This window comes from Salvia miltiorrhiza, chromosome 7 (genome assembly GCF_028751815.1).
Source record: "Salvia miltiorrhiza cultivar Shanhuang (shh) chromosome 7, IMPLAD_Smil_shh, whole genome shotgun sequence".
Lineage (NCBI taxonomy): Eukaryota > Viridiplantae > Streptophyta > Magnoliopsida > Lamiales > Lamiaceae > Salvia > Salvia miltiorrhiza.
The window spans coordinates 25441242-25507062 of NC_080393.1; the positions used below are offsets into that span (position 1 = coordinate 25441242).

General features: G+C 36.5%; 3 protein-coding genes and 1 long non-coding RNA gene across 4 annotated transcripts; 2 read left to right on the plus strand and 2 right to left on the minus strand.

The window, feature by feature from the left end:
• The first annotated feature begins 4921 nt into the window (after positions 1-4921).
• LOC130994012 (probable carboxylesterase 15) lies at positions 4922-5332 on the plus strand. Its single transcript, XM_057919047.1, has one exon. It carries the CDS (start codon positions 4922-4924, stop codon positions 5330-5332), a length of 411 nt encoding a protein of 136 aa, XP_057775030.1.
• Positions 5333-19694: 14362 nt separating this feature from the next.
• LOC130993701 (uncharacterized) lies at positions 19695-20809 on the minus strand. The gene is made up of 2 exons (XR_009091747.1): positions 20180-20809; positions 19695-20098 (listed from the first exon to the last, which is right to left on the minus strand). It is a non-coding gene; the product is annotated as an uncharacterized LOC130993701 (long non-coding RNA).
• Positions 20810-34584: 13775 nt separating this feature from the next.
• On the plus strand, positions 34585-35351 carry LOC130993702 (uncharacterized). Its single transcript, XM_057918727.1, has 2 exons — positions 34585-34790; positions 34869-35351. Exons 1-2 carry the CDS (start codon positions 34671-34673, stop codon positions 35277-35279), a joined length of 531 nt encoding a protein of 176 aa, XP_057774710.1. The 5' UTR covers positions 34585-34670; the 3' UTR covers positions 35280-35351.
• Positions 35352-40751: 5400 nt separating this feature from the next.
• LOC130993703 (protein JINGUBANG) lies at positions 40752-42326 on the minus strand. Its single transcript, XM_057918728.1, has one exon. The coding sequence runs from the start codon at positions 42169-42171 to the stop codon at positions 40975-40977; it is 1197 nt and encodes a 398-aa protein (XP_057774711.1). The 5' UTR covers positions 42172-42326; the 3' UTR covers positions 40752-40974.
• Between the last annotated feature and the right edge of the window lie 23495 nt (positions 42327-65821).

The following is a 65821-nucleotide window of genomic DNA, read 5'->3' on the forward strand; positions in this document are numbered from 1 at the left end:
ATAATTATTCTGTTTTTCTCCACCTTTATGTTCGAAAGTAAAAGTTTGGACTTGGAATTGTTTGTCCATCAGTCATCACCACATTCTCTTCTATTTTTTTCAACCTTAACACGTTAATCATAGTCAGCGCTCATCAGTCATAACAACTCGATTAATTTACAACAATCCTAATATCCTATTCAAATACTGCCAAAGTTTCAACGCATTAAGTTGGATTTTGTGTGGGGCGCGGCCCCAAATGCTTTGTTCCAATTTATTTGTTTGATTTATGTTTCCAGAATCTTGTGGCCAACCTATCTTTTCACACTTTTGTAATTAATTTGTTTTACATCTCCGTAATTTTCACATTATTCACCTCTGTATACTCTCTCTATCTCTCTCTCTCAAAATCAAAATAATTTTATCTATAAAGATATATGCAATATACATCTTAAATTTAATATCATATACAAAATAATTTAATATAATTTGTCAATTATGTATTTAAAATGAACAAATTTTTATCATTTAAAAAATTCAGGCATAAATTATACTACGTAATAAGGTTAGGCTAGTAAATTTAAATAAATATATGTTTAGAGAAAGATTCAATTAAGAATACACAAATATAATGAGAAATAAGAATAACGCTTATTTTTTAGATCTTATGATTGATTTTTGTTCTGTTATTTTTATTTTTTTATTTTTTTTTGCTTATTCATTTAATAATAAGGTTAGGCTAGTAAATTTAAATAAATAACTTAAACGTAAATCCTATGATTTAAGGGATTTATTCTTTATTTATGATAGGGTTAATTGCATATAAATTACTAAACTTTAAACAAATTCTCATTTTGCATATGAACTTTGAAATCTTTATTAAAATTACTCAATTATTGAATTTTTCTCATTTTGCATATTTGCCCATTTTTCATTGTGATGACATGACATAAATATACTCGATTGCATGAATATGCTTGCGTAGCATAAATATATATGACCGTTTGGAAAAACATAATTGACTTTGTAATGTATAATTGGATGAAAACGACGTCATTTCAGGCTCAAAGTTGTGCGAAAAATGCACAAATATTCAAAATGAGAAGAAATTAATAGTTGAGTAATTTTAATAAAGACTTTAAAGTTCATGTGCAAAATGAAAGTTTGTTAAAAATTCACTAATTTATATGCAATTAACCCTTTATGATAACATGTTATCTCAATTTAGTTTACGCAATAGTGACTTTAATGATGAATCTGTTTCTTTATCATTTACGCAACAAAAATGTTATCCATTGTTGTTCATATAATTTGACGGTTGATATTTAATCTTTGAGAAATCATATGTAAATATCTTAACTCTATGTCGAATACGTCTAAATTCATCATATAAATGTCTGAATTTTGAAAATTGAAAATTTTGTTTCTTATGTGATTCGAACCAAATACCATGAATTCATCAATAAAGTAATAAATCAATCGTAAACTTTGATGATCTAAGGTTGAAAAAAGTTCTCATTTTATATTTTAAAATGTGTTTATATTTTAATGCATCCACACACACACATATATATATAAGAAGTGGGATTAGTTGCCTTTACCAGTTTGATACTAAGACCGAAGAGTGAGTCTTTTGTCCCCTCTTCTTGACAAGGGCCTTGTCACGAGCTGGGCTCGAACCAGTGCTTTCCGGTCCGGATTTCAACTTTTCTGATTGGGACTTTGAAAAGAAAGAAGAGAAAGAACTGGGAGTTTGCGACGAGCAAGAAAGACTCTTGAGAAGGAAATGTTTTAATTGTAGCTATATATATATATATCATCTTTTCTTAGGTAGTACTCCCTCCGTCCATAAAAAATTATCAAATTGTGGACGACATAGATTTTAACAAAATGTGAGTGGAGTTGTATGAATCCTACAATTATAAATGGAAATAACAATTTTTTTATGGACGGACTGAGAAGGAAATTGTGACAAATTTTTCGTGGACGAAAGAAGTATATAGATTCAAGAAGCACATATTATGTGTATGTGGACACATAGAAATGCAACACGTGACAGAGACCTTCCAAGATTTAAAAAAAAAAAAAAAAAACACATACGGAGGGTATTATTGAACCCTTGAAATATGACAATTAAGGTTTTTCGCATTTTTCAGGAAAAAAACGGGTAGGTGTATCATTAAAAACGTCTTCCACGCTCAATGCATGCAATCGAGTCTCCCTAGCATTCCCGGGAAGCCGTGCTTCGCCTCGTGCAGTGCTAGAAGCCTTGGGCAGTCGGCGAAAGTTGGCCTCCTCAAGTATTCCGCGTCGAAGAGTTGGTTGATGACTCGACAGAATCTGCGCAAGCACTCCAACGAGGTGGACTCGGTAATCTGTAGATACTCGTCATACTGGTCAGCTGCCCCACCATTTGCTAGCATACGAATAGCAGCCGTGCATTTCTGCAATGGTGTGAATTCGGATCTGTCAAGTGCATCCGTGCGTTGTTGAAAGTATGGATCGAACTGCACGGCGTCTACGATGTCAAAAATAATGCACGATGCATACGAAATCGGCGGCGTAAAATAGAGTCGGGTAGACCGAATTTTCTACAAAATAAGCCCGTTCCCGATGAATATACGCCTTCTTTGCCACCCTTCTTCGAGGACGACGGGTTTCCATCTCCAGATCACCAATAGCTTCAATAATTTGATGAAATTGTTGCACGAGATGAGAGAATTGTTGAGCACATTGCTCGTCGCCGCTTGATAAAGAGGATGACATTTTTGTAGAGATTTTTTTGATGTGGAGATGATTTTTTAGAAGTGAATTGAATGGAATAGAAGTGAGGTATATATAGATAATGTAAAAAGTTTTTTTTTTTTTTTTTAATTGAAAATGGAGACTACCATTGAATCCAACGGTCTCATTTAAAAAAAATTAAAAAAAAGTAAAAAAACGGTCGAAAATTTAAAAAAAACACAATTTTCAATTTTTTTTAAAGGGGGTGCGCCCCCCGGACGCGCCATAAATCATTAGCCATCATCCCATGTCGCCCCAAAGACGCGGCCTCGACCCAGCCGAGGTCTCCAGCGCGGACGAGTCTCCGTCGATGCGCCTCGACCCGGTGCGGGGAGGCCGCATTGGAGATGCTCTTAATGGTACATATAGCCATTTTGCACTATTCTTACCTAACACTTTGCGCGACATACATTGGGATGGATGGTACAAATATTCCATTTCGCATCATTTGTGCCAAACTCTTGGCGTGACATACAATGGAATGAATCGTACAAATATTTTATTTCGTACATTCTTGCCAAGGTCTGTCACATCAGCACTTGGGACAAATGATGTGAATATGTCATTTTATACTATTTTTTCCCATAAAAAGTGACACAATAAAATCACAATAGACTTTCAATCCATTCCAACAAATTGAATTATAATTGATGAACAATATTCAAATAAACATTTATTCATTTTTCAAATAATACAATTATAAATCATATGATCAAAATCTAACTAAATCTTCATTTTTCATCATTTTCTTCACTTTCTTGAACTGGAGGAAGGCATTGTGCGGGGGCGCAGTGAAGAATTGGGGAAGACCTGATATTGTTTTCTTTCTCACCTCAATATTTGCACACATGGCACAGATGGAACAAATTTCTTTACTAATTCCACTTGTTACTCGCATATGTTGTATACAGATCTCGGGACGACTAGCACGAACGTTGCTAATGACTCCATTCACATCAATCTTATTAGTCCTTGCCACGACATGAGATCTTGGAATGAGCGACATGGATAGGGCTAATGATTCCTTCGGGTGACACGACAGATCTTGGAATGGATGCTACAAATTCATTCAATTTCTTTTTAGATCTTCTTAGATCTGGATCTGCATCTCATAATTTTAGTAGATATGTAACTTCTATAACTCCTAGCCCCTAGGCCTCATATTTCACCAGATTCTGAAGGAGATGATGTTGATGGAAATGACGAAGAAAATCATAAAGAGAGAGAGAGAGATTTTGAAATTGATCGAAGTATATGCTAGTATATTGGTGGCAGTGCATCAGAGCAAAAGTTTTAGCGGCGTGACAGAGGAACTAGGATTTCGGGGAAAGGAAAGAGGGCGTGGAAGTAAGGAAAAAATAGATAGGCTGTATTTTTTTACATAAAAGAGAGGCAGGGTAATTCCATCCAAAACACACATAAAAATTCATTCAAGTTATTGTATAAATTATTTATGCATACAAGTTCATTTCAATTGAAAAGGCTTCATTTAGTGATATGCATAAATTCATTCATACCTATCTATTTATATTTAAATTTTACAGTAGATAAATATTGTCATTTATACCTTATGTGAGCACTATTCACGTTTAATTTAGATTAGTGTTATCTTTTTTTGTTTTATACATTTATTTTGATTCTAATAATGCACAAATTATTATTGAGATCAGTAATGTTATAAACTACATAAAAATAAACCTTAATTTGGTTATATTCTCTTTAACTTCAAATAATAAATAGAATAAATCGAGCTTTGATTTTTATGTAATTTATAAAAATAAGGGTTAAGTACCAAATACCCCCCCAACGTTGGGGCCCCTATCGCGTATAGGACTTTATAGTCAGGGTAGGCGCTGTTTACTACCTCAACGTGGCTAAACCTAAGCAAATCTCCACCTGCGTTTTAACACTGTTAAGTCACCGTTAATTTTTTTTTTTAAATTTTTAATTAAGATGGTCTCTCTCTCTCTCTCTCTCTCTCTCCCCCCCTCCCCCCATTGAGCATCATTTCCCGGCGAGAGAACATCGCCATTCCGCCGTGGTCTCCACCTTCCTAGACGACGCTAACCCCGTGAAGCCCGCCGCAGCCGGTCAGGCCTCCCCGGAGGCGCCATTTCCCGCACCCACGATATTCAATTCTCCACCAAAGTGGAGGATGATGGCACCGCTGTCTGGAAAGACTGCTTATGACAACCAACGCAACCTCCACCTCCGCCTCTACAAGCCCCGCTCCACCCCCGCCGCCGCCCTCCCCATTCTCTACTTCTGCCACGGGGGTGGTTGCCCCACCACCACACTTGCTGCCTCCGCCTTGCAGGTCATGGTGGTGGCGCCTGACTACCGGCTAGCGCTGGAGCACAGGCTCCCCATCGTCGTAGAGGATGTGCTCAGCTCTCTCAAGTGGTTACAGCAGCAGGCTCTGCTGGCTGACGGCGGCGGTGATGAGTGGCTGCGGAAGGGAATTGATTTCGGGAGAGTGTTCGTGGTGGGTGATTCCTCCGGCGGGAACCTGGCCCACCGGGGAGGCCGGACCGACTGCGGCGGGCTCTACGGGGTTAGCGTCGTCTAGGAAAGTGGAGACCACGGCGGAGGGGCGATGTTCTCTCGCCGGGAAATGATGCACGATGGGGGGAGGGGAGAGAGAGAAAGAGAGAGACCATCTTAATTAAAAATTAAAAAAAAATAATTTTTTTAACGGTGACTTAACGGTGTTAAAACGCAGGGGGGATTTGCTTAGGTTTAGCCACGTTGAGGTAGTAAACAGCACCTACCCTGACTATAGGGTCCTATACGCGATAGGGGCCCCAATGTTGGGGGGTATTTGGTACTTAACCCTAAAAATAATTTCAATGACAATTAATTTATGAGGTATTACAATCAAAATAAATGTATAAAACAAAAAAGATAATTATATTATAAACGTGAGCAATGCTCACATAAGATATGTATCATAACATTTCTCTTTTATTATTATTATTATTATTATTATTATTATTATTATTATTATTATTATTATTATTATTATTATTATTATTATTAAGTTGACAATACAAGTGATATGTACAAAGTTGAACTAAAACGAGTTACATATTTTCTTTTTAAATAAAGTACTAAAATGTTGAAGAAAGTGATAACTATGATAAGTTGATTGATATTATACACTCTATTCATATATGAAAATTTGATAAATACAATTACAAATTATCGTTTTATTAATTGATTATTCAGTCTTGAATTATTAATATATATATTGCTCGAGAGGATTGCTAGCTTGTGTTAGAACCGGGTACACGATCGAGATATTACAAAATAAATATTTTGAGATATTACAACTCAAAATAATTGAAAATATTACAAAGAAAATAATTTGAGAAATTACAACTCAAATAAATGTATACAACTGAAATATACTGTATAAATAAATTATACGTATAAACTAAGTCGAGTCGAGATGAATCTCTTCCCGCAAGAAGATTATCGCTCCGGTAGTGCTCTTCGGTTTGGCGTATCTCCCCCAAAGGTAAAACGACTTCGTCTCGTCGGATGTAGCACCACAATCCGGCGAGCTCCGGCGAACTGAATAGGATCAAGAACTGAGCACAAGTGTTATGCAGAGAGTGTGAGTGTATATGGCAGAATGCAGAATATATGTTAGTATATCTTCTGCAAGCTTTCCAGAGGTCTATTTATAGACATGTGGTAAGTATGAATTCAATACATTGAATTCTACTATGACGACTGGAAGCAGTAAAGGTTGAAGAAATGGCCGGTGGGCGCAGTCATTGAAGAAACTCAGTTGCAAAAAAGAAGACGCCATGCAGAAGTCGAAGCTGGCGTGCTTCTGCTACTGCTCCTTCTGCTGCTGCTGATGTGTTGCTGTGGGTTGGGCCAAGAAACAATTTAGTTGGGCCAAAAAATAAAATCCTGTTGGGCCAAAAATAAAAGCCCAATGGAGTTGGTCCAAAAATAGTTTGGGCCCCAAACACCACCCCAAAGCACCAATTGCCAAGATCCAAGTCCTTGGCCGCGGCCCGTACCCGACCCGCCCGTCCGGCGGCGACGTCGTCGTCCGTCCGTCCGTCCGATCGATCGTCGGCGGCGGCGCGCGTGTGTGTGTGCGCGAGGCTAGTACTTAGATCAAGCCCACTAGCAAGCCCACAAGTCAATTTATCAACTCCATGTGCTTTGCTATTCTTATACATGAAAAACATCTCTATGTTTTCCAATGTGGGATAACATAGCATAAATGTTATTTTCCCTCTTCAACATCCAAACTTTGACATACAATATCTCACTCATCGGAAATCGGTTTTGAGACTTCAAGTATATCACGTTGATCTACTCGAGATGTAGATTAACATCCAATCATTATTTTAATTAAATAATAAATATTTAATTAAATAATAATTTCCAGATATGGCATTAAAACCATATTTCCAACAATCCCCCACATGAGTGAGAAATCAGTATGCGAAAGTATGCAAACACTTAGCTCAGTCCTCTTAAGATACAACATTGCATTTGGAAAGGTAGCTTGTGGCTTTGAACCTGCCATAGTCAATATTATCGAGTATACCGGCGGCCTAGTGGATATGTGTTCCTTGAACTAGTCCTCCTCGGTGTATACTGAGTCAACAATATTGACACAATATTGCTTTCAATCCTTATTCGTTCTCACGTTTGTGTCCATTACAGGCCTTGGAACACCTCTTTGGATTCATAAGTGTTTCAATCGAAGCGGCCCCACTTCACACTTACATAGGTGACTCTTAACTCAAGTATCCTGCTATACTTGTCCTCTTCGAGGAGTTCTAGAGTCATTAAAAGTCAAAGACTTAACCTCACCACGTGCAGGTTTCCGAACACTCACTGTTCTACAAGGAATAGGCTAATTCGAGTGTTCAACACACGGATTTTCATAGCTTAGTTGTCCCATTGAACCAAGTTCTTGGGATCCTCCAGTCATCATGGTTGGGTTGCCACTATGATTATCCTTAATTTGTGGACTTCAAACCCATTCCCCCTAACAGTTTATACATCTGATCTCGATGGATACTTTTTGTCAAAGGATCCGCTATGTTATCAATTGATCTTGTATAATCAATTGTGATAACTCCACTAGTGATCAGATGTCTCACGGTATTATGACGTCGACGAATATGTCTCGACTTACCGTTATACAAATGGTTTTGTGCTCGTCCGATAGCAGCTTGACTATCACAATGAATTATTACTGGACGACACAGGTTTCGACCAACATGGAATATCCTCGAGGAAATTTTTAAGCCACTCGGCTTCTTCACCAGCTTTATCCAAAGCTATGAATTCTGATTCCATGGTCGATCTAGCAATACATGTTTGCTTCTTGGATTTCCAAGACACAGCACCACCCCCCACAGTGAATACATAACCGCTCGTTGAAAACGAGTCTTTGGCATCAGATATCCAATTTGCATCACAGTACCCTTCAAGTACAGAGGGTTCCCTAGTATAATGAATCGCATAGTTTTGAGTATATTTCAAATATCTCAAAACCCTTTCAAGAGCTTTCCAATGTTCATTACTAGGGTTAGCTGTAAAGCTGCCCAACTTGTTGACCGAGCATGCTATATCGGGACGAGTGCAATTTGTTAGATACAACAAGCTCCCAATAATCTTCGCATATTCTATCGCGTCAACAGGTTCTCCCTTGTGTACACTCAAATGCACACTAGGTTCCCATGGTGTCTTAGCTATTGGCTTGTCAAAAGCGTTGAATTTCTTTAACACTTTCTCAACGTAGTGAGATTGTGTTATAGTAATACCATCAGGTCTTCTTAGAATTTTAATTCCAAGGATAACATCAGCTAAGCCCATATCTTTCATGCTAAAATTTTTACTTAGCATGCCTTTGGTTTCTTGAATCACTCGGGAATTACTTCCCATGATGAGCATGTCATCTACATAAAGACAAACAATAACATATCCGTTATTAGAATTCTTAATGTAGACACATTTATCGCACTCATTGATTCTGAATCCATTTGACAACATTACACTGTCAAATTTTAAATGCCATTGAAGCGGTGCTTGCTTCAACCCATATAAAGACCTTTGAAGTTTGCATACTTTGTGCTCTTGCCCAGGTACTACAAACCCTTCAGGTTGCTTCATATATATTTCATCTTCCAACTCGCCATACAAGAACGCAGTTTTCACATCCATTTGGTGAATCTCGAGATTGTGCAAGGCAGCAATAGCGAGAAGCATCCGAATAGATGTTAGTCTGGTCACAGGTGAATAGGTATCGAAGAAATCGTACCCTTCTTTCTGCCTGAAACCTTGAACGACAAGTCGGGCTTTGTACTTATCTATAGTACCATCAGATTTGTACTTCTTCTTTAGGATCCATTTGCATCCTAAAGCTTTACTTCCAGGTGGTAGATCCACTAACACCCAAGTATGATTCTGCATAATGGAATCAATCTCAATATCGATGGCTTCTTTCCAGAGAGCTGCATCTGAGCCAGACATAGCTTCTTTAATCGTCACCGGTTCGCCATCTAGCATCAAGACAACATAATCCGGTCCATAGACATTAGCTTTTCTAACTCGTTCCCCACGTCTCGGTTCTACATCCATAGGTTTAGACCTTGGTCTTTTCCTATTAGGTGGTACATGATTAGAACCCGTGGCATCATCTACTTGAGTAGAATTACTAGCTACTTCCATAGGTTTAGAACCTGTAGCATCACCATCAACTCCATCATTAGAGTTCGATGTACCTTTATCCTTGTTAGGATAGATATTTTCAAAGAATATAGCATTCCTTGATTCTATCGTTGTCCCAACATGTATATCAGGTATCTCCGATCTGTGCACTATAAAACGATAGGCACTGCTATTAAGTGCATGATCAATGAAGATACAATCCACCGTTTTAGGTCCTATTGTAACTTGCTTTGGTAAAGGTACTTCTACCTTGGCTAAACACCCCCACACTTTGAGGTATTTATACGAAGGTTTTCTTCCTTTCCATAGCTCATAGGGAGTTACATCTTTCCCTTTGAGTGGAATCTTGTTCAAGATATAGTTGGCCGTTAAGACAGCTTCCCCCCACATGTTCTGGGATAATCCTGAACTAATCAACAAGGCATTCATCATCTCCTTAAGAGTTCGATTCTTGCGTTCAGCAACGCCGTTAGATTGTGGTGAATAAGGAGCCGTGGTTTGATGGATTATACCACTTTCGTTGCATAATTCAGCAAACGGAGCTACATATTCTCCACCTCTATCACTTCGAACCATCTTAATTCGACATCCAAGTTGATTCTCGGCTTCATTTTTGAAGTTTCTAAAAGCTTCAATAGCCTCATCTTTACTTTTCAATAAGTAAAGGTAACAATACTTTGTGCAATCGTCTATAAAGGTGATAAAGTACTTCTTGCCACCTCTAGTTTGCACGAACTTTAAATCACAAACATCGGTGTGAATAAGTTCCAAAGGTTGAGTGCTCCTTTTTACCGATTTAAACGGTAACTTAGCCATTTTGGCTTCAACACAAACTTCACATTTTTCTTGTGAGTTGTATTCATCAACTTTTAGTAAATTCATTTTTACTAATCTCTTTATAGCATTTAGATTAACATGTCCAAGTCTACAATGCCATAAATCAGAACACTCAATCAAGTAAGCAGAAGAAGTTGATGCATCTTTATTGATTTTAGCCTTGGCAGGCTTACAAGCTCTTACACCAAGTTTGAAAAGTCCTTCGGAGGCATAGCCTTTCCCTAGGAACTTTCCCCACTTGCGTATTACAACATAGTCAGATTTGAAAAACAATTCAAAATCCTTATTCGTAAGCCTAAAGCCCGAAATTAAATTCTTTCGGACAGTTGGAACGTGTAATACGTCTTTTAATGTGATCTCCACGCCCGACGTGAGTTGAAGAATTCACATCTCCCATGCCAAGGACTTGGGATGTCCGCTCGCTAGCCTCCATTATCGTTTTGTTTTCCACTTCCTTGTAGTTGTGGAACAACTCACGATTTATGCATATATGGACGGTAGCGCCGGTATCCACGAACCAAGCGTTCGGGTTGTCCACATGATTCACCTCGGAGATCATGGCAGCAAAGTCATCGTGGTTCCAATCGTCGAAGTCCTTCTCGACGTTGTTCACGTTGCCATTTGCTTTCTTCCGCTTTGGCTTGCGGCAATCCTTAGCCATGTGACCTTTTTTGTCACAATTATAACATACACCATCAAGCTTTGATGGTTGACTACCGCTTTGCTTCCCTTTACCCTTATTATTAGGGTTAGGGCGACCACGTTTATTGGAGGGACCGCCTTTCTCGGTGAGATTGGCCTTTGCCTCCATCGGAGCTTTTCCCTTTTGATCACGACTTCTCACGTGATCCTCCATTTGAAACTTGGATATTAATATCGGCACGGACATCTCCGAGCGCTCATGCTTCAAAAGGTTTTGAAATTTCCTCCAACTAGGAGGTAATTTCTCTATGATGATTGCAACGAGCAATGCATCCGCCAAGGGCATCCCTTCGGCTTGAACCTCATGTGAAAGATTTTGGAATTCTTCCACTTGGTCCATCAATGGCCGGGAGTCGACCATTTTGTATTCCAACCATTTGGCGACAATATACTTGGTAGTATTTGCCTTGTCCACTTGATATTTCAAATCAAGGGCCTCCCACAATTGTTTCGCGGTTTCATGAACCTTGAAAACACGGTAGAGCCGTTCGTCCAGAGACATGAGAACGGTGTTACGGCACAAGTAGTCGCCGCGGCACCAGTTCAAATATCCGGCACGAATTTCTTGGCTCGTCTCCCCTTCACTCGGGGTTGGAGGTTTATCCTCCATCAAGAATCCGGCAAACCCCACGGTTGTGAGGTAGAATAGCATCTTTTCTTGCCAATATTTAAAATTCTTGCCCGAGAACGTTGATGGTTTCTCGGCAAGACCAATAGTTCTGGATGTTTGCAATGGGGCCATGGTTGACGTTGAAGCGCCCATTGATGCAAACGAGGAAAACATTGACGACGTGGTTGAACCGATGGTTGCAGAGGTGGTGGCCGCCGTCCATATTGACGTCGGTGTGAGCCATTTCTCGAACGTGTATCAACGGCAGAGAATAATCTTCTTGCGATTGTTAGAACCGGGTACACGATCGAGATATTACAAAATAAATATTTTGAGATATTACAACTCAAAATAATTGAAAATATTACAAAGAAAATAATTTGAGAAATTACAACTCAAATAATTGTATACAAGTGAAATATACTGTATAAATAAATTATACGTATAGACTAAGTCGAGTCGAGATGAATCTCTTCCCGCAAGAAGATTATCGCCCCGGTAGTGCTCTTCGGTTTAGGCGTATCTTCCCCAAAGGTAAAACGACTTCGTCTCGTCGGATGTAGCACCACAATCCGGCGAGCTCCGGCGAACTGAATAGGATCAAGAACTGAGCACAAGTGTTATGCAGAGAGTATGAGTGTATATGGCAGAATGCAGAATATATGTTAGTATATCTTCTGCAAGCTTTCCAGAGGTCTATTTATAGACATGTGGTAAGTATGAATTCAATACATTGAATTCTACTATGACGACTGGAAGCAGTAAAGGTTGAAGAAATGGCCGGTGGGCGCAGTCATTGAAGAAACTCAGTTGCAAAAAAGAAGACGCCATGCAGAAGTCGAAGCTGGCGTGCTTCTGCTACTGCTCCTTCTGCTGCTGCTGATGTGTTGCTGTGGGTTGGGCCAAGAAACAATTTAGTTGGGCCAAAAAATAAAATCCTGTTGGGCCAAAAATAAAAGCCCAATGGAGTTGGTCCAAAAATAGTTTGGGCCCCAAACACCAATTGCCAAGATCCAAGTCCTTGGCCGCGGTCCGTACCCGACCCGCCCGTCCGGCGGCGGCGCGCGTGTGTGTGTGCGCGAGGCTAGTACTTAGATCAAGCCCACTAGCAAGCCCACAAGTCAATTTATCAACTCCATGTGCTTTGCTATTCTTATACATGAAAAACATCTCTATGTTTTCCAATGTGGGATAACATAGCATAAATGTTATTTTCCCTCTTCAACATCCAAACTTTGACATACAATATCTCACTCATCGGAAATCGGTTTTGAGACTTCAAGTATATCACGTTGATCTACTCGAGATGTAGATTAACATCCAATCATTATTTTAATTAAATAATAAATATTTAATTAAATAATAATTTCCAGATATGGCATTAAAACCATATTTCCAACAGCTTGTACTAGTAAAAAGGCTCAAGTGTCATACAAATTTGGTGGGGGTTTTGAGTTGAGATTTGAGGGAAGAGGGTTGAAGTCCGCTAGTATATATGCAGTAGGACGGGCTAGCCCGTGCGCTTTTACCTAATTTCTCAATATTTAATATTGCATTCAATCAATATAAATATTAAAATTATATGGTGAGAAATAGTAAACGACCAAAATGTGTATACAACACAATATATTTAGAAGTATAATTTATAATTCAAGGTATGTGGAGATTATATTTTTAAAATAATCAAAATTTCATATGTAAGATATTGTTATTTTCGATTATTCTTAATGAGAATTTCCCCTTTTCGCCTAAAAATAAAAATAAAAAAATAATTTTTTTTTCATATATATATATATATGGATATATTTTTGAGTGATATGACATGATCGATAAAATAATTCAACTTAATTAAGTATTTATCATTTCAAATCAGACGCTCCCTTAGTGAGTTATGTCACTAGACATTATTTTAGAGATTTTTTTATGATAATAATATATCATTTGCGATACATAACGGTGGAAGCTCTTTTATCCATAAAAAAGTATATCCGCCTACCTCACATCTTATTATGTGGGATTATTTGGACTCTTATTTTCAAGTCAATTAATTAACACTAAATGCAATTAATAATAATGTTACTTGTGACTTATAATTTGACCAATCCTAATTCGATATGTGAGTACCATATATAGAGCAAGCAAACAAACATTATAGTGAGTTTGCAAGTTATGCGTTACGTAATCATTAATTTTATTCTTTGAAGCATCAATATGCACTGGTATTGAAGACGATTCAGAAAATTGTTGAGTCGCAGTGCATCTTGGTAATTGCTTGTTTTGGATAGAATTAATTAGATGAGGACCCCAATTTTGTTTAATTGGTGAAAATATTAATTGCAGCAACAAATACAAGTTTGTTGTGATGTCAAAATCGTACGTTCTCATTAGTCATTTATAGCTCATCATTATGTTTATTTATCTTGTAATGGAAGCGAGCCCATTTTAATTTCATTGTTCTAAAATTTTTAATGCACTAGAATATACGCTTAATTTTCTACCTTTTTTTCCTGTCTTGTTCTCAGTTTTTCTATTTTCTTGAATCTTTTGTTCAACTTTGATTTTTCTTGAAGGATGATGACTTTCCTTTTCATGATTGGATGCGTGATCTAATATATAATCATAAGTTGCAGCTGTAAATGGCTGAAAAATACATTTTAGGAACTTTTTCAATGAGAATTTTATAAAAATTTGGAAATTATAATTTGTTTTATAAGTATAAATATTTTTTAGAGTTGAGTTCGTATAATAACCCAAGCCTTATATTATATAAATAGAGTACTTAGTTTTACTCATTGATCTTATTTATTTAATGGTTGAATTTTTTTACGATATTTTAATAAGTTTTAAATGGATTTTTAATGATAAGCATATTTTTTTACACTTAATGTTAAACACAATTTTATGCACACTGATGTGGATGGTTTTGGTGGAAAAGCAGGGTTGTTGGATCTAAAAGTCCATAGATATACAGGATTTTATTTACATCATTGAAGCTCCAGAAGCTTGAAAGGAGAATCAGCCTTGATAGAGGAGAATCAATAGTGAACTCATGTTAACAAGATATGATAATAGCCGATGAATCAACGCTGAAGACAACAAAGAAGTTCAAACATGTCTTCTGTCAGCGCTGATCGACAGGAATGAGGTGTTAAACAGATTAACTTAGATCCAAATTGCAGTCCTGATTACAAACAACTCAGTCAGAAGAAGACAAATGTTATTGTTAGCGTGGGATCTTGGCAGCGAATTCGGCTGATGTCATCAATGAGCACACTACACGTGAACCTGTGAAAGGACAAATCTATCCCTGAAAAGTGCATGGACAGATTGAAAAAAAACCGACGATGCACTTAGTTTAGATTTTGTCTATAAATATTTGCTCATTTTTCGTTGTATTCACACATTATTCATTATAACATACTCTCGACATTATATTAAATTAGATTTTATTAAAAAAGAAAAAACCTAAAAACCCCTTGAGAGCACAAAAAGCTGACTAAAGGGCCGGACCTCATTAAAACCTTGCTAAGGAAAACCCAGTGGGAAAAACCAAAAGCAAGGAAAAAGAGTATCCGTCTATATAGAAAAAACAAACAAGGAAAACCACCGGCAGACATTGGGGGGACGCATCTTCAAGAACTCCGGCCTGACCATCGTCCTTAAGAGCGACCGGAACCCAATGCCGCCAAACACAAAACCTGAAAAAAGAACCCGGGTTGCGCAACCCACCATCAATTCTACTATGACAGAACAAAAGATGGCTAAAAAAACCAAGGCCGAAGGCAAGAACCAACGCCAAGCAACCAACGGGGATCAACATACCCGACCCCAGGCCCGAGCTCACCCGGGACCTGAAAAAAAGGCCGAGTGTTACTCTCGACATTATAAACTTGCTGGAAAAATTCTTAGTTTTGAAGATGCCAAAACTCAATGACAACAAAACTCCAATGATAACCAAACTACTTGATGGAACGAGAAGTTCCCAGCTAAAGTGCAATAAGCTAAAATCTAATTCAAAGTGAAATAAGACTTAGAGAAATTCTATGTAGAAATTAAAGGCTGCTAGAAATTCCAACTAAAGAAGAAGATTCTGTCGAATAAGAAAACCTAGTTGAAGACGGAGTTCCAACTAAAGTGAGGATCCAACTTAAGAAGAGAACCAACTCATGAGGAGATCCAGCTGACGAAGAAGACTCAACGGATGTGCATATCCAGTTGAGAACCAATAAACAATTGATCAAATATTGCAGCTGACTTCTAGTCCACTGAAGTGGACCCGACCGAAGTTCATCCATATCTGACATATTGCAGAGCAAATCCAAAGTTGCAGAGTTCACATTACAAAGTTGCAAGACTCGACAGCGACATCTTAGATGCAATCCAATTGGAAGATTTCAATGCACAATGTATCAGAATTGAAGAAATCTCTCTCCAACGGCTCTATTCAACTCCCGTCTATAAATATTACGGAAGATCAAGATACGCGTGACCAGAGTTGCTGTGCATTTGATTTCTCAATCCTTTAAGGATATCCTTAGATAAATGCAACAGTCCAAAAATGAGCTATATCTACATTGTACTCCCTCCGTCCCGGCTTTTGGTATCCAGTTGAGAACGGCACGAGTTTTAATAAAGTGATTGATGTGTTATGAGTGGAATAAGGGTCCCACATTTTATGTGAGAGTTAAAATAATTAAAGTAGAGTAAGGGCCCCACCTACTTTTACCAAAAATATAAATGGATACTAAAATGTGGGACGGCCAAAAAAGGAAAGTTGGATACTAAAAGCTGGGACGGAGGGAGTAATATTCTAAGTTTATACTTGTGAATAAATATATAGTTAGTTCCTAGCTAGGTATAGCTCTTCATTATAATACCCTTAGCCTAGATTCTGAGCGCACTAAAATATCCTTCATTGTAACATTGTCCTCAGTTGGAGAATCTCTTGAAATATTTCACCTTTGTAAGAGATGGGTGTTAGAGCAAGAATAAGTTCGACGAGTAAGCTATGTACGAGTAATTAGAAACTTCGGAGAGGATACATAAGCAAACTGTGAAGATTTCTTAGAACAATCACAACCGCGTAATCTGTGGATCAGCTTAGCGTATCTAGTTGGTTGCTTGGCTTGCAACCTAAGAACAAGGAATCCTAAAGTAAAGTGGATTCCCCGTTGTGGACGTAGGAGCAGTTGGCTCTGAACCACATTAAACCTTTTGTGTGCTTTACTGTGTGTTTTACATATTACAAACATGTATACATCATAATTAAGCATACATTTCAGCTGCATTATCTTAATTTAACTTACCGAGTTTTCTTCTTAAGATCTTGATTTAAATCAAACTCATACTAAGCGTATAAGATAGAAAAAAATATTTTCACAAAGCGAATTTTTAATCACCACATTCAGCACACACTCACTTACCAGTCTAGTTGACTAGCTAAGGAGCAGCTAGAGAGATTCATAACTGAACACATAGTGTGAACAACCTTAATTGTGTGTGTGTGTGTGTGTGTAGCTATATATTTGGGTGCACTCCAGTGAGATTGTCATTTTTCGTGAGATTATGAGTACAATAAATAAGACATTATATAGTGTTGAACAAGGTAGTATATAATGATGAATAACGTTATTAAAAAAATTGGTAAAATTTTCGCTTCCTCCAGGATTCGAACCCTGGTAAAAATTTTCGCCATCTAAGTAAATATCAGCCATAAGATACATAAAATCAACACCCACAAATCAATCTAAGATCTCATCACATATAAGGGATCTCATTGGAGCGCTCCGTGCTATATATTAATGTAATTATTAAATGAATTATTATTAATGATTGTACGAATGAAGTTTTGGGGGGATAAAAATGTAGGAATTGATTTAGCTTTAATATAGATATATAGAATAAGGGTAATTGCCCCTAAATACATAAACTTTCACAGATTTATGGAATTGCACACCACCTTTAAATTCAGTCCCACAATAAATAACCTTTGATAATTTTATAATTTTTCCCATGACACCTGAAAACCCCAAATTCAGAAACGACGTGGACGCCGGAACACCCACGTGGACTTGGTGGACAGTTGGCCAAAACGACATCATCCTAATTTAATAAAAAGCGACGTCGTTTCCTTTGTATCTTCCCAGATTAATAACAATTTCCTCCTCCACTTTGCAGCTGAGCCCTAATTTTCGTCCTTTGAGACAGCCTTCGTCTAAAATCGTAGAACTTCATCTGAGTGCAGGGAGAAGAGAGCTTTTGAAATTGTAGAACCTATCTATACCATTTTCGCTGGAGCCCTAATTTTCGTGCTTTGAAGATAGCTCTCTTCTGAAATTCACCGTCTTCTTACAGTTGAGCCCTAATTAACCTTTCTCGTCTGAAATCGCAGCTGTGAGAGAAGAGAACAGGGAGAACCAGAATTTCTCTTCGCTGGAGATATTTGATATCGCTGTGAGAGAGTAGGGTGAAGAAAGTAAGGAGAAGAGAGCCATGGGAGAGTGGTACGCATCTTGTGCTTTCAAATTATGCTTAATTTGTTAAGTTTTTAGGGTTTAGGAGTGGTTGATTGTTCTGTTTCAGTTCAGTTCGTAGGTTGAATGATTGATTTTTCTTTCCATCTGCAGTTATTATTTTTCTCTTTTCATACACCATGGTGGATATTTTATTGATGTGGATAGAGTTGAATGTTATATGAAGGGGCATTATATAGAAAGATATGACTTTGAAGAGCATAATTTCAATTTAGAAAGACTTCATGAAATTGTTAAGTCAATAGGTTATGCCTCGTGGACTAAGTTATGGTACATATTTCCTAAGAGTAATTCATTTAGGTGGATTAAAACTGAAGTGAAGGATATGTTAAAAATGTTAACTAAAGAATGTAGAAATTTGAGTGTATATGTGGAGGGTGGGGTTGATGACAACACAAGTACACTCCAAAGTAACCTTGGGCTTGAGCAAATAACTGAGAGTGTTGTGGCAGTTGTTGGTGATGTGCAGATTGATGCAGGAGAAGGGGATAATCTGGAGGAAAGTGAATATGAGTGGGATGCATTGGAGGGGGCTGAAGAGACAGGGGTAGATGATGGGTTAGATGATAATGAGCTAGCAGAGGGTGATGAGGAATATATAGAAGCTAGGCAGAGGGCTAGAGAAAGTGAAGTTGAGGAACTACAAAGGTTTGCGGAAGAATATGTACCACCAACACTTGATGATGTAGAAGTAGAGAATCTGAGTATGAAGACTCAGAGGGGGATGTGAATTCTAATGAAAGTGGCGAGGATGGGGAAACCATTAAATCCAACATAAACAGAATAGTGTATAACCTAAATGTGATCACAAAAAACTTCAGCTGGTGGTTGGGATGAGGTTTCAGGATGGATGGCAATGTTGGAATGCTTTAACTACAATGTCAATAGAGAATGGAAAGTTTGTGCAGTTTAGGAGGGTTTCTAAACATCGAAGTAACTCGAGTCATTTCAGTTTATGTAAGTGAAATCTGATACATTAATGAACAATAACTTAAGAATTTAAGAAGCATGCAATCATAAAAGAATCTCTTTCTGTCATTAAAGTTGCAGAGCCATAAAATGCGAGTGAGAACTAATCCTAAAAGCATATATTAGAAGTATGAGGGACTATAAATAATAAACCTCTTTTCAAATGAAAGGGGAATCATTTTGAGGCAGGAATAAACGTTTTTAAGAAAACAACAGAAATCTATTAAATTCATAGGAGAGGGAACGACATGATGAGTTATTATATGTTACATGTCCGAATAAACAGTAGACAATAAAAAATCCTAGCAGAAATTCCAACTATTCTAAAAATATCTATACACTTGAAGACAAAGTTCGTAGTGAATCTGCATTTGAAGTGTTATTTATGTACACCTGAGACCTCATTTGGATATTGAGATTCTGCACTTGATTTTACACTTAATATTAGTTCCTGCAAATTATTGGGGCAATGTCCAATCTATTCTTTATACCAACCAAAACATCCATTACATCAATAGAGCTATTACTTCCATAAATGGAACTTCAAATAAAATGCAGAAACAAACCAGTTTATCAATGGGCAATGCCCATTCTTCATACCAACAAAACATCCATTACATCAATAGAGTTATTACTTCTACTACAACTACACCAAAACTATACACACTTAACCAAAACATAAAATGCACAAAAAAAATACAATCAACTGCATATACTTTATTTTTCATTCCAGTTTTTCTTTAATCTTCTTCAAATCTTGAAGCTCGGCATTTGTCTCATCAAATCTCAGCTTTATTGCAGCCACTTCTTCAGCTTTAGCTCGGATTTCTCCATTCTTCATTTCCACCAGCATGGTTCTGCAGTTCAGTTGCTCTACCAATTTATCCCTTTCGTTTTTAATATTATTGAAGCACAACTTGTAGTATGCGCTTAGCTCAGGATCAACCCATTGCCATAACCCACAATTATTCGACTAAAACAAATTAAGAACACACAATGAACTATCAAATAATTACAGTAAGAATTCAACCATAAAATCAATAGATGAAATTACCTTCATTCGAGAACAATAGTAGAATCTTCTTTGCGGATTCTTCTAAGTGTGTGAGGTTTCCTCAATCGCTGGAATACCATGCCCACACAATTTCTCAAACCTAATTGAATCCCTTGAGCTTGAAGAGTTTTGTTTGTTTCAGAGACAGATACCCTAAAAATCGATTCACTGCTTTATTCAGTTCCTGCAAATCGAGTCCCTGCTCCATTCTCCCTACAAATCGAGTTTCATGCTCCCTGCTCTCTTCGACGCTCGCTCCTTCACCGAAGATGCTCGCTCGCTCTCGCAAAAATTAGGGCTCCAGCAAAATGGTAGAGATAGGTTATGCGATTTTAGAAGCTCTCTTCTCCCTGCACTCACTTGCGCGATTTCAGATGAAGTTCTGCGATTTCAGACGAAAGCTCTCTCAAAGGACGAAAATTAGGGCTCAGCCGCAAAGGGGAGGGGGAAATTGTTTTTAATCTGGGAAAATACATAGAAAACGACGACGTCTCCTATTAATTAGGAGGTTTTGGCCAACTGTCCGGTGAATCAACGTGGGCGTTCCGACGTCCACGTCATTTCTGAATTTGGAGATTTCAGGTGCCATGGGAAAAATCAGAAAATTATCAAAGGTTATGTATTGTGGGGCTGAATGTAAAGATGATGTGCAATTCCAGAAATCTGTGAAAATTTATGTATTTTGAGGCAATTACCCCTATAGAATATATAGATGATTGATTGGATTCTATTCCTCTTTTGCTTCTGCCGCAAGGGTTAGTGGTTGTGATTCTATTGTTGGATGTTTTCAATAATATTAGTAATTAATAATGTGGAATATAATTAATGACAAAGTTAATGAATTTGACAAATCTATTAAAAAAGATCTAATGATATAAAATATTGAATTAAAATGATCTAATAAAACAAAAAAAATTGAACAAAAAACCATTGCAATGAAATTAAAATACAGGACCTTTCTATATGTTTTGCCTTTAATTTAATCTAATTTTTTCTTTATGCAAGCACATCAATTATTTGGTAAATCCAACTTTAAAAAGCCTGAAACCGGCCCAATTTCCAATTTACAAAACAGCCCATTTATTGGTCTCGTTTTAGGGATAGGCCGTACAAACAAATTACTGACCCAATGTTGGAATTGAAAATCAAACATATTCAATTTAATTCACATGATTCCGTCTCATTATTTGGATAGTGAAAATTAAAGACATTCTTTGAGTAGAAGAAAAAAAAACGTATTTCATCTTTTTTATTGGCATAGCTTAGTGGTGGATTGGAATTATTGAGATCGGAGAACTTCGATTAAGTTTTGAATCTCACCACCGCTTTTATGGGTTTAAGAGTTTGTTCAATTTCTAAATATTGCATAATTTATTTATCTGGTATGATTTTTTTGAGTTTGATCGATCAATTTCTAAATAATATTTCATAATTTATTTATCTTGTGTGATTTTTTTGCAAGTTATCGCACATGAACATGAATTTATCAAGTATATAACTGAAATTAGTGATTCTATCAATAAAAATAATGAATCCGAGAAAAAGTTTAAATACTTATGGAAAATTTAGTAATTACTTATATTTAATTTTACGAGACATACAAAAAAAGAAATGATTTTCAACATCTTGAGTCACTTTATGTCAATATATTATACTCACTCATTCTTATAAAAACATGAACATTTGTAAATAGCATGAATTTAGATAAAAGTGCATTATAAGTGAAAAAGGGGTCCCACTTTATGAAGAAATAGAGATAAACAAAATAAAGGAATGGTGGTGGGATACATAGTATGTAAAAATAGAAATATTCATGTTTTTGTAAAACGGCCAAAATAACAAAAAAATTATGTTTTTATGAGACAGATTGAGTACATTCTTATATCATGCGTAAATTTAGTTATGACTAATTTAATTCATACTCCATAGTCCATATACCATACTACTAGAAAAACGCTCATAGATAACGGATTTTTTCCGTTATATATGAGCAAAAAAACTGTTGTGTATAGTGGTGTTATCTATGATACGTATCATAGACAACAATTAAAAATCGTTATGTATAGTAGCATAGATAACGGTATGATGCGCTCATACATAACAGTATGCATCCGTTATCTATAAAGGTTATACATAACGGTTTTTCACCGTTATGTATTATAATTTTACCGTTATGTATTAGAATTTTTTTTTATTTTTTTTAATCATAGTTAACAGTTTTTTGCAATTTTTATAACGGTTTTAACCGTTATCTTTGATAGAAAAAAATACATAACGATTTTTTTGTATTTTTTATACTGTTATGTATTCCAACTATAATTAGCATATTTAATATTTTTTCTCGATTTTTATATTATTTATCTCAAAAAATAAATAAATAACTTTAAAACAACAAAATGATAAAATCAACAATAACAATTTTATATATCATCCAAAATATTCATACATTACCACCCAAATGAACCAAGTATCAAGTAGTTGCTCTTTCCTGAAATCCTTCTTCCTCATGAAAGTAATCTGCAATAGAGATTTAGTGAAAAATGAAGAATGACCGCTACCTTCAGAATTATTAAAGTGACAAACTAAAAAAATAGGCACCAAATAGGCAATCGTCTGAGGTAGCTTAAAGTGCACCTGAGCCCTTCTTTTCTCTTCCATCTCTTCCTTGAGGGCTTCATTACTGCACCTTCCCAAGAAGTCGAACATAAGATCCGACATAACAGCAAGAGCAGCTAGCAGAGCCTACAAATGTCCAAGAATCCCGCTCAAGAATCCCCCAGAAGTAAAGATAATGAATGTAATTCCTGACAAATAGTATGAAATGTCAAACCAAAATAGATGCATAAATTATGAAAGCGTAGATATGTCACGGCAGTGGAGATGGGTAAAACTCACGTATACGAGAAACATCTACTTTCTTAACTTCACCCGTTGATCCATAATCAATTCCTTCTACTACTCATCTTCTCTGCAAAGCCAAGGACACCAAATTTCAGCATACCAATGATCAAGAAACAAATGAGTTGTAGGAATGACATGATATTGAACAAGATACGAAACCGAAGAAGACATCTTCTAACCTTAGCTGCCAGGAAATTACCACTTGCAACACTAACACCATCTGTAAAATATCCTGAGACACCAAAAACAGTATCACACTAAGCAACAATAAATCCTCTGAACAATCGAATAATCTCGCTGTGAAAAAAAAGGGGATAAACAAAGTAGAAGAAATTAAAAGGAATGCTCAAGCTAAAACAACCACAAATCACCAGACTAATTCAAACACCGCCATCATCTAACCTCTCCAAGAAAAACAAGAGACGATTTGAAGTACGTATTGCATTAAATTGAGATTTTAACTACAATAGAAAATGAGCTCCATCTGCACAATAGAAAAATAAGAAGTGATAAGCAAAAATACACCGCATGTAGCGAGTTAGCAGTTATTTTGACCCCTTCTTCCTGTAGTGGCAAGAAAAAAATTGAATGTTGCGACGTTTCACTGCTAATAAGTCTTACAAATCGCAAAAAGAGCATGCACCTGAAAGCGCCTCGCGAGTTCATTAGCATGCAGTATGTTAGCAAGCTTGGACTGTCCATATACGTGTGTGCTATCGTAACTGTGAAGCAATAAAACCATTACCATATAAAGTTGAGTTCGAGAAACAATTAAGACATTCAATACTAACTTAGAGTTGGTGGCTTTCATATAAAATAATAATAATAGGTTTATAAAGGACTTAACAAGCAGATAATTTTGAGAGTTTAAGAGTTTTTCTTTTATAATCCTTCTATGGAAGAAGTGCATCCATATGAGAATCGTAACCTTTAATTCATACTCCTTCTATTTCAGTCCTTGATGTCTTAGCCAAAAGTTTGTTTAATAGCAGTCAGTCTCTTTTGGAAATCAAAGAGTGCATAAAATTAAATATGGACTGGTGTTTATTTTACCACACTTCTTAAGGTAATCTGTATGACTCATACCTCAAATAACTCTCATCTTATAACATTAACTCAGCATCGCTATGAAATTTTTTCCAAAAAAAACAGTTTCTAAACAATCATATAAAACTTATGGTATCTCAAATCACAAACAATATATAATTAATGCTAAGAAGTGATAATCTACTCATATATGAATTAAAATTAAGACATTTGATGATTACTCCCTTTCTAAACAGAAACAGTAGTATATCATGTCTATATGTAAGTGGAGCTTATTAGTCATCTAGTGTAAAAGATTTCCATTTTTATTCTCACGTCACTACTAGAATAAAGAAAACTTAAGAAAGAGAGTTTTCACTTTATTTATGCAGATGTAAGGGAACGAAAATAAAGAGAACTTAAGCACTTGATTTATTAAACGCATAGCCACATTAACATAAATAATATGAAAAATTGTAGCTAATAGCACTTGATTCATGTTGATTAGAGAGAATTACCAAAATCAAACAAGGATATTCCCAAAGCAGTTAAACTCATCACCAATTGAAGATGTCATCCATACTTCTCTACGACAAAATTCATCACCAATTACCATTATCTTCACAACAAAATGCAACTATCAGCATCCACACTATGACTTCTCAAAGACTAATATCAGAAAACAAAGAAGGGAGAGAGAGCACAAAGCCGTTGAAAGCACAGAGAGCACAGAGCCATTCATTACCAAGAATAACTCATGATATCAATTATGCTTTTAAAATGAATCTCCCCTCACGAGAAAAAGGCAACCCCAGAATGATAACAAATTAGGTCATTGAAATTGGGCAAATATTGAAGATAAACAAGTGATGCAAATTAGGTCATCAGAATCGAGCAAATGTTGAAGAAAAAAAGTGATACATTGAAACATTCGAAAATAGAAAATAAGGGATTACCTTTCCCGTGTGCCCCTGAAGAGTCCGGCAACAAACCAGATCAGTCGGCCCAAAACTCACCCGAGTTTGTCCCTGCGCTCGGGCGTAGCCGGCAACTGCAACAGAGAAAAAAAGTGGAAATGGTTACATAGATCAATACTTACATGAACAATTGGATCTGCTTAGCATAATCAGCAACAGCTAAAACCGAACTCGCTCGAGATATATAAGAGAGAGTGAGAGAATTGCAACCATCAGTGTCGAGAAGGAGAAGGCGCTTCTGCTTTAATCTCTCCTTGAGGGAATTAACGGTTTCTGTGGCAGCCATGTGCCGCTCCTTTAGTTCAGCGATGGACATCCTCTTTCTCAGCGACAAATCAATTGGAAGCAGAAGAAGATTTCAGCCCTCCAGCTTCATTTGAACCCTAGCTTTGGCATTTCCACACAATTGAGAGTCGAATCGTGTGATTGGGCAAGAGGGATTGAGGAATTGAAAGGGGTTTGGGCGTGTACAGGCTGCGTGAGGAGAGGTCGGCGGAAAAGGGCGGCGCGAAGAGGTCGAAGTCCTAGGGTTCTAGATTTGGGGTTCTATGGAAGACAAAGAAGGGAGAGAGAGCACAGAGCGGTTGAAAGCGGCGGCTCGCCGGATTTCATCAGAGGCTAGAAGCGCCGGAGAAGGAAGAGCGAGAGAGAGACGGTAGATAGATTCAGATTTTAGGATCAACAATTCATTTGTTATTTTCTCATATAATATAATATAATATTATTTTAAAAAATTAATATTAAAAAAATTATACATAACACTTTTCAGAGGCGCACATACAAAACGATTTAATAAACCGTTGTAAATGATAATCATACATAACGTTTTTCTTAACGTATGAATAACCGTTATAAAAAGATGCTCATAGATAACGGTCGGCTTAACGGTTTTGTAATACCATTATGTATGTAACTAATAGATAACGCACAAACATAACGAATTAATTCAAACCGTTATCTATTCATATAGACAACAGTACATAGATAACCGATTTTTGCCAAACCGTTGTCTATTCCTAAAAGTGCGCTCATACATAACAGTTTTTTAAAAAAACCGTTATGTATGCACTGTTATATATGTAAATTTTTATAGTAGTGATATTTAATTTAAGCAGATAGATAAAATTTAATAATCGTATTGTATACCAATATGACGATCTATCCTCCACACAACGAGGCACGTTCCACCACAAAGTTTTACACGTTAAAAGATCTAATGCAGAAGGCCATGCTAATTTAGGTCTTTTAATTTTCATCCAAAAACTATTGATTAATTAATTTCCCATTGTAAGAAAACTGGCACATGGGCACTTTCCTTGTGTGACGCTCATGCTCTGACATCTCAGTTTAGTTCAGTTAATTAATGATCTTCAATAATGTTAGATATAGAGTTCGATTTTTCCTAAAGTTTATCTTACTTATTCAGTGACCCATGATTAAATTATTACGTCGGTGGAAAAAAATAAATAAATTAAAGAAAGAAAGTACTCGTGTGAAAGAAATTCCGAGTTCACAATATGTTATGCTGTCCTATGATTCAATCACTTTTACATGTATTAATAATTAATATATATGAATTAGTCACTTATCAGTGTAATAATTTTATATATTCTATACATATTCTATTTTTTTTATCAACAGGTCATTTCGTGGAAAAATAAAAGGAAAATAAAATCAGGCATGCATGCATGAATTTATAAATTGGACGGCACTATCGATTTATTATTGAAAAGTACATAAACATGCATTATGGATGAATTCTGATTTAAAATCTGGTAATTAATTAGGAGCTAATTTAAAATGTCATATTCACCCGTTTTTAAGATGAAGAGACATTTTGGTCTTATCTTTATTCAATTAATTTGGTATTAATTAGAAGCAGACCGGTAAATAGCACTTCGACACGTTTGTTACTAGTGACAATTAAATTACTTGATTAATTAATACGACTGATTATGTGATTAGAGATTATTGAATATTTTTTTGAATAAATTGCTTATTAATTAGTCAAACACCTCGCCTGTTCCAATCTTATGAAGCTGAGTAAGATATGGTGTTTCAAAGTGACATCCACGCTTTGTGGATGGAAATATCCAATTAGGTCAAAATTGATGACGCAATTTAGCCTTTAAGAAATTGATTTATTAATGAACCTGATTAGCCACATCTCAATTTTGTATTCACACTAATCCAAATCATTAAGTCAAGTTGATAATGTAGTAGGATTGACTTTCAGTTTTTAATTAATGCTGATTAATTAATCAGATAGTCTATTTAAACCTATATATTTCCAAAAAAATATTCATAATTGCAAACATTGTATGGAACGAATTAAACTGCCAAGTGTCCACTGCCATTTTTTTATATTAAAGCGTGTCGGCGTACTAATGCTGTAAATTATAGTGATGTCTAATTAACAATAATCGAGTTTGTGTGCTGTCTCCAAAAGTTCAATGTCCATGCCTTAAAAGAAACAAGTAATTACCCACTTTTAGCCAAACTCCAACCCACTTTAACTAATTTAATAGATCAGATATTTGAAGTTCCATATAACACGTAAATACGTTGGTATATGAAATGATTCAAATGAGATATCTCTTATGCGGTGAGATTTTATATATATATTTTTTTGTTTTTTGATCAGAAAGGGTAATCTATTAAAAGATCAGGTACCAGAAGTACCAAGGAAAAATATACAGGAGAACCAAAACAAAAGAAAAGAAAAGTGAACCAACAACAGACACTCTCAAAGATTGACTGCCTCGAACCAACTCCTAAACTCCGAGGATGGGGTCGGTGTATTATATATCATCTTCCAGCCCCACAACCTCGATTTGATCTCGGCAAAAAGTCTTTCAATGTTCCACTTACCTTGGTTGAACTTGCATTCATTTCTTTTTTTCCGGAGGCACCAGTTTGTGCAGATCCAAACTCCAAGCAAAAACTGCTCGTCGTTTTTGTTCCCCAAATTAATGAAGGAATTGAGGTGTTCTTTGACATCTCGGTGTAAAGCCGTCTGCTTGCCAAGCCAAGAAATAACTTTTTTCCACAATTCATCAGTTACTTGACAAGTAAAGAAGTTGTGCTCAATCGATTCCTCCTTCGACTTACACCACACACACAAAGCCTCAGAATTTTGGATGTTCACCTGTCTTTTTAAAAGATTGTCGCACATTGGCAGCCTTCCTCTAAGTAGTTTCCAAGCTGTAGTAACGGCCTTGGCGGGTGCAGGGGCTTTCCAAATAATTGACATCTCCTTCTCCCTTCTGCCATTGTAAGAGGGGTTTGCCACCAAAAAGATTTTATATTTATTTGAAGGCGTTCATTTAAAATATCATATGACTGATATTATTTGGAGGGAGAAATAATTTATTTGGGTTCGAATTCTAGAGATAGTCAATTTTTTACTAATTTTTATAAGTATAGTTATTTAATACTATATTCTAATTTATTCAACATTATATATTGTCTTATTCGTTATTCTTATGTCACAGAAAAAATAACAATATCACTAGAATCTAATGAATAATGAATAAGTTAATACATGGTGTTGAATAATACATTATACAATATTGAATGACGATATTAAAAAATTGGTAAAATTTTGGCTCATTCCATAATTCGAATCCAGGTAAAAAAAATTCTCCTCCAAGTAAATATCAGTCATATGATACATTAAATCAACACCTACAAATTAATCTAAGATCTCATCATATATGAGGGATCTCATTAGAACCATTTCCAAATGAGATTGCTATTTTTCGTGAAAGTTGAGAATAACGAATAAGTCATTATATAGTGTTGAATAAGGCGCTATATAGTGCTGAGTAATGATATTAAAAAAATTAGTAAAATTTTTTGCTCCCTCTAAAATTCAAACTAAGGTAAATAAAAAAAAACCTCACTCCAAATAAATATTTAATACCTACAAATCAATCTAAAATCTCAATCATATATTTTCCAATGATTTGAGTTATTTATAAGAGGGAAGCTAAGGACATATATTTGTTTTCTTTTAATAAATAATCCACCTTGCGCATTCGATGCAAAAGCAAAACAAAGGATAAAGAATGTTAACTTTAAAAAATGAATATTCTTTTTGATGTTCTATTTAAAAAACAAAAAAAAACTTGCATATTTGATACTAAAAGTCCTAACGGATTATGTTATTCTCAAATGATGATTGTGAAATTGATTTGATAGTGTGAAAGTGAAAAAGTAACTAAGATTATGCTTGTTGATTTTTTTTTCTCTCTAAAAAAAAAGAGGATCAATAATAGTTTTTCATTTTCCCTTTGCTTCATTGCTGATGTTAAAGTTCACAATTTAGATAGATTTTTCAACCGTGTTGTTTGGTTTGATAGACAATCATGATGAAGATGAAATAACCAATAAGAATAATTCAAACTGAAGCTAATTATAGTAAAATTAGTATGTTGTTATATTGTTATTATATAGACAAGTGATAGTATTCACAAATATTCTTCTCAGAATTGGTATAATATTTTATACAGTATCTCTTGATATACTAAGTGGCGGTTGAGACATCTAAAAGTTGTTGATAGATGAATTTTTCCAGCTATCTTGGAGTTATCTTTATGCGATTATTATGGATATGCATGGCCACAAATATATAGATTATATGAAGCATTATCATATAGCGATTACAGATAGACTCCGTTTTTATCTATCGAGTCCTATTCAAGTTGAAACTCTATTAGAGTTTGTCCATATATATGTGAAGAAGATGACCAGTTAGGGCTGCCGTTTTTTTGTGATATTCTCCTACGTTTTTCAGAATATTTTCGTGCATATTTTTAAATCACATAGTATGCGAGTGTGCGGTCTTGTTAATCGTTTATTTCATGTTGCTCGTAAGCTATAGGTTGGTGTAGTTCTTTGTTATTTGATTGTTTCTTTCACCAGGCTGTTGGTTAACGTTTTTCATAGGATTTTAGGTGGTATATTCGCACCTAGGGAGTAAATTGTTGTCTTTTTCTCAATTGTCCATAGTTGGTGAAGTTTTGGGAAGATATAGAAGCTAAGTAAGATCGAGTCTTATTGTGTAAGTCATTTGTATATCTTAACTTCACATAGTAGATCGTTTACTCTGGGCGAGGCTCCCCAGACGTAGGTGTTTTATCACCAAACTGGGTTACCATTCTTGGCGTATTGTTCTTTACTATGTTAGTTCATTCGGTTATATTATATCTGCGGGCACTAACTTTTCTTGTATGCAAGATTCAATGTGTGTGGATATGTTCGAACACATTGTAAATATTATTGCTTTATGTGAATTAGTTTTTATCCTTTTTTTATTATGTATTTATGAAAACCGGCAACTGTTATTTTTGGTGTGCAAATAAATATTTTTGGTTAGTAATTAATAATTTTTTGTTTATGTGCAATAATCTTTAAATCACATTAGATGAGCAATTAAATTATATTTGAAACTAAATTCAAAGTATGTGTTTTCCCCCCTTTATTCCCTTCGGAGTATCCATTGTTGAGTCTGATCAATTCAGGTGAACTTGAGTCCTCCTTTAAGCTATTCACAATACTATTACGTACACACAAAAATTATTTATTGTAAAGAATTTGCTTAGTTTTTTTTTTTTCCTTTCTTTTCCTTGAGAGAGAGAGAGAGAGAGATGGAGGATGGCGTGGAGATTGAACACTAGACCTGTTTGTTGAACATATTACTTGATCATTTGGATGTCTTCGAAAGGACAATTTGTTTAAGTTTTCATAACTATATACTTCCTTCGTTCACAAAATGTTGTTTCAAGAGAGGGAGTCATGGGTTTTTAAAAAAATTATGTTCTTTATTTAGTTAGTGGAGAAAATGGCCCACAAATAAAGAAAAGTGAAAAAAGTTAATTAAGTTAGTGAGTGAAAAATGAGACTCACATGTTAGTGAGTGAAGAAATTGGCCCACAAATTTACTAAAAATAGATTATGACAACTTTTTATGGACGTATCAAAATAATAAATTAAAATAATATTTCGTGGACACATGAAGTATATATTAATATTGTGGATTGCGTACATTAATTATCATTTGATTTACTTGTTAGCTAATTTACTGAAGGATCTAAACCTTTACCGAATTAATTTTATATTGTCAAGGATCACATCATTTTTTATTATGTGAATTATCATGACTCGGTACCAATTGTAATTTCATGACTCTAAACAGTTCATGATTATTGTGAATTACATAATTTATTGAGAGGCTGGTTTTAATATTGTACTCCATCCGTCCTACAAAAATAATCATAATTTACTTTTTAGGTGTCCACAAAAGATACTCATATTTTATTTATGGACATTACCCTCACAATGAATTACCCTTCAATCCGTCATATATTAACTTATTTACCTATTCTACCATATGGTGGGACCTTTCTCTACTCATAATATAATTAATTATCATTATTATCTCTATAATTAAGGTGAGATTCTTTCTCCACTCATAATATACTTAACCACTTTTATTAATGTGTCACTCCCTCCTAGGACTATTTTTTATAGGACGAAGGGAGTAGCTAACTAGTAGATATATATTCGTGATGGAATGAGATCATCTAGTACCTAAGCTTTAGGTAGTATATTAAATTTGAATCACAAATTTTTTTCATCTGAACACACTAGAAACACGATATGTGGTATAGAGCCTTGTAGAACCAAAAACGTGGAGGGGTATTATACTATTATATATTGTACCTTAAATATCCGATAGCTAAGAATTTCCACATTCTTAAAATTTTTAACACGTTTTTAGTATGCATAATGTTAAATATAAATATGCATAATAACGAAAACAAATATGCATAATGTTACACACAAAAGTACAAGATCATGTTAAGGAGGATTTGGCTCAAGAGGGTTTTATTCGACGACAATAGTAACATTGGATTGAGGAGACCGACGGTGAGCAGGGAATTGAATTTGTTCAGCAACGAGAGGAGTCTGCCTCCTTCAGCGGTAGCGGCACCGTAAAGAACTTCTTCCTAAGAATGTTTGGGAGGCAATTACAGAGTTAAGTTTCTTCTTCAGAGAATTAACATCCCGCAACGTGGCCATATATGACATGAGAATACTGAGTGAGAAGATAGCTGTTACTCTTTGCAAACTTGAGCGTATCTTTCCTCCTAGTTTATTTGATTCAATGGAGCACCTACCAGTTCATTTGGCAGATGAGGCACGATTGGCTGGTCCTGTGCAATATCGGTGGATGTATCCTTTTGAAAGATATTTGAGGACATTAAAAAATCATATAAAAAACAAAGCCAAGGTTGAGGGGTCCATCGCCAATGCATACTTACTTGCAGAAATGTCAACCTTCTCTTCGTTTTACTTTGAAGATCAAATATCTACAAAGTGGACAACTTTGCCTCGCAATATTGAAATGCCCGTTGCTGAAAATGATGATCCTCTTTGTCTCGCCATATTCAAACCTATTGGGCGTTCACTTGGCCGAGGGACGAAGAGATACATGGATGAGCGCGAATGGCTTGCTGCACACATGTATATTTTGAGCAATTGTGCAGAGGTTGCAGAGACATATAGCAAGTGAGTATTCTCGTTCAATTTATGTATAAGAAGTATTCATCATATATAGGTGTTAACATATAACTTTTTCTTTGTATCCAAGGATATTCGAGGAGGAAAAACGATATGCAAATCCTTACATGACTGATGCAGAGTTTGAGGTCGCGTTTCACAACGAGTTTATTGTGTGGTTTAGCCATTACGTAAGAGACGATAAATTTATGTTAAATATACATTTACTTACTCCAAAATTGGCTAGCAAACTTAAATGATATTTGTGTGAAACAGGTTTGTCGTCCTTGTAACGACGAGTTGAACCCTTATATTAGGTCGCTTGCAGCTGGACCATTAAGGGAGATTGAAACATACTCCGGCTATTTCGTGAATGGCTATAGATTTCACACAACTGATCATGATAGAGAGAGTGCGACTGTGAACAGTGGCGTTTGCATAAAAGGCTCGGTCTATGGTAGTGATAGAGATGTGCTAGACTTTTATGGGCGCCTGCAAGAGGTTTGCGTGCTGGAGTATCCGGGGTATCCAATTAAGCAGACAGTCTTGTTCAACTGTGAATGGTTTGACTTGTCGGCTCAGGGAACTTCTATTGATACAGACTTCAAGTTAGTTTCATTGAACCACACACGAAGATATAAGAAGTATGATCCCTTTGTTTTGGCCAGTCAAGTAGTTCAAGTGTTTTACTGTCCCTATCCCAGTACGAACCAATCAAAGAAAAATTGGTGGTCAGCATGCAAAGTCAACGCAAGATCAAAGGTTGAAGTGTCTACTGCAGCATCTACATCAACGTTAGATCAACCATTTCAAGAAGAAGTGGTTACTATTATGCCTACTCACACAAGTGTAGGCATTGAACAACCACTTCTTCTTCATCCCCTCGGTGGAGTCGTTGAGATTGAAGATGACGATGAATCAGACGACGATGATCCCCCGTTGACATCTAACGATAGTGATGATGATAGTAGTGCTGATTATGAATAAATGTAAATGCACATTTTGATTGAATTTGATTGCAAATTTGTTATGTTTGTTAGTTACTGTTAATGTTATGTTTGGCTATATATTTGTTAATGTAATTGTATGCAACAGGTATCATGTCTACCTCACGAGGTTTCTTGGGATTTCGGGGGCGATCTGGCGTTAATGCGCCAGAAGCTACTGCAGATACATCTGATGGGTCCAGGACGCATATTTCTGGGACTCCCGAGACTCTCCAGGCTTCTAGTAGTTCACGGGCTAGAAGGCCTAGGGGCCCTACAACTGCTGATATCAGAGAGAGAGTTCTTAAGGCTACAGATGGGAGGACGATATTTCAGAGGCATCCTACGACTGGGTAAGCATTTGAGTTTAATTTACTGTTTCTCGTACACCATGAGTTCTTAAATTACTTGTACACAGTGAGTTGTTGGAGCCCTACGGCCTGTCCAAAGCTTGTACACAGTCATTTAAGGCATTTGAAAACCCAGGCGGGTACACATGGAAGTTGACGCCCCCGGCGATGAAGGATACATTTTTTGGTGAATTAGAGGTACAATTAAATAACAAGTACATATAAATATATCATATTAAATTGTTAAAATGTTTGATATTAAATTAATTCTCTTTCTTTCAACAGAAAGAGTTTCAGTGGCAGCCCGCAGATGAGCGTGACGTGAGGAAAATGTGGGAGAAAAACGCCCGCAAAAGGTACTCCGACATGATGAGCGACTACAAGAAAGAGCTCAAGGACTGTACCCGCCAAGGGAGACAGATGTCTAGACCCATCTGGATGACTCCCGATTTCTGGACTGGACTCCAGGAATACTGGCAGCGTCCCGAGGTTGAGGCTGTTTCTACGCGAGCACGTGCTAACCGGATGTCCGAGCCCAATGGGGAGGGTACAGGGATCAGTAGGCACGTGGGCGGGTCTCAGTCGACTCGTATCTTGCAGCAGTATATGGTATGTAATTAACAAATAATTAAGTATATAAATTAAATTAATATATTAACTAATATAACTTATTTATCTTATATAAATGCATCTACAGAGCTTGGAGACTGATTTTCCCCAGGATTCACCGAACTATGCCACCTTCCTCCGCCTCCACATGTACCCCGACGGAAGTTATACGTCTCCGAGAGATGCAAGAATTGACGTAAGTGTTTAAGTTTATTCAAATATCTAGTGAATGTATTTATTTTATTTTCTAACAATTATGCACTGTATGAATTAGGCCGAGGTTCATCAAGTGGCCGCTGCCACAGGACGACAGAACCAGCTAGACGAGGTGTATTTGGAGGTAGTGCATCCGGATAGGTCACGGATCTACGGCGTCGGGAGTGCCGGGCAGAGTCAGGCTAGTAGGGGGTCTATCCGCAGCACGGGCACTTCTGCGGTGTCTCAGCAGCTTTATGAGACACGGATCTCCACGCTGGAGGAGCGATTGGCGGCAGAGCAAGCACAACGCCAACAGATGGAGGAGCGCATGGCGGCAGAGCAAGCACAACGCCAAGAGATGGAGGACCGCATGGCTCAATTGGAGGCGTTTATGAGGATGTATAATGCTCAGCCACCTCCACCCCCTAATGCCGATGATGATGATGATGATGATGATGATGATGATGATGATGATGATGATGCTTAGAATTATTAAAACTATATATTTATGTTTTCAAACAAAATTACATTTGCACTTTCTTTTCAAATTTATGTTGTAATGAACTATATATTTCAAGTGCTTTAATTATTAAAACTATATATGTTTTATATATTTATGGCAATGATGATGATGATTGCATTTAACATAAACAAATAAATTCAAATCACATTATAATAACCAAATTAAAACACTTTTGGTAATGTTAAAAAAAAAATTTAATTAATTAATTAATAATTAAATATTAATTAAATATTTTACCGACGGAAACGAACTCGATCACTAATTAACAACATATTTCAGGTATTATCTCCACATATTCAAAGATTATAAATATATGAGTGAGTATATAGCATTTAAATGAATTAATAGGTGTAGATATATCAATAATACGATTGTTCTGTACTGGTGACCACTCGAAAAGAATTTCAAAGTTAAGCGTGCTTGACACAGAGCACAAGCAAGATGGGTGACCCACTGGGAAGTCGGGTCACCGACGGGGAAGTTCGTCTACAGTATGCAATACCATATAAATACGGAAATAAATTGTGGAAATAAATAAATAAATAAAATAAAATAAAAAAATAAAAGTAAAAAAATTACCGAGGGCAAAACGCCGTCGGTAAGTACCGACGGCGTTTTGCCCTCGTTAAATACTCGGCCCCCCTCCGGCAAAGAACCACCGGACGGCGGTGGATTTTTACCGACGGCGTCCTGCCGCCGCCACTTAGCGGCGGTAAACGCCGTCGCTAGGTTTCCGGCAGGGTCCGCCGGACTCCGGTAGATACCTACCGACGGCAACCACGCCCTCGGTAATTAGCGGCGGTAGTTGCCGCCGTTAATTCTCCGGCATGGCTCCGCCATTTAACGGCGCCAATTCCGGCGGCATTGCCGCCGTTAACGGCCGACGGCGACTGTTCGCCGCCGTTAATGTCGTTGCCGACGAACAGTTTAGCGGCGGAATTTTGCCGCCGGCAACGCCGCCGGTAGCACTGTTTACCGGCGGCCGTCTTTTTTTACCGACGGCATTTCGCCGTCGGTAAACACCGATTTTTTTGTAGTGTATAATAACAAATTAAGAATTTAAGAGAACTATTACCGTATGGATTTTTATAAACATCGATTCATTGTTTCAAAATAATGAATAATTCACAATTCTAATTAATTTTGAAGTTAAGAATATATATTGGTTCCGAAATAAAAAAATCATGCATGTTCAATCACTAGGTCGCTAGGAGGCAATGAAAAGGTAGGTTATAGGCAGTGATTTTCACGACTAAACCTTTGAAAATTTAGGTTCTGATTCTTTATTATTAGATAATCTATACTATATTAAAACAACAGTTTTCAATTAGAAATTGATTTCAAATCAATTTGAAATTGATTTGAATGACAATTTTGAAAATATGTATGATATAAAGGTTAGAAATAAATCTCAACACAATCACATCCCATTATCTCTCACCACGTGCATTAACTAATTAAAAAAAAAAACAATTATTAAAATTTAAAATAAAATTAAAACAATAATCTCAATCCATTAACCCACCCATACATGCACGGTCAAACAAAATAATTCAGCAAATAAATTATGTTATCCCATTATAAAATAAGATTAAAACAAACGTCCACCCATTTCTCATATACAATATTTATTTACTGATTAAAAGTCTAATTCTATAACTATACACTATAAAATCTGATTTACTATGTACTACATCGATTTTTTATAAGATAAATAATCAACACACAATACTATGTATATAAAGTTGATAAATGTGGGATGCATCATAATATTCAATTAAAGTTCATACCAATTCAATTATTATACTATAAAAATTATAAATATAATTAACAATACATAATTTATCTAAATATAGTTGAGTTTAATATAAGAAAAAAAAATTACAATAATAAAAAATGATATTGTGAAAAAAAATAAGAAAATTATAATTTTATTTTAATTTTATGTTTTAATAATTTTTTATTGATAATAATTTAGTTTAAGTGAGTCAAATAATGTGGGATTTATAGGAGGATGCAAGATTGCCTTTTAAGTTTCAACAACGTCAATTTCCTCTTATTATTTTATAGGCAATGACTATCAACAAAAATATGATCAATCTCTTTTACATGTTGGTTTATTTTTGCCAAAATCTATTTTTACACATGGCCAGTATTGCTATTTCAAGAGTTTGTAGTTGTAGTAGTTTGAAAATCTTCATTTCTGATAAGGATAGTGGTATCGGTACGACTACAACCAATGTTGTATATAAAGAAGTCTTTCAGAATTTATAGATCCAATATTTATACTCCCTCCGTCTCACAAAAACATGAACGTTTTTCCATTTTGGGGTGTCTCACAAAAACATGAACCTTTCCATTTTAGTACATCATGGCCCACCACTACTTTTCCTTAATTAATTCATTACTCTCACAACACCTTTTAAAGTGGGACTTATTTTCCACTTACTTTAACTCTCAACTAACATTTATTAAAACCCGTGCATTTCTCTTTGTTCATGTTTTTGTGAGACGGAGGGAGTATAATATTATTTTTATTTTTGTTATTCTTTAATGTTAATTATATGAAAGTACCTTACAAAATATAAAACATGTTAAACTTCATAAGCGTTGTGAAAACTATATATTTTATCATATATTCTACTATAAATATTTTATTTATAAAAATGTACTCCCTCTGTCCCGTCGAGCTTGAGGCGTTATTTTTGGACACGAGAATTAAGGAACTATTGTTTAGTTATGTAAGTATGTTTGTAAATTTATGGTTAAGTAGTTATTTATATAATTAATTATTTTAAATTATTTAAATATAAAATTTAAATTAATTAAATCTGAAGTTTATTTAAAATAATAAAATTATTCAATTATTTTAAATTATTTGAAATATAAAAATTAAATTATTTAAGTATGGCTGCAAAATATATTTTGATTTTTTTGAGAAATAAGGGTTATTTGAGATGATTAAAGAAAAATAAGGATGCAATTAGTTTTGTTAATTAGTGTTTTAAATTACATAATTTTTGTCAAAAAGGAAAACGACTCAAGCTCGGTGGGACAGCCCAAAAATGAATACGACTCAAGCTCGATGGGACCAAAGGAGTATTTAATTTATAACTTTTTTGAATATTTGTAATTATTATAATTAATTTAATATTTATAACATATACAAAAAAATTCCGTGCATCGCACGGGGGCAAATACTAGTTCATACTTAAATTTCAAAAATCAAACGTGAGAACTGGTTCATTAATTCTAGTCAATAGTTGCATAAATTCAAGGACAATGAATAAGACATATAATACTAATGAACAAAACGTATATCTAATGAACAAGATGTATATACTGATGAAAAATAAAATTTAAAAAATTCGTAATGAATAAGACATATATACTGATGAACAAAGCCGTATATACTGATGAACAATGCAGTATATGCTGATGAATAACAAAATTTAAAATATTCTGCTCCCTCCAGGATTCGAACCCTGTGAAAAAAAATCACCCTCCAGATACAATATCAGCCATAGGATTGATAAAATAAACGCACCAGATCGTGCCCTAGATCTCACTAAAATTAGGGGGTCTCATTGGAGCGGCCCCCTATATATATATATATATATATATATATATATATATATATATATAGTTAAACACAAATATATATATGCATAAATTTAGTATACACGTGAATTTAATAATATCCCCATGCCTTTTTTTTCCAAAAAATTATATCTTTCTATATTTTATTTTGAACTGAAATTTAAAGTTTGTGCCCCATGTCATGTAATTATGTGTCTAAATGAACAAAATGTATGATTTAGATTTAATTTGGTTCTACGTATTAACTAAGGACATGTATGATATTATCAGAATTTGACCCTATAATTATTTATAACGAGGCTATTATATATGTAATAATTATTAGAATAATTAACTATAATAACAAATTAAGAATTTAAGAGAACTATTACCGTATGGATTTTTATAAACATCGATTCATTGTTTCAAAATAATGAATAATTCACAATTCTAATTAATTTTGAAGTTAAGAATATATATTGGTTCCGAAATAAAAAAATCATGCATGTTCAATCACTAGGTCGCTAGGAGGCAATGAAAAGGTAGGTTATAGGCAGTGATTTTCACGACTAAACCTTTGAAAATTTAGGTTCTGATTCTTTATTATTAGATAATTCATACTTAAATTTCAAAAATCAAACGTGAGAACTGGTTCATTAATTCTAGTCAATAGTTGCATAAATTCAAGGACAATGAATAAGACATATAATACTAATGAACAAAACGTATATCTAATGAACAAGATGTATATACTGATGAAAAATAAAATTTAAAAAATTCTTAATGAATAAGACATATATACTGATGAACAAAGCCGTATATACTGATGAACAATGCAGTATATGCTGATGAATAACAAAATTTAAAATATTCTGCTCCCTCCAGGATTCGAACCCTGTGAAAAAAAAATCACCCTCCAGATACAATATCAGCCATAGGATTGATAAAATAAACGCATCAGATCGTGCCCTAGATCTCACTAAAATTAGGGGGTCTCATTGGAGCGGCCCCCTATATATATATATATATATATATATATATATATATATATATATATATATATAGTTAAACACAAATATATATATGCATAAATTTAGTATACACGTGAATTTAATAATATCCCCATGCCTTTTTTTTCCAAAAAATTATATCTTTCTGTATTTTATTTTGAACTGAAATTTAAAGTCTGTGCCCCTTGTCATGTAATTATGTGTCTAAATGAACAAAATGTATGATTTAGATTTAATTTGGTTCTACGTATTAACTAAGGACATGTATGATATTATCAGAATTTGACCCTATAATTATTTATAACGAGGCTATTATATATGTAATAATTATTAGAATAATTAACTATAATAACAAATTAAGAATTTAAGAGAACTATTACCGTATGGATTTTTGTAAACATCGATTCATTGTTTCAAAATAATGAATAATTCACAATTCTAATTAATTTTGAAGTTAAGAATATATATTGGTTCCGAAATAAAAAAATCATGCATGTTCAATCACTAGGTCGCTAGGAGGCAATGAAAATGTAGGTTATAGGCAGTGATTTTCACGACTAAACCTTTGAAAATTTAGGTTCTGATTCTTTATTATTAGATAATTCATACTTAAATTTCAAAAATCAAACGTGAGAACTGGTTCATTAATTCTAGTCAATAGTTGCATAAATTCAACGCAAGATTCTCTCACATTCAGATCATTCATGCAATATGGGCTTCAACTTGCAAACTGCAAGTTGAAATAACAATCATTAGTCATTACAACTATTCCTCTTTAGAATTTACAAACATATTCGACACCAGTCATGCTAGCTACTAGCTAGTAGATATCTTATCATTCACACGGTTTAAAATGTAATCAAATTAAAATTGATTTTAACTTTCCCAATTCAACTATTATACACACAAAATTACAATGGTATATATCAAATTTTTGATACATACACAAATCGAAACCTCGGAAGAACAAAAAAGGTGTATATATATGTATTATACTTAATTAGCTTTCCCTCCAACTCTCTACACAAATAAATTAATCCCCACCAGTATACATATAACAAAATAGGTAATTAAGTGATTAATGGAACCCTAATCTTCCAAACCTTGATCTCAAAATCTAAACTGCCACTGTAAACCAGATAAGAATTGTCGGAATCGCCGGCGTGATTAGTGTCGAAGCCCGCCGTCAAAGACTTGACCGGATTCCGATGGCCTTCAAGAACCGCCAGGCAAGAATAACTATTTCCAATCCCTCTCCTCCAAACCCTAACCGTTCTATCCGCCGATCCACTGCACAGCACCTCTCCGACCACTGCCAGACACAGGATAGCCTTCGTGTGGCCCCTCAGCGCCCCCGCCACCGCCATGTGGGCGGCGCCGCCGTCTCTCTCCCACACAATGATCGACCTATCGCATGCCCCAGAATAAAGCACGGAGCCATCGCCGCTCAAAGCCAGCGCATTCACCGCGGATTTATGCTTCTCCAGCGTGGAAACGAGCGAATGCTTTTGATCGCCGCCGTTGATTCTCCACACCTTGATCCTCCTGTCGGCGGAGCCGGTGTAGACGTGGCCGTCTGCGGACAAAACGACGGCGTTTATGGCGTCGTCGTGCGCGTTCTGCACCGACTCCACGCACCTGAAGTCGGAACTCCGCCAGATTTTGAAGCTTCTGTCCCACGACACCGAGTAGAGGAGGGCACCGTCGCTGGTGGCGGCCAGCGCCGCCACCGCATCCACGTGGTGGACCCACGTGCACCGCTTGTGGCGCCGCACTTTGACGTAGTTCTTCGCGGAGAAGAGGCTCATGCAGCGGTCGCTCACCGTCGGCAGAACAGCCACCGCCGTGCACCTCCTGCCGTCGCCGGAGTAGTTGTCGATTTTCCAGACGCGGATTTTGTTGTCGCTGTGGGCTGTGAAGAGCTTGTCGCCTGAGACAACGATGGATTTGACAGCGCTGCGGCTCTCGGAGACGGCGCCATTGTCGGTGTATGAGGAGGGGTTGCGATCCCAAACGCGGATTTGGCCGTCGGAAACGCCGCTGTAGAGGTGCTTTCCGGCGAGGGAGAGCGAGAAGATTGAGGAGGAGTGGCCCTTGAGGGTGGCGAGGCAGTGGTGGTGGGTGGCGGTGGAGGGAGGGAGGTCGGTTAGGGAGGGGACTGAAGGGAGGCTCGGCTGAGAACTGAGGGATGAGGAGTTTGAGGAGGGATCGGAATCTTCGACTTGGTCGGAATGGGAAGGCGAAGAGCAATGAGTAAATCTTATCATTTCTCTTAGGAGAGGATAAAATTGAAATTTATTTTTTGGCAGTGGAGTATGGGAGCTCAAGTTGCTTATAAAGAGAGTGGACTAGCGCACTCCAGGAGTTTCGAGGCAGCTTGCACTAGGACTGCGCATTTTAGCGTCTCGGCGCATCTAACAATATCTCATTTGGAATTTTGGATCATATTATTAACTATAACTCAAAAGGCCCATATTTTTTAATTTATTAATTATTTTAAATACATTTATTATAACAATTTTTTTTAAGGAATTATAACCATTATTTTTAATATTAAGAATGCTGATTTTATATTTATTAGTTAAAAATTGAAATAAATGGATTCTCTTCGGCCACAAAAATTGTATGTTTATTAATACTTCATCCGTCCAAGAAAAAGAGTCATACTTATCCCTTTTTTTTCACAAAAAAAGTCTCATTTCAGTTTTTTGAACCATCACATCATACATTTTCTCTTATACTCCCTCCGTCCACGAAATGAGTACCCATATTTCCTTTTTCGTCCGTCCACGAAATGAGTACCCATTTCCCTTTTTGGCAAGTGTACCCCACACATCTCTTTAATTAATACACTCAAAAAGTGGGACCCTTAAACTATCCACACTACACTCCATACATTTCTTAAAACCCGTGTCGTCCACAAATGGGTACTCATTTCGTGGACGGAGGGAGTATTTAACTATAAATTGTAATTTTATTCTATTTTTTAACTAATAGTATACTTTTATTCTACTTTTTTATACTAACACTACACCTATAAATTGTGCTTTTATTCTACTAACAATTTTTTTTTCAACTTTATAAAAACTCGTGTCCACCTTCAAATAAGACTCTTGTTTTAACGGATGGAGTACTATTTTCGTCTGTTCACAAATATTGTATATTTTCTTTTTTTTGAAATTTTTTTCCTTTATTTTTACTCGTTATCACTTAATATTTTAAAATAATCAATTATTTAACACATCAACTTTGGTGGGTCCGTTTCTCCATTCAAATTTGATGGACCACCCTTTACAATTTATGTACATAATATCTCCCAATTATTTATTTAAACTATTGCATTCTGTTCTATCATACAATATTCGTGGACGGAGCGAGTATAATTTATATGTAAATAGGAGAGAATGTAGGACGCGATAGTTCAAAAAATGAAATAAGACTCTTTTTCTTTACTAAAAATAATTATAAATTCTAATTAAATATAAGAATAAACTTAAAAAAAAGTTAAAAATAATAATAAATACTTCTTCCGTCCCATTAAAAATAGCTCAATTTTTTTTTGTCTGTCTCATTAATAATGGATCATTCCAAAAAAAGAAACTATTTTATTGCACCAAAAGTTATGAGCTTCATCACTTTCTATCACTTTTATTTTTAATTTTTTTAATAATCGTGATTAAAAATATGAAGCCATACTGAATAGGATAAGGTTAGTATATATATATATATATATATATATATATATATATATATATATATATATATATATATATACGAGGGCTAAAATAATTGCACTTCTTAAGATATAAAATAAGAATTATTTTCAGCCCTTAGATCATCAAGATCTACGGTTGATTCATCATCCTGTTGGATGAATTCATAGTCCTGAGTTTGAATCCCATAGATAGCAAAATTTTATTTTTTGCAATTCATATCTTTATACAACGAATTCATACGTGTCCTATATAAAATTCATACATTTTTCATAGTTCTTAGTACTTATTTTAAGACGTGCTCTCATGGTAGCCCTTATATATATATATATATATATATATATATATATATATATATATAACTTGAGGCAGAGGGGACGGTGAAATTTAAATCCTCAATCTTACTGTTTACAGATAGGAGTTTGTACCGTTTAGTATGCCTTTGGGAACAATTTTATTATAATATTGAGAAATGAGAGATGGGATAGAATCATAGACGTTCAGTGGTAAAAATTCTATTCACATGAGACGAATGAAATTTGTTGCCTGTAACATCATGCAGTCGATTTGATCCAATTTATGTTTGGAGACAAAAGTCTGAAATATTTAATATTAATGGCCCATTGCCAACAATATCCTCTTTTTATTTTAAGCACGTTTGCCAACTGCACAAGTGAGGAATAAATATGAGTAATACAAATTTAATTTTAGTGTTTCTTCTTCTTCTTCTTCTTCTTCTTCTTCTTCTTCTCCAATTGAGATCGATCGCTATTAGTATAAGTAATTAATTATAACATAAATTTTCTCTACTTTTCTTTCTTTATTGAATCATTCTTTCTCTTCTTTTCCGTTATTCTCATTTTATACAAGTCTATAACATATTAACGATGCATTCTCTTTTATTATAAATTTATCATTAAAAAAAAAATGAAAGATAATAAATATGAGAATTTTATTACTTTAATGATCTTCATAAAAAAATTATCTTATGTTAAGAAAGTTTGTCCAATGTTTTTTCGACATTTAGATGAAAATGTATTATCATATCCCCATGAAAATTTAATGTATTGATAGGAAAATTTATTCACTCTAAAGAATATGTGAAAAGAGTGAAAATGGTATGTTTTTCATTATTTTCTATCGATAATAAATATAAAAAGATTTGGAAATTGAATGATTATGAGAACGAAATGGAATAAACATGGAATTCTTATAACTGGTTGTGCCTATGGAGAATAAATGATTAGGAATGAAATAGAATGAATAGAATAACCATCATCGTTGTAATAATAATAATATGACTAATATTATTTATATATTATTATTTTATTTATTGTTATTGCTATTTTTCTTTATATTATTATTATTATTATTATTATTATTATTATTATTATTATTATTATATTTTCCAAAACTAAACATTAATAAAAATACTTTTTTGTCAAAAAAAATAAAGTAATATTTAAATATGCTAATTAACTAATAGTGTAATATCATGGGAGACGGGAGGAATGACTAATTCTATGCTCATGGAAATGGGCATTCATGTTAGAAAAATCGTAGCAGTCATAGGATTAAAAATAGATGCATGAATTACCATTTCATGCTCATTTTTTTTTGGAGGAAAGAGGCGTGATATATAATCAAGAATCATCCAACAAAACATACTCCCTGAGCCAAGGTAATCATTTGTCCAACACACAGACGTTGGGCAATCTCTAGCCGATTGTGCTAATCTATGAGCAGCCATATTGGCTTCACGATACATATGGTTTACACTAATCAAGCAATAATCTCACATATATCATCCGGAAGGAATTGTTCTTCCTCACCTTCGTTCGCCATCAACCTTGCTGCTAGAAGAGAGTCGGTGTAAATTTCAATGGGTGTTATGTCATTCTCCACTCTCACAATAAAACCTTGCACCACAACCATCAACTCAGCCACCATTGGAGACGATAGAGCTCTCAACTTCTTGATAGCAGCCGCTGCAATAGTTCCCTCAGAATTATGGATAATGACACCCGCCCCATATGCCTTGTTTTGGCTATCGAAAAGGACATCCACATCCACACGGAATCTCCCTCTTCGCGGTCGTTTCCATTTCCTTCGCCCGATTTCTAACCCCAAAAATCTGTCAATAGTATAAGTAGGTTGGGCTGCCTTGTATGCATCAAGAAACGCCATTTCAGTGGACCTTTCCAACTGCTCTTTCTCACCATGCTTGAACTTACAGCTGAAGTTCCAGACGCTCCACATCAAAATACACCACAGCTCATACTCCTCTATTCCAAACTCACCCCTCACAGCTTCCGCTACATTAACAAGTTCAAGCCACTCGACCTTACCAAGAAAGGGCCAAAACCTTGATTCCTTCCAACTATCTCTCACCAGCGGGCAGCTAATGAGTGGATGTACGATTGAGTCCCATCAACTCGTACAGTGGTTGCAAATTCCTTCAATGGGTACATGGTGCGCCCGTAGGTTAACCTCCATAGGTATCATATCCATGAATGCCCTCCAAAGGAAAATTTTAATTTTCGGTGGTAAGGAGCAGCTCCAGATAAGTCGGCTCCAATACTTCTTGTCCTCTCCACTTATGTTAGGATGGGTGTTATATTAATCAATTTCCAACAAGTAAGTCGACTTCACAAAGTAGTTGCCTTTGGGCTCATATTTCCAACAAATTCGGTCCTCGCTCTCATATTCCATAATCTGGGTTCTCATCACCCCATCAATCTCATGAGATTTGAACAGCTGCTCCATGGTTTTCACCTTCCATTCATTATCCTCATCAATGAGCTCCACCACCATCCAACCATCCAAATTTTCTCCCTCCTTACCCTGAATTCTGGCCCCATGTTGATCTTTGACCCATATGTCATCTTTCACGCTTATATTCCTTTCATTTTCCACTTTCCAAATGTAGCCCGCCTTCATAATAGGTCTACTCCACGCAAGTGACCGCCATATGTAAGAGGATTTGGCAGACACCTTCGCTTGCATGATGTTACAATCATTAAAATAATGTGCTTTAAAGACTCTTGCAACAAGCGATTGGGGCTTAGTCCGCATGTGCCACGCCAATAGCGCCTTGTTAAATGTCTTCAGATTCCGGAACCCCATCCACCCTTGTCCTTAGGCCGACAAAGTTTCTCCCATCAAGCGCAATGCATCTTGCGTTTCTCATCTATGTGACCCCGCCAGAAGCTCGCACACATCTTGTGTATTTCATCACAAATAGCATTAGGAATTCTAAAGCATTGCATTGCAAACGTAGGAATGGCTTGCACAACTACCTTGAGGAGAACTCTTTCCCACCCGCAGAAAAGTCTCATTGACTCCACGCTATCAGTTTCTTCTCCACGCGTTCCTTCAAATAACCAAACTGTAATCTCTTCTTCCTAAGATAAAAAGATAGAAGGCCAATATATTTCTGACTGCCCTCTCCAGTTTCAACCTCTAACACCTCTGAAACCTCACGCTCGTCCACTTCCAACGTGTTCGGACTATACGAGATCGAAGATTTATCAAAGTTTATAAGCTGCCCCGAAGCTTCCTGATAACTCTTAATAATTCGCTTAACTGTGGCTGCCTCCCCACCATTTGCATGGAAAAAATATGAGACTATCGTCGGCGAAGAAAAGGTGGGTGATGCTCAGTTGCCTAGGGATGATTGGAACGCCACTGATCTGTTTCTGCCTCACATAGTGTTTGAATAGTTAGGAGAAGCCTTCTGCACAAATAACGAATAGAAATGGCGACAATGGGTCTCCTTGTCTCAACCCCAGGTCGGTTTTACCACGCCATACCAATAAAAATGAGAATGATACTAATCGGACACACCTCATGATGAGCGTGCAGAATCTCTCCGAAAACCCCAACCTTCTCAAAACCGCCTCTAAGTAATCTCATTCAACTCGATCGTATACCTTGCTCATGTCAAGTTTGAGCACCCATATCCTTTCTTACCATGCTTCATGCTACGAATCCAGTGCTGGCACTCAAAACTAATTAGCACATTATCCATTTTCTGGCACCCTTTGATGAAGGCACTCTAGGCTTCATCAATTACTCTACCCATGATAGGTCGCATACGATTCACCAAAACCTTCGATACAATCTTGTAGATGTGTTGCACTTACTCAAAAGTCAGAAATCTGCCACTTTATAGGGTTTCTCAATTTTTGGTATAAGACCAATGAGAGTGTGGTTCCATTCCTCAATATCCTCACGTCCATTCAGCACCTCGAGGACGCTATTTGTGACCAAATCTCCAATAGTCGGCTAAAACCATTGAAAAAATTTAACATTGAATTCGTCGGGCCCCGATGCCTTGGTGGGTTGCATCTCAAATTCTGCACGGAAGATTTCATCTCTGTCATACGGGGTATCGAGGTCTGCAGCCTCATCCTCCATGATTCTTTCCTCCATCTTATTCACAACCTCAGCGATCGCCTCCTGGTTGGGTCCACTGGAGCGAAATAATTGTTTAAAATGTATGTCGTTATGGTCGCAGGCTTGTCCCATTCCTCTTTCATGAGCAATCCATGCTCATTTTGTAACTCCTTAATAGTATTCTTCTTACGCCTTTTGGAAGTCTGCGTATGGAAAGCCTCTTTATTCCCGTCCCCATTGGCGAGCCAGTTCACACGGGCTCGTTGTTTCCAGTGGTATGATTGAGCCTCCACCATCTTCTCAATCTGTTTGGATAGCTCGAAAATATCTTGAGGTGTTGCTTTACCATCCAAAATTTTCGTAAGTTTTTGTCTTTCATTCCGCAGTTGCGCCACTTTCTTATCCATCTTGTCAAATCTATCTTTCGCCCAAGTTTCTAGATATTCCTTGCACTTATGTAACATGCGCGGAAGCTCAGAAATATATTCATTAGAAGACCACTCGCAGAGAAAATCAGGTACAAAGTCATGGTCTAGAAACCATTTATCTTCAAAATGGAATCGCCCTTGCCATAGTTAGCAATGGGTTGCTCTTCCAACTCCAGCTGGCACAGTATAGGGCGGTGATCCGACACTATACATTGAATTTTGATATCTGGAGTTCCAGGTCACATTCCCATAAAATGATCCAAACGTTCAAAAATGGGGTCATCCTCACGTCTATTTGTCTTAGAGTCCCTCAGGATTTCTTTGAAATCCCCCCTCTCCATTCCCCACGAGCCATGGTATATCGCTCATAAGCGCCAAATCACTCAATCTCTTTAATAATTTCCAAGAATTCTTCCTTTGGCTGCTCTCGGGGTGGCCGTAAACTCCCGTGAATTGCCAAGTTTTGCCCTCCGTAGTCACATAACAGTCAATATGCCCCGGGGAAAATGACATTATCTGCACATCATTCTTTTCCTTCCAAAGCAACGCCAGTCTGCCTTTCCTCCCTACCGCATCCACTACAAAGATGTCTTCATATCCAAGTTGTGTTCGCCATAATCAGCATTTTGGCATCACGAGTTTAGTTTCGCAGATGAAAACAATACTCGGGGAATATCCGACAAGCAAGCGCCGAAACTCGTTGAATGCACAGGGACTTTCCAACCCTCGTGCATTTTCATTCTCATTTTATTACTGCATATAAATCATACCTTTAGAATATGATTGGTATGATTAGATGGAATGATGAGGGAAATGGAATGGAGATATAAATAAAATGAAAGTGGGAGGGAAATAATCACATATCTTAGGTAATTTATATACTTGGTGTGCATAACGAATACAAAAGGAATGAGATTGTGATTCCTTGTTTGATTTCATTCATATGCTTAACAACTAGAAACAAAATCAAGAAATGAAATAAAATTATTTGTATTTCTAAATTACCCTTTATATTGTAATATACTTCATCTGTTCACGAAAATAAGTCTCATGCATTCTCTACTTCTTTGTTATATTCTCAATTCACATATTAAATTTTTTATTTATTTAGTATTCCCAAAATTTTCTTAATTTAAGAGTACAAACCTTCAAACAATATATATAAAAATCTCACATTATTTTTAAATGATATTGATCGATTGAGAACTTAATAAAAAGGTATTTATGTATTTGGATAATTAGTGGATATTAATATACACATTTATTTATGGTTAATGGTGTTTTATGTTCCCAACTTTCAGCGTTTTTCGTAATATATCCCAAACTTTTATTGTCTTCTCAAAAACCTCGAGCTTTCAGCTTTTTCATAAATGTCCGGCTATATAAAATTGGGTGACGGAAAGATGAAAAAAAAATCTCAAACTTTTACCGTTTTCCAATAATATTGGTGGTTCAGAATATGATTTTTTAGTAATGGCGGTCCAAAATATTTCATCGGCGATATAAGTCATCTTTCCGTCATCGAATTTTGTGTAGCAGGACATTTTATGGAAAAAGTGGAAACTTTGGGGTTTATTTAGGGGTGTAATCAAGCCGAGTTGAGCCGAATAGTGTCTTGTTCAAGCCTGGCTCGTTTAACTAATCGAGCTGCTCGTTTAATTATCGGTCGAGTTTTAATCGAATCGAATACATTGCCGAGCCTAATCGAGCTTTTCAAATTTAAATTTTTTTAAAAAAATTTTAGTTATTTTTCTAATACATGAGTTATTTTTCAAATATATAAGTTATTTTATTTACAACAATGTAATATATTTACTATTTTCTTGTAAATAAATGATGTTAATTAGATACTTAATTCAAATACTAATTATAGTATAAAATATAAGACAATTAATTAATAATCTTATGTTTTTAAGATAAATCACTTAACGAGCTTGTTCACGAGATAAGAAGCCGAGTATCATCATGCTCAAGCTTGACTCGTTTAGCTAAACGAGCTTCTCATTAAATTACCGATCCATCTTTTATCGAATCGAACGTCGAATAGCTCACGAGTTGCTTGACTCGTTTACAACCCTAGGTTTATTAAGAGAGAAAGAAAGTTCTGGACTGTTTATGGGAGGAGTAAATATCACTTTAAACCTCAAACTATTTTTGCACTATCAATTATATCCTAAACTATGAAAATATTTTTTTTAAACCTTGAAATATAGATTATGTATCAATTTGTACCATTCATTTATTTTTCACCCTTTAAATTTTGAATTAGTAAGGCATATAATGACATCATTTTGTACAATATAGATTAAAAAATAATAATTCTAAATACATCATGGCATCCGACGAACGATGTCAAAATTTTGGAGTTACATGACAGAATTCAAATGGTGGGCTGTTACACCCGTAACTCCCAACACATTTGAATCAGCCTTCAATAGCAAAGGCTCCCCCATGAGTGGACTGTTACACCCGTAACTCCCAACACATTTGCTACAGCGGTGAAGAGGTGAGGGCGCAGGGGGTCCACGAACGCAGCAGGGCTGCGGGTGCCGGTGTGTTGCGGCTGCCGTGCTTTGGGTCCCTGATCTTCCTTAGCGACTCTCATTCTTTTCCACGTTCACCACATATGTTCTCTTCCACGATAATCCTACAAACACGCCAAAGAATACTCAATAATACCAACAAATGAGCAAATACATATAATTACGAAATCATGCATACACATAAAATTGTACCAAAATATAGATAAACAGGATACTCGAGAAAGAATCACCTATATAAGTGAGATGTGAGGGGCGCATCGACTTAACACTTATGAATCAAAAAGTTGTCCAAGGCCCGCAAAGGAAAAAAAATTTAAGAACGAAATGAGGTCGAGGCATTAGTGTGTTAATGTTGTTGTCTAGGTATAGACATAGGAGAAATGGTTCAAAGACATTGAGTTCTACCAATTCGTCAGTATATCCGATAATATTAAATAAGGATGGTTCAAGGCCGCAAACCATTTATCCTAATGCACTAATGTCTCTTGAAAACAGAGCTTGTGTCTGTATATGCATTTGACTATTTCCACTCATGTGGGGGATTGTAAGAAATTGAATATGAGTTGACCAATATTTGACCAATTTTCGAGTGCTGAAAAAAAATTTAATTTAGCATAATTAAATGGTATAGAATCGATCTATGTTTGAAGTAGATAATCGTAGTATATTTGTTTACTCAAAATTGATTTTCGGTGAGTGGGAAATAATTAATTAAAGTTGGTATTTAAAATATGGAGTTGTGGAAAAGTGATAAGCATTAAAGAGATATTAATGCTTATCTGATCACATTGATTAGTGAAGACTAATTAATCCAGTATATAAGATATTACATCGATACATGTAATAAAATGGCGTGCACAGGTTATGGGTTGCAAAGTCGACACGTGAGCCGCCGCTGCCGGCCCCGGCCCAGCTCCCAGCACCCGGACTAGGCCCCAACTTCCGGTCCCGACTTCGGCCGTGGACTTGGATCTTGGCAATTAGTCTTTGGGCCAGACCTTAGCCCCCAATTAACTTGTTATTTTGGACCAACGATTTCTTCGGCCCAAATGGATCGAGACCCAACCCGTACGTGCACACGAGCACCGGTCCTCGTAACGGGTCAAAATGATCCGCTAGTCGCCCATCAGAAACTGCCCCACATCATGTAACACTCGTCATTATGGGACGAGAGGAATTACATGATAGAATTCAAATGGTGGGCTGTTACACCCGTAACTCCCAACACATTTGAATCAGTCTTCAATGGAAAAGGCTCCCCCATGAGTGGATTGTGCCTATAATTAGAACAGTCACTCCATGCATCATTACTCTGCATACAAGCACTCTCTGCATTCATGTAGTCCAGAGTTCGCCTCATTCCTGTTCGTCGGAGCTCTTTAGTCTGCGGCGCTGTTGCCCATGAGACGAAGTTGTTTCATCTTTGGAGATGACACGTCAATCTGTGAATATTATCGGGGGTATCTCGTTTTGCAGATAGATCTTCCTCGACTCAACTCTACTGTTCCACTGGTTTCATTTCTTGTAATTTCAATTTTATTTAACTCATTGTAATTATGATCTTCTATATTTTCCATTTTATTTGTTGTCATCCGTAAACTTTATTTCTAATAATATTCAAAAGATAAAATTTACTAAAAATTTATATATTTACATGCAAATAATACTCTGGCAATTAAAAGATGCAATATAGTTGACAATAGGCGGTGAGTTGGAAGCGTAGATTAGTAAAAAAAAAATAGGAGTGAAAAGCGCGTACATTTCGGGCAGTTGGACCAATTGGATAATGGAATATTTAGGAGATGAGGCACGTTGGATATAGAGAGAGTGGCATTAGTTCGGTTTTTGCCTGAATTCAGATTATGGGTTACCCACATTTCTATCTTCAAAATTACATATATAAAAGAAAATTCTTAGTAGGAATTTTCAGGTGTCATTTTCATGGTCCACTTGCTATTTGGAGAGACTTCCATTTAAATCGCTGGATCCCATTTAGGCAAAGATATTAAAAGCCGTCATTTTGGTTTCACAATTTTCAATAGTTCTCATCTAAATGATGTGATTTTAATGAGACATCCAATTAATTGTAATGGTCAGATCTCGATTTTTTTTTTTTGATCAAAATTAAATAAATCACGAGGTAGAAAACTCGAAGTAGATCTCTAATAATTGTGATAGTGTGGGTCTTTCTATGAACCCCGTCACTTCTCCAATTTGATTTATTAGGGCCTGTTTGATATGGGTTTATAGGTATGATAAATTAAATTAATACAAATTAGTGTGATGTTTGATATCATGTGCAGTTAATATGATCAACTCCTACTTAATCCTACTTCTCCATGCTATTTTGTGGGATTAACCCATACTAATAATCCGCCCACCCCCCTCGGATAAATTTAATACTAAGAGTATTATGTTTTATGTAGAAAATAGAAAAGAAAAAAGGAAAGCCGCTGTGTAGATCCACCTCCGCCAACCCCTCGCCGCCGCTGCAGAGGAGGTGCCGACCTCCGACGCCCGACGCCAGCAGCCGCTCGCCGTTCGACGCCAGCAGCCACTGCCGTCTTGTCTCCGACTCGCGTGACTCTCACGCCTCTGCGTTTGGATCAATCTACCGCCGCTGTGTAGATCCACCTCCGCCAATCCTCGCCGCCGCTGCAGAGGAGGTGCCGACCTCCGACGCCCGACGCCAGCAGTCGCTCGCCGTTCGACGCCAGCAGCCACTGCCGTCTCGAAGTCCGATTTGAGGCCCACCGCAGTCCTCCAGTCCGGTGAGATCGCGCTTCCAGCAAGGCCTTCCGACTCTTTACGAAAGATCAGCGTCCAGATCCGCCGCTCTGAGGTCTTTGCCGGCCACGTCCTCTTAGCCGAAGCCCTCCCCTACCGCGCATAGTATCAGCCAGATCCGCCCATAGATCCGCCGCCCAGAAGTAGTCTGCCTTCGACTCTAGATCGGCGACACCTTTCTCCGGCGAAACTTGCAGTAGATACCTTCGATTCCAGACCAGCGAGACTATCCACTACGGCGAGACCACGCCTCCAGGCCCAACGCAGCCCTCAAGTCCGGCGAGAACGTGCATCCAGCCAGGCCTTTCGACTCTTTATGAAAGATCAGCGTCCAGATCCGCAAGTCAGCCCTTCCTATTCAAAAGCTAAGTTCTACTTCCTTATCTCCGGTGATGTGCAGTTGATATGGATGCGAACTGAATTTAGTACTTGAGACAGCAAATTACCTTGAAGGTTTTCAAGCAGATGGGTTGTTGTTGGGGTTGAATGTATTGTAGGATAATTGTAATGAATTGAACGTGCCATGTTGAAACGAATGGACAAGACTTGAACTGAAATTAGCAAAGTTTAAGGACAGAGCTTATCTTACAGTTGTTTGGTTAGATTGATGTATTGTTCGTTGTAGTTGATTACTCCATAAAACAGGTGATTTTCTCTACAATGGAGCCTAGAGAGAGCGAGAGAGAGTGGAGAGTGGTGAGAAGAAGAGGGATTGGTCCAAAACATGTCGAGAGAAAACAGGCAGGAAGTTGGAATCGGAGCAGTTTGAATGGGAGGAGAGATTGGAGTTCAAATGAACGTGATGACACTACAACCTTTTTCTTTAACAACATCCCAGAGGATTGCAGCCTTGATTTTCTCAGACGTAAGTTCGAGACGGTTGCGAAGATGGTGGATGTATACTGCCCAAGGAAGAGAGATCTTTGGGGAAGACCGTTCGGCTTTGTTCGATTTGAAAAGGTGGAGAGGTCTGAGACTTTACTGGTGGACCTGAACAAACTTTGGATTGGCAGTTATAAGGTTAGAGTTTATAAGCCTAAATTCCAAAGGGATTATAAACATAAATTCGAAAGGGTTGATGAGAAGAGAAGGAATGAGCATAATAGTGTCAAAGAAAAGAAGTTGGAACAGATACAGCCATGCACCATGAAGGTGTATAATAGGCAAGCAGGTGTCTCCTTTAAGGAAGCTCTTACAGGTGCTAAAGATGATAAAGAACTTGATGATGAAACATTACAGTTCCAGACGACGGAAGAAGACTTGGTTTGGCTTAATGGGGCTTTTACAGGTTACATTAAATCTGAGTTTCTCTGGGAGGAAGTTCGAGAGGAAATAAATAGTGAATGCGCAGGTTGTTTTAAGCTGAACTCCCTCGGTGGCAACATGGTCCTAATCCAAAGCAGCAACGAGCAGACGACCGAGGAAAATCTCAATAAGCTTAACGAATGGAGAGACTTCTGGTTGCAGTGGTGGAGGCCTTGGAAATCTGTTGATATCAACTATCAAAGAGTTGTCTGGACTAAATGGACCGGAGTCCCGCTACATGTTTGGAATTCCCGTTTCTTCAGTACGGCAAGCGCGAGGTTCGGGTTGCTTCTGAAAATTGAAGAAAAAACAAGAACGAAAGAGAGGCTGGACGTGGCTTTTATACAGATGTCTACTGGGTTCAACTCCATCGGAAATATACTGAAATGTAAAATTGACGGTGCTTCGTTCCAAATCCGGGTGGAAGAAATGCCTTATAATTTCGTTTCCCCGGAGGAGGAGGTGTGGTCTTTGGACGAAGATGCTGACTCAGAATGTTCGTTACAAGATATCTCACAGTCTCCGGCGAAGGCTTTCATCGTCGAGTCGGAAACAGAGGACGGTGAAGTAAATGATTCGGTTACTCAAAAAAACGGCATCTCGGAACTCGAGGGGAAGGATGTGGAAACTAATGGCCCGTTCTCACATTACTCTGACACAGATAAAGGAAGCCAAGTCCAGCGGGTTTCCTCCGAAGGGACTGATAAATCGCCTTCAAATGAGCCAGAGACTAGAGGTAGAGAGATCAATGAAGGGAGTAGAAACGAGAAAGAGAAGGAATTTCAAAATGAACTTGAGGGGGAGGAGTGCGATACCTCGAGGGTACCAGATTCTCTCACTGCGGGGGTTGTTTCTAAGAAAGGAACGGCGAACAGACGAGGAGGAGTTTCGAGGAAGAAAACTCAGAAATCAAAAGCCACCGAAAATCAGCATCAAGTTTGGGGTAATTTCATTGCTGATATTGAATCAGAGGGTGAGATGGGCAAGAATGGAAGCGGCTCGCGAACTACTGAGGCGGATTGGGAGAATTCGGAGAGAGATGAAGATACAAGAACATGGCTCTTTGCCAAGAAGTTGGGTTTGTCGAGCAATCAACAAGACGCGGTCATGATCGAGCAATTGAAGGAGCAAAGAGCAAAGGCAGGACATCCGAAGGTCGTGGGTGATATTGAAACAGGTTTTTAATGAATATTTTATCTTACAACATTAGAGGCTTGGGGAGTTCCATTAAACAGAGTGATATTGGAGAATTGGTTAGGAAAAATGCTTTAGATTTTTGTTTTGTTCAGGAAACCAAAATGGAAATTTTCTGTTCCTCAATGTGTGATAAGTGGTGGGGGAGGAGTAATTTTGATTGGGCTGTGAGGGAGTCAGAAGGCAGATCGGGTGGAATACTATCGGTCTGGAACAAGGATAAGTTTGTGGCAACTAGTAAATGGAACGTGACGGGGGCTGTTATTGTTAATGGGATTTGGCTACAAGGAGGCCTGCATTGTTGTTTTGTTAATGTGTATGCGCCCATGGGAAACACCGAAAAGGAATCTTTGTGGGATACATTACAGCTCATTGCTCTTCAAAACAAAGACTCTTGCCTGTGTTTTCTTGGCGACTTCAACGCAGTGCGTGATCCGGGAGAAAGGGTGGGGAAAGGTGCTGTCTTTAATCAAGCAGATGCAAGGTCTTTTGACGCTTTTATTCGGCAAAGTAATTTGCTGGAAATCAGAACACAGGGGAGAAAGTTTACGTGGTATCAACCTGGTGGAGGATGTAAGAGCAAATTAGACAGATTTTTGGTCAACGAGAAATGGATGCAGGAATGGTCGGACACAGTCGGAAGGGGGCTTCAGAGATCAGTGTCGGATCATTGTCCGATCTTCCTGACTACAAAAACCAAGAACTGGGGACCCAAACCTTTTAGGTTCCTCAATTCTTGGCTCTCCCACCCAGATTTTTGCGCGTTGGTAAGGAAATCTTGGGATGAAGCTAAGATTGAAGGATGGAGCTGCTTTGTGTTCAAAGAGAAATTGAAATTGGTGAAGAGTGCGTTGAAAGAGTGGAATCTGAGGATTTATGGCAACATTGAGCACGGATTGACAGATCTTAAGGATGAACTTCAGGAGCTGGACATTTTTGATGACACCTTTGGTCTTGAGGAGAGAGAGACAATTAGGAGAAATGAATTACGAGCAAAGATTTTCCTTAAATCCAAAGAAAAATGTAGTCTTCTCCAACAAAAGGCGAAAGTCAAATGGGTCAAGGAGGGTGATCTGAATACTAGTTTTTATCACAAAGCAATTGTTGGGAGAAGAAAGAAGAATGAAATTGCAGGGCTTGATGTTGGGGGCTGCTGGATCGAGGATCCAAAGACCATTAAGGAGAACGTCAAAACGTTCTTCGAGAATCACTTCAAGAAGACGCCGCGCGTCCTACCTATGATACCGGGAGATTTCACTGCTAGGAAAGTTTCTGCAGCGAATAATGCGGAGCTGATCAAAACTTTTTCAGAATCAGAAATTAAAGAGGCCATTTGGAGCTGTGACGGTGACAAGAGCCCGGGACCGGATGGCTTTAACCTCAAGTTCTGGAAAGCGTCATGGGAGATTATCAAAAAAGATTTTTTAAAGGTGATGACTGAATTTCACTCCAATGGCAAAATCCCTCGGGGATGTAACTCTTCATTCATCGTTCTCATTCCTAAAAAAGAAGGAGCTTGCTCACTTGAGGAGTTTAGGCCTATTTCACTTATTTGTAGCCTCTACAAAGTCATTGCGAAGGTTTTGGCGAATAGGATGAAACAGGTCATGGATTCAGTTATTTCGGATAATCAGAGTGCCTTCATTGGCGGCCGTTACATCCTTGATGGGGTCGTGGTTCTAAATGAAGTAATCGCGGAGGCTACTAAGAAGAGAAAAGGGAGGATTATCTTCAAGGTGGATTTCGCGAAAGCATATGACTCCGTCGAGTGGGATTTTTTGGATTTAATGCTTGAAAGAATGAATTTTGAACCATTATGGAGGAAATGGATCCGAGGTTGTATCTCCTCGGCGACGACGAATATTTTGGTGAATGGATCTCCATCTGGTGAGGTGTGTTTAGAAAGAGGATTACGGCAGGGGGATCCGCTTTCCCCATTTCTCTTTCTTATTGCAGCGGAGGGGCTCCACTCTTTGATCACGAGAGCTGTTGAGAAGGAGCTGATTAAGCCGGTAAAGGTAGGAAATGATTACATTTCAATTCGGCACCTTCAATACGCCGATGACACGGTCTTCTTGATGGAGGATGATGAAAGAAATGCAGTGGCAGTTAAAAGGATTCTCAGAGTGTTCCAGCTACTGTCAGGGCTTGCCGTGAATTTCAATAAATGTTGTCTCTTCGGAGTTGGGGTCGAGGAGGATAAGATCGAGAGGATGGCGGCTGTTTTGGGTTGTGATGTAGGCTCCTTACCTTTCAATTACCTCGGTATTAAAGTGGGTAGCAAGGGCAAAAAGGTTGCTGATTGGAAGTACTTGGTTGAGAAGGTGAGAAAGAAAATCGATTCGTGGAAAAATGGGAAGTTCTCTCTCGCGGGCCGAGTGACCTTGGTGAAGGTTGTGCTTCAATCTATACCGATTTACCAGCTCTCTTTTACCTCTTTACCAAAATCAATTGTGAGTTCTCTAAATGCTTTACTTGGTAATTTTCTGTGGGGAGGGGGTTATAGTAAAAGTGCGATTGCTTGGGTGAAATGGAAGGTGCTTTGTGCTTCAAAAGATGAAGGAGGCTTGGGGCTTAAAAATATTGAGTGGTTTAATCAGGCACTTGTCGTTAAATGGTTGTGGCGGTACCTTACTGGAAGGGACATGCTTTGGGCTAAAATTGTTAGGTCCATTTATGGTGAGGTTGAGTGGGGAGAGACAGGTCTGGAAAACGCGGGGAAAGGTAGATTTAGAGATGGGTGGTGGCCGAAGATCGTTTCTGCGGCGGGAGGGGTGAGCAATTTTTGGTTTGTTCAAAATTTGAAGCCAAAGGTGGGGGATGGGAAGACCTTTAAATTCTGTAGTCAGTGGTGGGTTGGACAAAAACCGTTGAAGTTTATTTTTCCTAGACTTTTTCGGTTGAGTGATAATAAAGAAGCTGCAATATGTGAAGTTGGGGAATGGACTGATACTGGATGGTGTTGGGATTTAAGGTGGAGAAGAGAGCTATTTGAGAGAGAGAGGGAAGGAGTTTCGGAGTTGCTTAGCCTTGTTTCTGGTACTAATCTGTGTGCAGGTAACAAGGACGGATGGACATGGAGTGGCGACATCGGGAGAGGCTTTACAACCAAGTCCGCTTATGAAGCTATTAAAGATCAAGCAAACGAGACTACGGAGGCGGTGGAGGAAAATGATATGAGTACGAAGGTGTGGAAGATCCCTATTCCAAACAAAGTCAAGCTTACCGCATGGAGAATTTTGAAGAACAGAATTCCGACGTGTGACAATCTCTTGAGAAGAAATGTGATGTTGTGTGAAGTCGAGGTGGGATGTAACGCCTGTTTTCATCGGCAGGAATCCACGAACCACTTGTTGATCCACTGTCCAAAGACCTCAAAGGTATGGGAAGCAATCTTTCAATGGCTCGGAGTCAGCATGGCGCAGCCATATGACGTGTCCTCGCATTTTCAGTTCTTTACTAGTTTGAGTGGACGGAAAAGAAATAAGAAGCTCTTGATGGCTCTTTGGTGTTGTACTACTTGGCTTATTTGGAAAATGCGTAATGAGAGTAGATTTGAGAACAAAAGATGGGAGAGTGCAAACTTGTTTGGAGAAATCAAAGCTAGAGTGTGGAGTTGGGGTAGAATTTTTGGTTTTGTTAATGATGGAGTTGGGATTCATAGGTGGATGTCGAATGATGAATCCCCGATGATTTTGTAATCTTCTTGGTACTACTGGTGCCTTTTCGTTCTATAATATTTACTTTCCTTATCAAAAAAAAAAAAAAAATTAATACTAAGAAGTTGGATAAAAATTCTGCTACCCTTCCTCACGCATATCGATGCAAATGCCCAAGTAATGGTGGACACACATGATATTTTTAAAATTATGTGAGGATAGTTTTGGTATTAGATAATATAATCCAACATAATCGTATGGATATCAAACATAATATAGGATTAAGTAGCCATGATATCAAACACCCATGAAATAATATAAATCCACACTAATTCACACTAATTTCTCAAGATAATTTTAATCCTAATCAATCCTAAACTGCAAATCAAACTGCCCCTTATTGATTTGAAATAGTTTGATGTAAAATATGTGTGTCGGTCATGATATGTTTTTGTTTTTGTTTTTGTTAGATTATTTTATTAAGGTAAAGTATGCAATGATGTTAGGGCACTTGTGGTTTGGACCAGCTAGTAAAAAAAGTGCATTTTAGACGCGAAATGCCAACTATTTCCACTCCAATTAGCGCGTAAGCAGTACCACGGGCCCTCACTTTTTCCCAATTTTTCAGATTTCATTTTCACTCTATTAAAAAATTGCTTTATTTAACCCCCCAATTAAATATTACAGGGACATATACAACTCAACCATCCCCGAATATGCTTCCATATTCATTAAAAATACTAGGAAATATGAAAAAAAGTCTATAAAACCATATTTTCTCCGTTCATTAATTTTATCATATTTTTCTTTTGGATCGTCCTAATAAATTAATAATGTTGATCTATTTTTTTAAGTAATCACTTCTGCATTACATAAGTGAATCGTACATTTTTAAATTATAATTTTATTTTTTTAAATAATCGTGTCAACAAAGAAATACGTATATAAATTCAATGAAACATAGGGATTAGTAATTTGGCATCGTTATAACATAAAAATTTGAAATACAATACTTATGAGTAGACAACAGTTACTTCATTAGGTTAATTACATATAAATAACTAAAGTTTCATAAAAAAAAATTGTGTACATCAATTTAAAAATTTGTATTAAAATTTTTAACAATTAAAAGTTTTTTTTTCCATTTTTAATTGCTATCTCACTCATTTTTTTAGCTAAACTTAATGCATAAGTGGTCGTCTGAAAAGTGGCATTATTTTATCCATTTTGCTATCTTTTTAAACCATCGTCGTTTTAATCATCAACGAATTTGGACACATAGAATTTCATACACCACTTCAGTATTAAATTTTACCAAACAATGAATGAGATAGCAAAATAAAAATTTAATTATTAACATTTTAAATCAAATTTTAAAATTAACATACAAAATATTTTTTTTTTAAGTTCAATAATTTACATGTAAATAACTCTATTTTATACCCCCAGTAAATAACACTTGTTCTTAACTATCTTGTAAGTAACGAGTGGCAATTCAAATTCATGACAACCTAATAAACAATTTTGGCCCTTTGATGAGAATCTCGATGTGGCAGCAGTCAGAAAATTTTCCATATTTGGCGCATCGTCTCAAATCATGAAAAAAAATTACTTAAATAGGAGGAAAGGAATGTGCATCGAATTCATTTATATAGAGATGAGGTGGGCTTGCACGGTTCAACTTGCACAGACTCACTTTACAAATTTCCTTCACCATATGGGCCAAAGGTAATTTGCTCTCTTTTCCTCCAAACTTTGCTTCATCAATTATTCATCATACATGCTTCACTCCAAAGACTAGATACAAAATTAAAATTATTAATTTATGAATTATTGCTTGAGAGCATTCGGAACCCACACATTTTTGTGCAGCAATTGCAAAATTTTGCCTCGTAAAAGAAAAAGAAGATTCATTATTTTATCTCGTCTACACGTTAAGAAACGTTACGACAGATTTTAAATCAAGTTGCATTTATAATCTAAACTTAAAAGGGAGAAAATAACACCATTTTTAACATGATATTAGTATTTTATTCCATAACAAGTGAGCGATTAATACAGTTCGAAAAGGACTTATAACTAATAAGTGAAATTTATAAAGGCGCCCTAGAAAAAAAATAAAACAAAAAAAGTCAAGTAAAGCAGCTCATACTTTCTTGTTTTAGTTATTTTTGCTTCTTTTTCGGCCTTTGCCTTTTGAATTTAGCAGAAGAAAATGAAAAAGAATGAGTGATGCAACAATCTTTTTCAACCTTTAAGAAGTTGTAATTTCCGTACCATTAATCCGGAAGCAAGTGGAAAGCATAACCTTTTTATCCATTTTGTTTTTCTGCGGAAATGTGCTAGACATATTTCCGTGCTTGATTGCGACAATATTGATTTATACCCGAACTTGAAGTTCAATTTTTAATTCTATTTTTATTTTTATTTTCCTTCAAAAAGTATTAAAAATATGTATTACTTCCTTCATTCCACTCTAATAGGCTCGTTTTCCTTTTTGGAATGACCAATTCTAATAAGTTCATTTTCCATTTTGAGTAAAAAATGTGTACTTAATTGGTGTGGACCACACAACTTTTCTACTAAAAAGTAAATTTTCTTAATCTCCGTACCCAAAAGAAATGAGTCTATTAGAATGGGACGGAGGTAGTATATGTTTATTGGTGTTTTCCAATTTCTACAACGTTTTCTTTTAAATCGATTAAGAATAAATACAATGTGGCTAATACATATCATTGGATTTTACCTATTCCATGAATTTATAATTCAGACGATTTCTAAGATAATTATAAAAAAATAGTGTAAATCAATAATTGTCTGTAAAGATAATTTCAATAAATTACAGTTAAAGTTAAGTGTTTTGGTCCTTTGAATGATATTACCCTTGCCCTTTTTATTTTGTACGTATATAAAACAATATCTCTCTCATTTTCTTATTTTCGCACTCTCTTTCCCTCTCTGAAACTTTAGTTCCGCAGTCATGCGTTCCATCGTCGCTCTCTCTTTCTGACGAACTCCTCTCTCTTCGATGAGTTCCAGCAGTTCGAAGAGTTGCAGATCTATGACAATTATAAGATCTAATCCAGATCTAGAACGAAATGGTACGAAGTCGTATCATTCGATTCAAGATATGTCGTAACAAGGCGTCAATGTAGCTATGAGCACCACCATTTGTGCCAGAAGGGAGAAGAAAATTCTCTCACACCATCTTAGATTTACCACCATCGCTGAGTGACAAGTTCATCTTCTCGATTCATACTATTCGTAACAGAAGGGTACAAAAAACATAAAGAAAACACTCAGAAAACATACTCCATTCGAAAGAGAATTTACTTATGCCGTTGAACCAATTCGTACTGTTCACAGCCAGATTTTTCTAATTTCATGTTATTTTGTGTTAATTTGCTCATATGATCTATAATTATATTGTTTGGAAAATGAAGAAAATGAATAAAATGTTGATTCGAATTTTGTTAATCAATTATAATTGGATTTGTTAAAACAAACTGCAAGTTATTAGTTTTTTATTGCGCCATTTTTGTGGGACGAATGGTACGAATGGTACAAATATCTTATTTTGCACTATTCGTGCCAAATATCCGCGCTAGTGTTGGCACAAGTAGACCATTGTGCACTTTGTACCATTCATTCAAATACTTGGCGCGACACACTTTGGCATGAAAGTTTCAAAATAACATATTCACACCATTCAGTGTGAATGACATATTCGTACCATTCGTCACATTCTCTATCGCGACAAGTGTTTGACACGAATGATGCGAAATATCATATTCGTACAATTCGTCCAAATTTTAAGTGTTATTTATATTGTGGCAAATGTTAGGACAAATGGTACGAAGTGTTTATGGCCTACTCGTACCATTCGTCTCAATATTTGGCACGAAATCAACTGAGACGAATGGTTCGAATATGCCACTTCGTACCATTCGTTCTAACACTTGTCAAGAACAGACCTTGGGACAAATGATGCGAAATGAAATATTAGTACCATTCGTCCCGTGTGCTTGCGCGACAAAAAATTAAAATAACACAGAATAACACTAATTTAAAAAATAACATAAATTCGAAACATCATTTTATTCATCTTATTCATTTTACAATAAATACAACTATAAATACAAGTATAAATTTTACAAAGACATACACACACACACACACACAAAAATATCGCAAAATTTTTCGCCGGTACATGATCGACATGTGACTTTTACAAAATAACATCAAAAAATAGTTTATCCCCCGAGAGCGCGACAACAAAGTCCATCAACTTATGTACAACTTGGTAGGAATGGTATGAAATGACAAATTTTGTACCATTCGTCGCGCATATGTCCGATGAATCCCTACTAATTCCAAGAATGGATGGTACGAGTGGGTAGATTTGGACCATCCATTTAGGGCTGGCAATTTTCGACAAGACACGAAAGCACAATACGAAACCGCACATAATTAATGTGGTAGTGTCAAACCTTATTAGGTTCGTGTTCTTATCGTGTCAACCTGATAAGAACCTGACAATTTCGTGTCGGGTTCGTGTCACCTGATAGAGTTAATATTATTATTTTTATTAAATATTTATTTTAAATTTTTAATTCTTTCTACACTTTAGCCTTTAGGGTTTCGTGTTTACTCGGATTTTAATAAGATCGTGTCGTTATCGTATCGTGTCAACACGATTCAAATCATGTTGTTATCGTATTTTGTCGAGTTCGTCTCGTGTTTGGGTTTGAGTGAATCGTGTCGGGTTCGGGTTCGTGTCAAGCACTTTCTTAACATGTCGTGTTCAGGTTTGGCCTTATCAGGTCGTGTACGTTGATATCAGGTCGACCCGATAACGATCCGACACGCACGATTTGCCAGCCCTACATCCATTCCTCCAGCTGGCACGACAGATATTATTACCGATGGAACAAATTCGTACGATTTTTTTCCACATTTTCTTATATCTGAATTTGCATCTCATAACTCTCCTAGACTTAGAACTCCTGGAACTCATATTTCACTTAATTCTGCATAAAAAGATAGAGCTGCTCGTCGGAGAGAAAAAAAGAAAATGAGAGAGGAGAAAACTAATGTTTGAGAGATAGCGAGAACAAATATAACAGAATCGTACTTTTTTTTGTACGTAAAATATAGAAGGACGAGTAATTTCGTCGAATACCGTTAAAATTGGCTATAGTTTATTGAAATAATGTTTATTGAACAACTATTGATTTTCTTCTCAGTTCATATTTTGCACCATTAACACTTTCTAATTTATATAAATATGTTGTTATAGTTTAATTATTTTATTATAACTTTTTTGTCGTATATTCCTGAAAAAATAATAATACCAATTACCAAGCTAGCTAGGCCTATGTATCCACGAAAATAAGTCTAAATTGACATAAACTTCACTATCGGAACAGTTGGACGGGTCCAATTGTTAATTAATTATGTGTCCAGTTTTTTCAATGAATAATTAAGACTATGGTTAGAACAAATAGGCATACATATTAATTAAATTGATTTGACAAATATATTAGTTTTTAACAATTAGGCTTTTCGTATTATGTACAGCCTAACCTCTTAAAATGACAGGACTGGTATTAGTCATTACTCATTATAAATGTTTAAACATAGGCACATGCATGTGTTACTAAATAGTCCAAAAAACGGTGTCGTGTGTTGGCTTAGTAATAGACAGTTAATGCTCAAGCCCTGAGATCTTGAGTTTGAGTTTGCAATTTTTAATTTTATTTATTTATGTAATTTATATAAAAAAAATCCATCTTGGAGAAATATTTATTGAAGTTTTAAACAAATTTTCTACATCTTTTCTCAAACATACTTATTAAAATATATTGCGGGAGAGTTTTTTTTTTTTTTT

What these genes read in the sequence shown, in the direction of transcription:
- LOC130993703 (XM_057918728.1), bottom strand. Translation starts at nt 42,171, where the DNA reads ATGATAAGATTTACTCATTGCTCTTCGCCTTCCCATTCCGACCAAGTC.
- LOC130993702 (XM_057918727.1), top strand. Translation starts at nt 34,671, where the DNA reads ATGCATCTACAGAGCTTGGAGACTGATTTTCCCCAGGATTCACCGAAC. An exon ending in CGAGAGATGCAAGAATTGAC is followed by an intron (nt 34,791 to 34,868) that starts GTAAGTGTTTAA and finishes TGTATGAATTAG; the next exon opens with GCCGAGGTTCATCAAGTGGC.
- LOC130994012 (XM_057919047.1), top strand. Translation starts at nt 4,922, where the DNA reads ATGGCACCGCTGTCTGGAAAGACTGCTTATGACAACCAACGCAACCTC.